Source organism: Leuciscus leuciscus (assembly GCF_965113295.1).
Source record: "Leuciscus leuciscus genome assembly, chromosome: 11".
NCBI lineage: Eukaryota > Metazoa > Chordata > Actinopteri > Cypriniformes > Leuciscidae > Leuciscus > Leuciscus leuciscus.
This window is the reverse complement of record NC_138735.1, coordinates 32,308,479-32,363,586: the sequence shown is the minus strand read 5'-3', so window position 1 is coordinate 32,363,586 and position 55,108 is coordinate 32,308,479. Positions and strand designations below refer to the sequence as shown.

Here is a 55,108-nt window from a genome sequence, read left to right as displayed (position 1 = left end):
CCCCCCCGCGCTGGGCCCCCCCAAACCCCAAAAAATGCAGTTTTTCCTAAATAACTACCTGAACCGTGGCACCGAGGATGAAGAAATTTTTATGGTATGTTGGTCTACTAGACTTTTACGGAAAAATTTCGTTTTGTCCCCGGGGGCCACTTCCCCCCCCTGCGCTGGGGCCCCCGTAAATTTTTCGTCAACGATACCAGGGACACCGAAACACCAGGGAACATGAAATTTGGTGGGCATGTAGCCCCACTAGACTTCTACGGAAAAATTTCGTTTGGTCCCCGGGGGCCACTCCCCCCCCCCCCCCGCGCTGGGGCCCCCCAAACCCAAAAAAATGCAGTTTTTCCTAAATAACTACCTGAACCGTGGCACCGAGGATGAAGACATTTTTATGGCACATCAACCTAGCCCATAATCACTCATTTGTGATTTGCGCCCCTCCCATAAAAAATGAAAATGCAATATTATTCTGCTTTAATCGCCCCTATCTTCAGTGGAGATGTTCAGAACTGCACCATATTTCATGTGTATGATTAACTTGACAACCTCTGGGGGTATCCTCTGCTAAGTTTTGTAGAATTTCATCCATGGGGGGGTATAAAATAAATTCATTTACAGTGCCCTCCACAATTATTGAACCCCCTGGTAAATATGATCAAAATTGGCTGTAAAAAATAAATCTGCATCGATTATCCTTGTGATTTTTCATTCCAAAAATGTGCAAAATTCTAACCTTTCATTGAAGTAAAAGAATTGAAAGTGGGGGGAAATCACATTATGAAATAAATGTTTTTCTCCAAAACATGTTGGCCACAATTATTGAAACCCCTAGAATTTTTTACGAGTAAAATATCTCTGAAGTATATTCCCATTAATATTTACCTTTTTTAGTACACCAGGGGGACTAGGAACATGAAACTGTCCAGCTATGACTTCGTGTTTCACAGGAGTTTAAATATGAGGAAACACAAAGGCCAAATCCCCTTAATCATCCATCACAATGAGTAAAACCAAAGAATATAGTTCTGATGCGTAGCAAAAGATTGTTGAGCATCACAAACTAGAAAGTGGCTGTAAGACAATAGCTAAAGAATTGAAAATCCCCATTTTGACCATCAGGGCAATAATTAAGAAGTTATAACCAACTAAAGATGTTATGAATCTGCCAGGAAAAGGACGTGTGTCTATACTGTCTTAATGCACGGCGAGTATGAAAGTTTGAGTGGCCAAAGACTCTCCAAGGATCACAGATGGAGAATTGCAGAGATTAGTTGAGTCTTAGGGTCAGAAAGCCTAAAAAAAAAATTATCAAACAACCCCTACATCCCCACATGTTGTTTGGGAGGGTTTTAAAAAAAACCTCCTCGCTCATCCAAAAACAAATTCCAGCAAATTTAATTGTCAGACACGACTGGATCTTCAAACAACACAGGGTTCTGTGGTCAGATGAGACTAAAACAGAGCTTTTTGGCAGCAAACACACTAGATGGGTTTGGTGAACACAAGGATAAAAAGTACCCCATGTGTACAATTTAATATACCAGTGGATCTTTAATGTTGTGGGCATATTTTTCTGCTGGAGGTCCTGGACTTCTTGTTCAGATACATGGCATTGTGGATTCTATCAAATATCAACAGATAAAAAATCTAAACCTGACGCCTTCTGCTAGAAATCTTATAATGGGCCGAGGTGGGATCTTCCATCAGGACAACGATCCAAAACAAACATCAAAATCAAAACAAAAATTTGTTGTGGAGCACAAAATGAAGCTTCTGCCATGACCGTCTCAGTTCCCTGACCTGATGAGTGGGCTGAACTGAAGAGGAGAAGCACCAACATGGATCTGGGAATCTGAAGGATCTGGAGAGATTCTGTGTGGAGGAATGGTCTCTGATCTCTTGTCAGTTATTCTCCAAACTCATCAGGCATTATAGGAGAAGACTCAGAGCTGTTATCTTGGCAAAAGGAGATTGCAAAAAGTATTTAATAAAAGGGTTTCAATAATTGTGGCCAACATGTTTTGGAGAAAAACATTTATTTCATAATGTGATTTCCCCCCACTTTCAATTCTTTTACTTCAATGAAAGGTTAGAATTTTGCACATTTTTTGAATGAAAAATCACAAGGATAATCGATGCAGATTTATTTTTTACAGCCAATTTTGATCATATTTACCAGGGGGTTCAATAATTGTGGAGGGCACTGTATGTGCACATTTAGTGACTGTACACTCATCGGCCTGTAGATGGTGCTGTTGAGCGAAGGGTTGCTGGTTTAGGATGATACTGTCACACACACACATGCAGGAATACAAACAAACGCAAGCATGCACACACACTGACATCCACACGCACAGACACACACCCATACACACACATACAAATCCACATGCACAGACACACACACACAAACACACATGCGCACACATGTACGCACACATACATACACGCACAGACACACACACACACACAGACAGACACACACATACACAAACACACACACATACACACACACACACACACACACACACACACACACACACACACACACACACACACACACACACACAGACAGACATGCACATACTATTACTTTTTTTAGGTATATACATAAACACGCAATACAGCCAAATTACTCCACGTCATTTATTTTTGTGGAAAGCCAGTGCAGGCCTGAGCGGCGGTCATATTTTGTACCGCGATGCGGTACATCTAGTTTTACTTGCCATCTTTTAAACCACATGCCTTCTTGTTTTTGTTTTCTTTAACATTGGTTGGGATAGATTTTCTGCAATACAAAATACAGTACACAATAAAGTGCAAAATGGATTTCAACATGCTATGGTTGGCACAGCAGACTCCTGATCTCTTAAGTAGTGATGCACCGATGTGAAAATTGTGGTCGATACCGATAATAACCGATATTAATATTGCTGTTATGGCATAAAACAGTAAAAAAAAAAAACAGGAACATTGTGTACAATTAAGATAGGCTACTTAATTTATTATTCCATTTAGGGGTGGCCGATATGGCAAAAATATCATATCACGATTTTTTTCAGGAAAATCACGATTCACGATTTTATCACGATTCTTTTTTATGTTGGTTTTACTATTTTGTGACTGAGAATTACAGCCAAACTAATGTCCATATTTTAAAAACAAAGCCTTAGGTAACAAAAAAAAATAAAAATGGCAGACAGGGGCGAAGATAAAAATATTTTTCATTATTTTCTTTGTTATTAAATATTAAGATCAAAGATACACATTACACATACACAACTTAATATAGAAATTAAATAAACAGTGTTTTATGTTTTCAGCTACAGTAGGTGTATTTAACAGTAGCATTAAAGAAAGTAATTAAATGAACAAATATGAAAATAAAACAAAACAGACTTCACTGTATAAATTATACGTTGATACTTATTAAAGCTACTTCAGTCAATAGCAGTGAGTGATTTTCTCTTTGCATTTTGTTGTTTTATTAACATTAAAGGAATAGTTCTCCTAAAAATTTAAATTGTCATAATTTACTCTCTCAAGTTGTTTTAAACTTGAATAAGTTTCTTTCTTCTGTTGAAAATAAAAGTTATTTGGAAGAATGTGGGTAACCAAACAGTTGATGTACCCCAGTGACTACCATAGTATATTTTTCTCCTATGGAAGTCAATGGGGACCAGCTACTGTTTGGATAGCCACATTCTTCAAAATATGAATATTAGAAAAATATTAGAAGGAAATGAATACAAGTTTGGAACAACATTAGAGTGCGTACATTATGAGATAATTTTTATTTTTGGGTGAACTATCCCTTTAAGGACAAGCGGCAGCGTGTTTACTATTGCTACTGTCTCTTTAAGAGTTGCGCGCGACGCGTCTAATATACACGCATTTGACAAGCAGATTTTCAAAATTTTCTCAAGTTTGCTTTCACTTTAGACATAACCGACTTTGTTTATCTAAACCTTGTGTGTATTTAACAGTATAAGCACAATAAGATTTGAAAGATAACTTAGTCCAGTATCCAGGCGCTGGTAGACAGGCTTTTAGTGCATGTGAGCTTCACATGTACGCGCTGAGGAACGCACACGTTAGAACCTATTTTTTACAGTCTATGGTTAGAACACGTTAAAATTTAAACCATAGCCTGTCAATTTGCGCGTCCGTTTGTGTGAGAGAGAGAGCTCGCGCAGGACTGATACAATGGTAGGCTACGTTTTAATCTAAGTAACGGTCGCGGGGCTGAAGCCAACTTGATGTTTTGAATGCTCAGATCACGTTATAAAACGTACTCTTAAAATACACATTTCTGTTTTAATAAATGATCATAGTTAATCATAGCATATTGCCTAAAACATAGGTACAAAAATAATCAGTGATACATTTGCGACCCATTAAAAATTAGGGTCGCAATGGCATTTTAAAAGGTCGCATATGCGACCAGTGTAGTTCCCTGATACATATTCCAAAACTGAAAATACAGTATGAGAATTAACTGCACAATTACTAGACATGTTTTCCTTGGATATTATACAATTTGCAAAAACAATTTGTGAAAATAAAAAAATAAAAAATAATTGACATGCTTCCAACTGTGAACCAATTTGGTAAAAAAAAAAAATAAAAAAAAAAAAAAAAAAAAAATATATATATATATATAGCTCTTGCATTCTTTCTTGTGGCTATAGGTGACACACCTGAATGAATGGCTCATTAAGTGTGCGGGCCCCATTGTCTCCTCAGGTGTGAATCACTAAATATGCATGATGGTGTTGAATCGTTGACGCCCCTTGCACATATTGCCTTTACAAACAAAAAGTGTTTTACAAGATTTAAATCAATGTATTGTGTTATGTGAATGATTAGGTAGGATGATTTTCACATCATTTTGAAGAAAAAACTCTAGGCAACGACATCCATTAGTCAAAAGTCTTATTGACACATATTTAGTATGTGTTTTGTGGCCTTATTTCAGAAACTTTAGTTTTTAGTTTTTTCAATAACCATGCATAAACATTATTCTCTCAAAAATACAAACATGTACATGCATGTTGCTCACATATTATGGTAGCCCTGTTTGTGCTAAATAGAGTGTAATTATACCTTTGCCATTAATATGTTTATAAGCAACTGAAAAAAGCACAAATGTCAGGGCATGTCAGAACATCTCAAGGACCCCAAAAACCCCTCAGACCCCAGAGGGTTAACCCTCTGGGGTCTGAGCTGTTTTCTGGCCCTGGAGGTGTTCTGACATTCTCTGACATTTGTGCTTATTTCTGTTACTTGTGACATTGTCATGGCTAAAGTCTTATTACACTGTATTTAGCACAAACTCTGCTACAATAATATGTCAGCAGCATGTATGTAAAAGTTTGTAGTTTTGAGATAATTACATTTATGCGTGGTTTGTGAAAATGTAAAAAAAAATTGTCACTGAAATAAGGCCATGAAACCCATACTGATTATTTCTTCACAAGACTTTTGAAAATTGTATCACGTAGCCTAGCATATTTGCTCCAAAACTATGTGAAAATCACCCTGACTGCTCATTCAGATAAGACAATATATTGATTTAAAATTTCTAAGACGTGTTTTGTGTGAGAAAGCTTTATGCGGGAGGTGTGATCATCTCATTAATATGTATTGGTTTTCACACCTGAGAAAGACAAAGACCCTCCCCTAACTTCCCTATTAGGAGCGATCAGGCCCTGTCATTCAGAGCAACCTTGCACAAAGAATGAGGAGATTTAAAAAAGAATGGCTTTTACAGGGTTTCCGCGGAGTCATAAAAAGTCATAAAACGTCTTAAATTTAATAATACGAATTTTAAGCCATAAAAAGTCATAAAAACGTCCGGATTTTCCATACAAGGTCATAAATTACATTTAGCCACGTCTTAAATTGATATGCTCGTTCATTCATTGGTTCTACCATCGCCTTTTCCCCCCGAAAATGCGCTGGCGCGGCGGCATTCATTCGTTTCGCCTGTTGTAGTTCTGTCTGAGGAATCTGGGTGGTATCACAGCGTTCCAGGTCCATGCGGCAGTGCAGCAAATAGACTTGTCGGAAGGACTTTCACAGAAACCCGCGCGAACTCCCTACTCGCAAGAATCTCCTCAGCTTATTACTGTATATGTCGTTGAGTCACTGCTTAATTTAACTGAAATTATGGCTGGGCATTAAACGATATTATTACCGCGATATAATTTTTTTCGCGATAAAACAATATAAACAGTTCGATAATGTTTATGCGCCAAAAGTGGAACGAAACTCATTTGAACCGCGCGCCACACGGACCATTTATCCGCTCGGCTCAAAGTCCAAACGGCAGCGCAGCGCGTTTACTCTGATCGGCCTCGGTCACGAGATCCAGTGAGAAGCGCTTGAGTTCAGCAAAGAACACAATGTCTCCGTGATCTAAACCAGTTTAAAGGCAGATGGAACGGCGCTGACAAACAGGAGAAACACTGTGCGCAACGATACAGTCAGAAGGCTTTTCCGTCTACAAATTCCCATCATGGATTTACTGTAACGTTAGCCTAGTATTATTAACTGCACCGTGAAATGTGGGATATACATATTGAATTGTATTATTATTAATGTAGACAATGCATTAAAGGACTAATGGAATATAATTACAGTATTTAATGTATTTAGGCTACTACTGTTTTTCATACATTTCATGAAGATACGTGCCATCAAAGTCAGGCAACACAAACCTGTTTCAAGACTTGAAACAATATCCCCCATTAGCACATGCAGAAACGTAAGAAATACATTTTCCAATAAAGATATTTATTTTGTTAAGGACAAATGACAAATGTTTGAATGTTCTACCTCAGATTTGTGAAATGTTCACCTGTTTGGCATGATATGTTCTGACAATAAAGAGTAGTTTAAAACCACAATTAACGCTCTGGTTTCTACAACTTTCAGTTAGGAGCAAAAATCTGCCTTTAAACTTGAAAGAAATAAAGATTTGACATTTATCGTGATAATTATCGATATTGACTGATATATGATCATGATAATTGTTAAGTGTTGTTTCCTGTGTTATTGATACTTAGGAAAAGGGATCCTTCAGTTTGTTGCTCTTAAGAAAATGGAACCTTTAAATAATGAAACTTGTTACTTTTAATGAAAGTCAATTAAAAAAAAAGACTTTTGAAAGGAAGTTATTTTTCGTAATTCATGTAGGTCATAAATTTAAATCAAAATGGTCATAAAAAGGTCTTAAAAAGTCTTAAATTGGACTGACTAAACCCTGCAGACACCCTGTTTTAGATTGTTTGGATTTATTTACAACACAACATAATCAAAAAGTGACAAAAGAGCACATTGAAAACAATGATCCAAAGACAGAGACCTTTGTGCCATTCCTAAAAACATTGTACATACCTTTCATTTCCAAGGTGTTTGATTTTCACTTTACCATGTTCATATACAGAGACTCATGTGAATGTTGAAGTCAGCAGGACTCAGTGGCATCTGGTCCCTGAAAGAAAAGAAAAAAAGTGAACATACTGGTATTAAGAGAAACTAGTCCTGCACGATTTTGGGAATAAATTTGAGATTTTTCTGGTTAATATTGCTTTTTAAAATTCACAGAATACACACACACACACACACACACACACACACACACACACACACACAAATGTTTCCAACAATATATAATATAATGAACACCAGGTTTGTTGTCCCTTGTTAGGCATAGGCTATGCGCAGTGCTGCATAAAATAATAATAACAATAACCTATAGCAGCCTATAAATCTTCCAAAAGATTTCAGTAACAACTACGCTAGAGAAAAATATATTGATTATCATGTTACTTCAAATGTTTCCATTCGTTATGATGCAGGGCTCGAGACTAACGGCGTCCTATCGTCCTGGGGACGATAGAAAATGTGTTTAGGACGAACAGAAATATTCTCCAGGACGCCTACAGGACGAAATACATTTTTGTATGCGTGTTCATTTATTACTAGCCTATTAGGGTAACTTACTTAGAAAATGCCAAAATTAACCGACCAAGCGCTGACTACAACGGAGCGCGTCTTCTCATGCTGTTACTATAGTAACTATCACTGGCCGGTTACTCACCCGGAGACTTGTTTCGCGGTACATTTATCACATGGCTTATTTTCACAGACAAAAACGAGACGATAATTAAATAAAACTAGTTTTGAATGACAAAAGCCATGACGAAAATCTATTGACATTTTCGTCAACGAATAAAACCTAGACAAAAATGTTAGATAGTGACGATTTGGGAAGCGATCCAGTCAGAACTGATGTCCTGCGTTTGTGGTAGATGCGCACATTTGAACTATAACGTGCTGATCTACCCAGCGGCACACGGGCTGACATGCGCTGAATCCTGCATGTCTCATAAAACGTTAAAAAACTTAAACGTCTGGGAGAATGAGTAGAGCAGACATATAGATCTGAATAAGAGTGACGACGCAAAAAAAGAGCTCTATTCGGTACGGTTTTCTGTGCGCACACACCCGAAGCGCTTCGTGCAGCCATGCACAGAGACACCTATACAGCGCGCGAGTACTGAACTGAGCTCTCTTTCGTGTCTGAGTGGACAAATACACACAACATTATGTCGAAATGTCCGTTTTGGAGAGTATTCACGTAAACTATGTTGGTTATGTCTTAAACAGTTTTGAGTGTATCGGATGTGCATCAGTGCAATTGGATCCGCATGTCATTGGACATGATCCGATGTCTTAAAGTGACAGTGGGTAATAAACCTAATGCGGTCTGTGTCCTTAATATTGATCAAGCAACAAAAGAAAAAGAGAAAAGCATTCACTGCTCGTTAATAGCTTTAATAATAATGCATTATATTTAATTCATACAAATAAATATGTCTGCTGCTTGAAAGAATAAAGAATGATGATATTTTTTAGATATGTAGTCACCAGTATTTATTTGTTATTTTTTAATCCAACCAACTCAAAAACATTTTGAGCTGTATGTATTTTTCGTATATGTATAAAAAAAAAAAAAAAAAAAAAAATAATTTGTTCTGCATGAATACAAAACAGCATTTAACTCCTGTTATTTTTTATTAAATCTGTTTTTTACCTGTTTACAGATAACTACTTTGAATGGAGCTAAATAAATATAATAATATATATCATAAACATTTTAATGGTGTTTTTATTATGTAACTAACAACTATAGATGATAATAACAAAGTACAGAAACAACATGTTTATTTTGGGACGGTTGACATTCACTTTAGGACGGTTCAAATCGTTTTTCAGGACGGTTCCAGGACGGAGGTGAAAAAAGTTAGTCTGGAGCCCTGATGATGGTATGAAATGAGATAATAGTAAAAACATAAAGCCTATTGTTTGGTGCGTTTTGCTTTTCAAACGCGATCGCGCTCCAAAATATGATACATTCCAACGCACAGCACGCTCCAAAATATGATACATTCAAACGCGATCGCGCTCCAAAATATGAAACATTATGGTTACCATATTATACATATCTACGTTTGAGCAGATATCCACAAACAGTATTTAACAGGAAACACGGGTCTAAATATTATAATATTCACCATATATCTAGCAACAGTTCAACTGCAATGTGAAGTTTATGCAACAATAACAAACTAATAAGTAAGAATTTCTTACCTTACATCTTTTTTTGTCTTCAAATCGCGTTCTTCTTCTTCTGAGGTAAATCCAATGTAAGCTCACAGCGCGTCTTTCAAACTTGACGAAAAGCAGAGACTTGTGAAGTTTTTTGGTGTTTTGTGTTTGAGGTAACGAGCGCGTTCTCGTTCCATGTGGAAATTTGCATGTGAATCAGTTATGCACGAGTGGGCGTGGTCAAATAAAAAATAATTAGCAAGCGTTTGAGATACTGGACATCCTGTTGGTTTTATACAAGTTACTTAAACAGAGAATATTTGTTTTCAGTTTGAATCCGATCATTTAAAAGTACACACTTAAATGTTTATAAAGGTATATGGCTCATAAAGTATTCGCTGAGTTTTGTTTCAGTTTATAGACGTGCTCAAGAAAAAAAAGTTCACCGCGACGGAGAGGCAGAACGCACACCCTGTTTATTTTCTTTGTTTTACAAAAGCACAATGTTTTGATTTGATTGTAAGTGGACACATACAAAAGTAGAAATATCACAGATTCTTTTTTTATATTTCTTTTTTCTGTATGACCATAAATGACGGAGTAATTTAAGTTTATTGTGCTACAATGTGAAGAAAATCCAGCAAAACGCGGGGGCGCGTTTGCCGACCTCAGAGGGTTAATCGGAGATACGATATTTATGACTTGGGAGCAGGGAGATACGAGGTTACGCTGTCATTGATTAGAATGGTAAGGACACAGACGTCGCTGCTGCCAGCAGTGTTCATCAAAGTCGGCGGTCGCGTTGAGCCTTTTGACAAGAGAAAAGGCTTCAATAGTTAACCAAAGCTAACAACTGTGGTTACACATATCTTCCTAAACTCTATTTTAAAGGTTTAAGAGCTATACGTGAAGCAGAACAAAAAACGATGAGGTAACTTATCTAGGCTGTCTAATAGGCGAAAATTTGCCTAATCTGCACGCAAACTTACCGTGGCTCACGGGCTTCCTTCTGCACCAAAGCATTACAGCAATCGATTTTTAACAAAACAAGCCTACTCAAATGTATCTAACCTAACTATTTTCACTCGTTATTGTCTAAAAAAACAGACAGAGTTATGCAATGATAGGCTTAGCTGCTACTGGCGCCAGTAACGTTAGACAGACCCTTTTTCTCCCATAAATAAAACCTGCTACTTGGGGTATTTTACATGCACAGTGCCAACTTCGAGTCAGTAAAATAATAATAAAAACAATAATTTAATGCTGGTATCCAAAACATTTATTTCAATTCAAGTATTATATTAGATACATTTTAAAACAATGCACACGTACAATAAGCCTAGTAATAATAAGCCTATAATACGTAGACATTTAAAATACATCAATAACTGATATCATAGTTTAACACAGATAAAATCAGAGTTAAGGCTTGCTTTATGTGTTGCTCGACGAGGATTTCTTATCGTTGCAACGTTTAATCCTGAGGAGACAAAATGCCGGATTATGCCGCGTAAGCTCCCGCCGCGGAGTGAAGAAGAGGTGGAGTTACGAGGATTCTCAGACAGTTTAAGTGTCCAATGGAGTTACGAGATTTGCTCTCAAGCTATTTTCAACACTTTAAATTGGTTAATAATTTGTAAAAATAGCAGAACCACGTGGGGACTGACCAATAGCATCGATTTGTGAAAAAATATTAAATTGACCAAATTGGGACATAGGAGGTTTCCGCCCGACTGCGACGATATCTGCATGTTGCCAGCGTACTTCCTTATATACCCACGAGGTAAGGCGGATTTACGCAATGTAAATCCGCAAATGGCAAATTTCCGCAGACCAATGGCATTTCTTTGCCATTGGCTCGTTTTATTTCTCGAAGATGAAAGGCTTTCTAAGCGAAACCCCATTCGTCGTCATGACGTAACGTCTCCGTTCCCTACTCAGGGAAAGAGGGTTACATTCGTAACCGAGACGTTTTTTGCGTCAAAATCTGAAAATCATCCTGCCTAATCATTCACTTAAAACAATACATTGATTTAAACTTTGTAAGACACGTTTTGTTTGGAAAGGCAATATGCGTGGGAGCATGAATGATCATGAATATAATGCTCTGATTCACACCTGAGAAGACAATTACCTGCATAATGAGCTGCATGATGAGCCTTTCATTCTGGTGTCACTGAGAGTACCACAAGTAAAGAATGTGAGGACTTATTTTGTATGCATGCAAATTGTATAATATCCAAGGTAAACATTTCTAGTAACTATGCAGTTAATTCTCATATTGTATTTTATTGTATTCTATTTATTTTCCCATGTTAACCCTCTGGGGTCTAAGGTATTTTTGGGGTCCTTGAGATGTTCTGACATGCTCTTACATTTGTGCTTTTTTCAGTTGCTTATAAACATATTAATGGCAAAGGTGTAATTACACTCTATTTAGCACAAACAGGGCTACCATAATATGTGAGCAACATGTATGTACATGTTTGTATTTTTGAGAAAATAATGTTTATGCATGGTTATTGAAAAAACAAAAAACAAAAATGTCTGAAATAAGGCCACAAAACACATACTAAATATGTGTCAATAAGACTTCTGAATAATGCATTTTGTCGCCTAGAGTTTTTTTCTTCAAAATGATGTGAAAATCACATAAAACATGTGGCAATGTTTGGAAAGGCAATATGCGGGTGGGCGTGATTCACACCTGAGGAGACAATGGGCCCCCGCATAATGAGGCTGCATATGTAATGAGCCCTTCATTCAGGTGTGTGACTGAGCCACAAGAATGCAAGGACAATATACAGGGTTCCAGACTGCGACCATTTTTTGAGAAGGTGCGAGTAAGAATGTTATGTGGTCGCATTTGTGCGAGTGCATGGTCATGTACTACTCAGTTAAATTCAAGCATGATTTTTCCTGCATTGAACTTGTTTTAGCGCCTAAAAAAAAGTAAATTTTTGTCTCGCCAAAGTCTTATTTGATCGGTGAGTAATGTAGAAGAACTGCTGCGCGTGACAGGGCGCATGTTTAACTGAAATAACGAGCAGAGAGAGAGACCCGGTTGCGCACGCGCACTTTCTCTCTTCAGAGCCAGGCGAAAGTGTAAACAAGACTTCACCGTCTCCAAACTAAGCGCTGTCTTGCTCTCTCTCCCTCGCACATATTAATAAAAATAAATCAACACGGTGGTAAAAGGTCGGAAGATCAAAGTTTCATGTGGAGCATTCTGAGATTTTTTTTCCCCTGAATTACCGCTGGGTGTGAATTGTGCTAAATAAGTTGCCTTATCTTCTCTGAAAAGCGTTCCGGACATTCAGCTGACATAAACAACACTTTAATTAAACGAAAAAAAAAACTATCCAGTGATGAAATGTTTTCTGTGTTGACAGAAATCTTGGATTTTGGTCCAAGTCCTTCTGCTGGGATAATCACACAACGCGCGGCGCATGACACGTCCAATTCGCGAACTAATGACTCCTTTGAACCGATTCATTTTAATGAATGGTTAAAACAACTGATCTTTCCAACAGTGAACTCAGGAGACGTCTGAATCGGTGTATAACTAATCAGTAACACTTTACAATAAGGTTCTATTTATTACATAAATTACATAAAAAGTGCAGTTTGCTTACTCAAGCTTTAAAATAAATAAAACCACTTTTTTTGAAAAGCATATGACTACATTTTTCCACATAGTGCTATCAAGAATCGATAAGAGAATCGTTAAAGAATCGGATCGATAGTCAGAATCGTCAGTGGCATTATTATTGAGAAAATCTTATCAATGCCCATCCCTATGTGAAGACAGTAAAATTATAATCAAACATTAAAGAACATGCATGTTTTTTTAATAGTTTTTTTGAGAGTTAAAAGATTAAAACATTTTGCTAACATGAGGTCTTGTGTCACTGTCAGTCTTTTTACATCAATGCAAAACTAGGGTATGCAGATTAAGACCACTATTCATCAGCATGCATTGATTTATCCCATGGCATGTAGCAAAAAAGAAAAAAAAGGTGCGACCAAATCATATGCTGGTGTGACCAACTGAGAAAGTTGGTAGCACCAGTGCAACCAGTGGAAAAGTTAGTCTGGAGCCCTGATATATATATATATATATATATATATATAATTGGTTCACGGTTGTTGTTGTTTTTTCCACAAATTGTGCTTGCAAATTGTATAATATCCAAGGTAAACATTTCTAGTAATTGGGCAGTTAATTGTTCTCATACTGTATTTTCAGATTTGGAATATATTCTTTACCCAAATGTGTCACTAATAAAGCATAATAAAATTATTTAAAGAGAAGGCTTATATTGACCTTTTAAGATTTTGTTTACATCTATCCTTGTATATATATATATATATATATATATATATATATTATTTTTATGCTATTTTATTAAAAAGGTTATACAATTACAACAACAATTAAAAATGTAACAATAAAAAACTAAAGTATACATTTTTTCATACGTAATTCAACTCATATGAGCAGAAATTGGCAACATTATAAGCTTATTTGATGTGGCAGTATTTTGCAGTAAAAACTTTATAATCTATCCGATTTTTACTCATCTCAGTATAGCAATAGAGTTTGGTAAAAGCTGTTCATTCATTCACACACAGAAACGCGATTCATTTTTAAACAGTATTTTTGCCACTTTTAGAACAGCGCGCATCTGTGCGTTCATTCATTCATACATAGAAACACAATTCATTTTTAAACAGTCTTTTTGCCAGCTGTAGCTACATAACAGCACGCATCTGTGCGTTCATTCATTCAGCGTGTACAGACACTTGCGATTAGAACAAAGCAGATATATAACTGACCTATTCCTCAGCCGGATCCCTTTGCTCCTCGAAATGAAACTTCCAGCACTTCTGAGGTAAATTATTATCAAGATAGTATTATTCCTCACAGCGTCGTAAAGTACATGAATCTGAAAGTGAACTCGCTGTGTGTGTTATCCAGCTGATGTGGGCGTTCACTGGTTTGCCTGGATCACCTCAGATTATTTGCGTTTGAATAGCGCGCGCTCTCCGAGTCACATTAAAACTTAATGAGCTGACATCTCTCTCTTTTCATACATATTACATAAACTGAGAATATATTTTTTTTATAAAAAATACTTAATTTAAAAGAAGAGAATTCAAGCTTCATGCCTGTGTGTCTGTATGCCTGTTTGACTGAGAATTCACTGAGTTACAGTTCATTTTCGGACGCGTTTCAGAATGGACTACACTGACAGAGAGAAAGCAGAACTCGCATCATGTTTATTTTTCTTTATTTGGCAAAAAGCACAACACTTTGTTTTTATTGTGAGTATACACAAAGATAATACACACTTAACAGGATCGAGTGATGTAAAACACAAGTATGTAAGATCAAAATCAACAGAGTATTTTTCGTCTCTGTTGCACTGATAAGGAAAAAAACGAGCCTATCGCGCCGGCGCGACAGCCGACCTCAGGGGATTAATCAACAATAATTACTATTTTAACAATATTTCAAGTGTAATCTTTCTTTGTAAAGAGCATACATTTTATCATACGTATTTCAAAGTTAAGGATTCATTCATTTGAATATACATTGGAACAAACACTGCGATAACATCTTAGTTGATAATTCAATATATTTAGTTTATTTTTGACAAAACATCCCATACTATATTTAGAAAAGAGAAAATCCTAGGCACTCTACTTCAAAATTATTTTAAAAAGCCTTTATTTTACTGGCTATTTCATAATAGAAAATAATAAAAAAAGGGGGGGGGGGGGGGAGAAACCCAAGTGTGGCGGTGCAAACACCCTGAAAAAGGCTGTTTGCGCAGCTACACCCTGTTTTATTTTACAAAAGCACAATGTTTTGTTTCGATTGTAAGTGGTGTAAGACTGAAATAACTGTAAGACTTGAGAAATTAGATAAATTCCAGGCATTCTACTTGAGGCCCTGAAAGGACACGGGCTAATCTGAAATACAGAAAAGGCCCAGATCTTCTCATTGCATTTCATTATATAGACAGAAACTTCTTTCACATGGAAACATCTGCTAACAATGGGAATTTACATTCAGAGTTGACACCTTTTGGGGGTAAGAGACCATTTGTCTAGAGACCACCTTCCTTTGTGTGCCAGTTATCTCTAAACTCTTAAAAACCTTATTACCTTTTGTTTTACTTATTTGGAAATGAGACATTTCAAATGATACCAAAGATGTATAATACTCAATGATAATCATTCACATTAAACCATTTAGATTCTTGGGTGAGTTTTTGGTGATCTTCGCATGGGGAGAAGGAATGGGGGATGAGAGAATGAAATGTAGATTAGGATGCTTCGGAGGCGAGACTTTCATCCCGATAGTGCACAAGGGTGAGTTCAAATGTTAATTTCCAGAGAGGTCCTTTGTCCTCTCAGGGCCTCAAGTAGACTGCCTGGCATTTATCTCATTTCTCAAGTCTTACAGTTATTTCAGTCTTACAGTGGACACATACAATTTTTTACATTTTACAGTTTACAGTATTTTAAGTCTATTTTGCTGCTACGTAAAAACAAAACACAGACCTGCCAACCTGTACGCATTTTGCGTAGCGGATACGCATTTTGACTTCAAAGTACGCTGGTACGATTTGTCACTCTAAACTACGCAAAAACCTTGTGACGCCTCTGTGCACGCGCTGTCCTCAAATCAAGCTACAGCAAAAGAGGAAGAGGAAGAGTTCGACCAATCATAGCGCTGGGTTAATTCCCCAAATAGCAAGGGGGGATGATTGACAGATCCGTAAGGCCTATCATTAAAAAGAGACTGAAAATCGACACCAATAAAGATTCCCGCTCGATCCCCCTTCCACTCCCGCGGCCGCCGTCTGACTGATTTCATAAGCGAGGACAGTAGCCTACAGTACGGTACTTCTGACTCCTGAAGGTAAACGGCCTGGGGTCGATGTGGAAAGTTGATTGTTGAGTTAACTTAATCTTATGGATTCGATGATCACACAGATCGCATGGATTATCTTAAAATACTCCGTTAAGTTATTAATGGTCACTCAGAAAAGAGGAAGACATCATTCATCAGTCATGCAAATAATAAAATGCTCAAGTAGGCCTAATGCTGAACTATAAATCTTGAAATCGCTATGGCTTAGTGATTATGAAAGTGCTGTGATTTGTGGATTAACGTTAGCCTACTGATAAGCGTGAGTCTGGAGAAACAGGCGTTTATTTATTCATTCATTCATTCTCAGTGTTGAGAAACGTATGTGTTACGTTATTGTGTTAATTATAACTAAAGTACCTAATTATGTTACATACTTATTTTGTATGAAAACTAGCGCGTTAGTTACTTATGGATTAAAAAGTACCGTTGTATCAGTGCTGCGCGAGCTCTCTCACAAACACGGACGCGCGCACACAGAGAGAGAAGATCATTGTAAAATTCAAATTGACGGGCTAAATTAAAATTTTGTTCTTGCTTGTTTTTTTTCTGCCAAAAAGCATTTTGTATTATCCATCCCTGCTTTTAAAATCCGTTAAATGACGGACGTTTACTGTTAACACAGCCCATATGTCGGATTCGGAACTTATACTTTATATTATTTTTAGAATAAGTGATTCGTTATGCTATTATTGGACTCCTGTCTATTCATTGTCAACTGTTTTCTATAAATATGTTTGTATTGGCTAACATTTATTCAGCTAATGCGTGTCCTGTTTAAAATGTGCAATGTTTAAATGCAAAGACAGCATGTCACAAATAGAAGCCCTTTTCCCTGTGGTATTTAGTATCATATTTGGATATTGGAAAATAAAGTAAATAGCCTATCTTAATTGTACACAATGTTCCTATGTTTTATCTTTTTTTATCTTTTTTTTTTTTTTTTTTACTGTGTTCTAGGGGTTTCTTAATTTTAGACTAGTTGACCAGCACACATTATATGCAATGCAATTATATAACGCATGTGTGTCGTCGTCCAAACCGCACATACAATACAAAGCAGCTGCAAACTGCATCTCTCATTCAAACTCACTCTCACTCGTACACTCTACCAGCCTCTTTCCTCACTGGATTATTAAAATGCTCCTTAAATTTTATTTTAGTTCGGTGTGCAGTTGACATTTTAATTACCAACATTTTATAACTTAAAAAATAACATTTTGCATGTATCAAAATTATATGTAATATTTCAAACAGTACATTTCTAAACATTGTTAAAAAATAAATAAAATAAAAAATCTATAAAAATGTGCTCTGACCAGTATGGGTTTTCTAAATACATTGTGCATCTGCTGCATCATGTGCCCAGGCTAAAAGCTTGACGTATAGCCCCAATATGCTTCGAAGCACTGAATGAGTCTGTTGAACTGCTTGAAGTCTGTTGCTGTCCCTCAGAGAGCTGACCGAGGGGCCATACCCTTCAAGTTGTCTTGTTTACGTGGCATTGTTCCTTTTACTTTAGCCCTGAGGACAAAGATAACCTGTTAAATTCCTTTGAGTGCCTCTGTGATAGAAGAGATCAGATAGTATGTAGGACATGTCTCATCTGTAGATGTCCATCACTTGCATGAACTCTTACTACTTAAGTTACATGACCTATTACATGACCTCTAATGCCTCCTCTCTGCCATGCTTGAGATATTGTTTAACCACCTTGAACTTTCAAAAGCTATAGCTACCTCTAATTTAACAATGTTATGAGTACAGAACCTATTTGTACTACTGTAGAAGTTTGGTATCATTCTGGGCATTATTAGTGGGGTAATTTACGAGATACAACCTAGGTTCCATTAGCGCCTGCACTAAGCCATTCGGCTGATATCTCTAAATAAGCTCTAACTTTAATAATGTTCAACCAAGGGAAAAAAGGCTTCTGGTGGTGTTTGGCTCGAGGTCATGGTGCAAAGGACCCTAGGTTGATTTTACTCCGAACCATCCCTTTAAAATAATCAGGTTTGCTGTGCTTGTTTGTAGGGCTGTAGGTACAATTTTGTGATTATATATCAACATGGCTATAAAATAATAATTCATATTATTACTAATTAAATATTTTAATTGACTGAATAAAAACTAAGAAGAAATATGACTATTTTAAAGGGATACTCCACTTTAAAATGAAAATTCTGTCATCATATACTCACCCTAACCAGACAGTTTCTGGTACCAACAGTGGTACCAGAAACTGTCTGGTTACTGACATTCTTCTAAATTATGTATATAAAAATAATGTATATACTGTATATATATAGTTGTTTTTTACATTACAACTGTATAATTACAACGCTAACACAAATACAAACACTGGTGTATAACGAGCTGGTTGTGTGTAAGAACAATTAAATCACAGCCTTTGCAATTTGATAATTGCACTAAACCATATCTCAATTTTGGTTTTATGCCATGCAGCTAAAAGTAAATGTTCTTAACCTGCTTAAACTGTTGCAAGCAACTTTGTGTATAAATCATACAACATCCTGTCATATATTCTTATAATCAATAAATATTTGTATACTTATATTTAGGGATATATAAGTTTATTCTGCCTGTTTGTTTTTCTTATTAACAGGTCTTGAAGGTTAAAAAAAGTAACTTGACCCATTGTACTTCATGATCATTGAGCAGGCTATTAATGGAGACTAAGGGGGGGTCTGTTTGATTTACTTGGACAAGTGTCCAATGGATGTCACATGATGCTTTTGCTCCTTTGATTGAGTTGCTTGTCATTTCTTCTTTATCCCTTGTTTGAGCCAGCTGGATCATGGAGACAGAGAATCAGAATACAGGTATTAATATTTCCATGATGTACCTCTTTCTATCTATCTATCTGGATTTGATTGTTCTCCATAAGAACACATTATGTGCTTCAAGTAGACAAATTAGCATGACCTCTGCTCTACAAATGTTTATTTTTCCCTCACTCTCTTGTCTCTGGTTTTTCTATCTCAGCCACACACAAACACTGTGTTCCCTGCAGGAGAAGATCCAACACATATCTGAAGCACAGATGAAGGTAATGCAAAGCAATTATTTTTCTTTTTGATCTTTAGTTGCTCAGTGTTGTAATTGACAGGATTTTTTATTTTTTTAAATAACATATTTCATAAATATTGAATTAAACATGGTCACATGGTCATAATATGTGAGAACCAAGTGCAACTTCTACAACTGTTTTTCTATCAACTATCACACGTCTGCAAAATGTAGTTACTCACCCAAAACATTTAAAGTCCCCCTGTGGTGAAAATAAAGTTTTTAATGTTTATGTGTTTATCTGGTGTTTTTAATATGCTTTAAGACTAGCCATGTGTAAATTCATGAGTCAGCACCATTGCTGAGTATTTTCTCCTTAAAACTATAAAAAAATCTAAGACAGTCTCAAAAACAGATCAATGTACGGGGCGGGATTTAGCATATCATTAACTGCGAAGCAGGGGGTCTCAAGAGAAGCCATGCCATCTCCGTATATTTTTCTGTTGATATGAAAAATTGTGTACATTTAGCAATATAGTGGGTGATTTATGTATATCATGTATATTACGATGTTATGATGAACTATATGCCTTTCTTTACTGACATTCTAAGTTGTTCAAAGTGTTTCTAAGGATGCTGAGTTTTAGAAGGCAGATGGCAAACGCGAACATGGTTTGTGTAACATTAGCAACACATTATTAGCTGTTTGATAATGTAGTTAATCAAATGGCTAATCATGTTAATTACCGTTACTTTGTCCGAAAATGCTGATAATATATGGTAACTACATGGGTTAAGGTTAGGTTAAGGCATAGGTTCAAGGTTAGTACCTAGTTATAACCCAGTTATTGTAATTGCTATAATAAGTACATAGTATGTACATGCAGAATATGACTGTAAAATAAAGTGCTACCCAAAACACTTTTGCTGTTATTGAGGTGGATACGGGTAAAGTTAGGGACAGATTTGGTGGTATGGGTATTTTTAAGGGTGGTTTAAGGGGTAAAGGAAGGGTCAATAGTGTAATTATAAGTGAATATAATAGACCCTGACATACATACATTAAGATCAAAGTCATTTTTATAATGGAAAGTCTAATTCGACACTGGTTTCTAAGATTTTCAGTTTATTAGTGAAATAAGCTCTGTGGTAAACACAATTTGACCATACTTCAGTGCTTTTCTGAGTCATTGCAAGTAGGGATGGGACGATTACCGGTTTCACTATAAACCACGATAAAATGTACTGACGGTTAGTATTATCGTTAAAAATTTAATTATCATTAAAACCGTGTTTGATTATCGCGATTTTAATAACTCACTGTAAATCCTGTCCAGCCAGCAACAGTCTGATGCAGGCGCAGCGCGCAATGTTGTTTTTTTTATTCAAGAAGGAATGGCGAAAGGCAGTGACCGTACTCGGGAGATTTTTCAGCCTTTTCAGAGGACCAAATCTGAGGTGTGGTCATATTTTGGCTTTTACAAAAGTCCTGAGTGAAACTTAATCGAGGATGGTCACTACAATAGGGGGGAAACACTTCAAATCTGCCGAGTCCTCGTGTGTGACCATCACCCACTGTTTATAGCGAACGCAAGGCAAGTTAACTTTGACCTCAATACCAAAACTACGTCTGGGAAATAATTGGGCACAAAATGTTGTTTTGAGTTGAAATATTTTATCTCACTCACTTGAAATAAACGTGAAGCTTCCGCGAAGAAAAGTTCGCAGCAAGTGGCTTTGAGCCAAAGACGAACGAACAAGTTCAAACAAGACTATCATTGTACACTTATTACACCGATTTTTTTTTTTAAACACAATTACGGGGACATATTGAATCGAGATTAATGTTTTAAATCTTACCTGTTTATAAATCCATTTTGTACAGCGTACAAAACAATCGCCCAAGAACGGAGACGCAAGACGGCAAGTTGTATTTGAATGAAACGAGAGAGCGCGTGCGCGTCCGTTGCGATACATGGATGTGCGCGGTGTTATAATGCGTTGCTATTGACGACGGTCATTATAAGGAAGGAAATGCCACAGAATATAATCTTGCTTAAAAAAGTGCATAGAGCTGCTTGTTTTATTTGTTGTTTGTTGATTTTCAAATATTAAACTGTTTTTAGTGTGAGCATCAGTTCTTTTTGAACACTTTCATCTCGTTTTAACAAAACCGTGATAATATTGATAATCACGATAATGTTGGTCACTATAATCGTGATATGAAATTTTCATACCGTCCCATCCCTAATTGCAAGTCATTTCTTTTCTTCACATAGCAAGGTGTTTGTTTTTTTTTATCAGAAAAACAAAACAAATAGAAGAGTAAAGAATAGAAAAGGTAAGTGCTATTAATTGGTTAGGTGCTGACGAAAAAGATGTGTCTTTAGAAATTTTTTGAAAATGGCTAAAGACTCAGCTGCTCGAATTGAGATAGGCATTCCATCAGCTGGGAACAGTCCAGGAAAAGGTCTGTGAGAGTGATTTTGTGCCTCTTTGGGATGATGGCACCACAAGGCGTTGTTCACTAACAGAACGCAAGCTTCTGGAGGGTGCATAAGTCTGAATTTGATTTCTATTGTTAGCCAGTGCAAACTTTTGAAGAGAGGAGTGACGTGGGCTTTCTTTGGCTCGTTGAAGACCACCCTCGCTGCTGCATTCTGGATCAGTTGCAAAGGCTTGATAGTACATTAATAATAATAATAATAATAATGCATTTTATTTAATGGCGCCTTATCATAACACCCAAGGTCACCTCACAAGCAATATACAGGTCACTGCATAAGACAATACACACAACAAACAAGCCGCATATACAGATAAAGTGCATTAAAAAGACTCAACACAACATGTTATAAAAAAGCTTGTATAAAAAGATATGTCTTAAGACGCGTTTTAAAAGTCAACAAGCAATCGCTATTGCGAACATCAAGGGGAAGAGAGTTCCATAGGTGGGCGGCAGCATAACTAAAAGATCTGGCACCCATTGTTATGGTTTAGAAGGAGAGAACCCAATCGCAGACCATTTGCAGACATCTCTAGGGTTTATTACAGAAAAAACAGGGAAAACAAAACCCACGAGGGGGCAAAACAAGACAGGATTGACAAACAAGACTAGACTAAGACTGACAGAAAACTGAACAATAAACTAACAGCTAAGACAGGATCAAAACACTTCACAAGACTTCTCAACAGGTTACTCACAAATGAATCTTCACATAAAGATTGGCAATGAACCGGCACAGGACAGCAAACACAAGGGGATTAAATAGGGAGAAACTAATGAGGGAAACAGGTGACGGCGATGATACAATAATGATAACAAGATGAGATAACAAGGGGGCGGGGTTACATGACGAGACAACGCAAGCACACAGCCAAACAAATGGCCATGTGCTTACACACAAAACATGGGCCTGTCATGATCCTGCCTCAAGACCAGGGAAAATCAGAGACAAGAAGGCAGAATCATGACAGAACCCCTCCCTTAAGGAGCGGCTTCCAGACGCTCCCTAAGGGAACACTAAACACGTGACATGACGGACTGAGACATGGACACAAACCAACAAAACATGACAAATAACAATAAAGGCAGACATGAAAAAACAATAACAGGGTTGGGGTGACATATCAAATACAATAAACAAGGCAAGGGAGGTGGAGGAAACACAAAGTTCTTAGGGGGCAGTCCAGGGTGAACAGGTGGACTAGGGGTCTTGGGTTGACAGGACGATGGCTGAGGACGAGGGGTCCGGGCAGACTTGGATGGGGAAACACGAGGAACAGTCTTAGGGGAAACAGACCGGGGTGAAGTGGTGACAGGGGTGTCCGGGGAAACAAACAGAGGTCGGGTGACAGCTGGTACGGGGCTGGACACATTAGCTGGGACAGAACTGGACACATCTGCTGGGACAGGACTGGACACAGACATCCTCCTGTCTGCTGGGACAGGACTGGACACAGACATCCTCCTGTCTGCTGGGACAGGACTGGACACAGACATCCTCCTGTCTGCTGGGACGGGACTGGACACATCTGCTGGGACGGGACTGGACACATCTGCTGGGACGGGACTGGACACATCTGCTGGGACGGGACTGGACACATCTGCTGGGACGGGACTGGACACATCTGCTGGGACGGGACTGGACACATCTGCTGGGACGGGACTGGACACATCTGCTGGGACGGGACTGGACACACTAGCTGGGACAGGGCTGGACACACTAGCTGGGACAGGGCTGGACACACTAGCTGGGACAGGGCTGGACACAATAGCTGGGACAGCACTTGCAGTGGCGGGCTCAGGAACAGCGCTTGCAGTAGCGGGCTTCAGATCAACACTGGCTGCAGCCGACTCAGGAACCGGATCTCTTGCAGCTGTGGATTCAGGACTAGAGGACTTGACAGGACTGACAGGGACCTCAAGGATCTTGACTAGACGTGACAGATAATTAGATAAGGTCTTTGCCGCGACAACAACAGGTAAGTCTTGATGGGCTGATACGGCTTGAAGAACTGCTTCAGCAGCTGAATCGGCCGCAGCTTTCTCCTCAGCACTCACGGCAGTGGGCTGAGGAACAGCGCTGGCAGTAGCGGGATCTGGGACAGCGCTCGCAGTGGCGGGCTCTGGGACAGCGCTCGCAGTGGCGGGATCTGGGACAGCGCTCGCAGTGGCGGGCTCTGGGACAGCGCTCGCAGTGGCGGGCTCTGGGACAGCGCTCGCAGTGGCGGGCTCTGGGACAGCGCTCGCAGTGGCGGGCTCTGGGACAGCGCTCGCAGTGGCGGGCTCTGGGACAGCGCTCGCAGTGGCGGGCTCTGGGACAGCGCTCGCAGTGGCGGGCTCTGGGACAGCGCTCGCAGTGGCGGGCTCTGGGACAGCGCTCGCAGTGGCGGGCTCTGGGACAGCGCTCGCAGTGGCGGGCTCTGGGACAGCGCTCGCAGTGGCGGGCTCTGGGACAGCGCTCGCAGTGGCGGGCTCTGGGACAGCGCTCGCAGTGGCGGGCTCTGGGACAGCGCTCGCAGTGGCGGGCTCTGGGACAGCGCTCGCAGTGGCGGGCTCTGGGACAGCGCTCGCAGGAGCGGGCTCTGGGACAGCGCTCGCAGGAGCGGGCTCTGGGACAGCGCTCGCAGGAGCGGGCTCTGGGACAGCGCTCGCAGGAGCGGGCTCTGGGACAGCGCTCGCAGGAGCGGGCTCTGGGACAGCGCTCGCAGGAGCGGGCTCTGGGACAGCGCTCGCAGGAGCGGGCTCTGGGACAGCGCCTGGGACAGCGCTCGCAGTGGCGGGCTCTGGAACAGCGCTCGCAGGAGCGGGCTCTGGAACAGCGCTCGCAGGAGCGGGCTCTGGAACAGCGCTTGCAGGAGCGGGCTCTGGAACAGCGCTTGCAGGAGCGGGCTCTGGAACAGCGCTTGCAGGAGCGGGCTCTGGAACAGCGCTTGCAGGAGCGGGCTCTCTGGAACAGCGCTTGCAGGAGCGGGCTCTGGAACAGCGCTTGCAGGAGCTAGAGATGACGAGCGAGAGGCTCCCTTTCTCCTCTTCTTTCTCCTTGAACGCGAAGCCGAATCTGTAGCTGGGCTAGCGACCAGTTGGAGATGTTCAGCTGGAACCGTAACAGGAGCAGGGATGGCGTTCTCGGGCAGCGCTGACTCGGTCGAGGAAGACTCAGACGGGGAATTCCAGGAAACTCGTCTCCCTCGTTTACCATGGAGAACAATGGGAACAGAAGAGGCCTCAGGAGAAGAAGTGGAACCAGCCTTATCACCAAGGGCAACAACGGCCAGGACGCGACCCTCTGGGATCACAGGAAGCTTGGCAGAAGGTGGAGAGGACAACCACCATTGTTCCCGGAGCTCCGACTGCCACTTGAGAAGAGACACACTGTCTGCTGGGTTCAATGTTGGCCGGTTCATTCTGTTATGGTTTAGAAGGAGAGAACCCAATCGCAGACCATTTGCAGACATCTCTAGGGTTTATTACAGAAAAAACAGGGAAAACAAAACCCACGAGGGGGCAAAACAAGACAGGATTGACAAACAAGACTAGACTAAGACTGACAGAAAACTGAACAATAAACTAACCGCTAAGACAGGATCAAAACACTTCACAAGACTTCTCAACAGGTTACTCACAAATGAATCTTCACATAAAGATTGGCAATGAACCGGCACAGGACAGCAAACACAAGGGGATTAAATAGGGAGAAACTAATGAGGGAAACAGGTGACGGCGATGATACAATAATGATAACAAGATGAGATAACAAGGGGGCGGGGTTACATGACGAGACAACGCAAGCACACAGCCAAACAAATGGCCATGTGCTTACACACAAAACATGGGCCTGTCATGATCCTGCCTCAAGACCAGGGAAAATCAGAGACAAGAAGGCAGAATCATGACACCCATGGTAGTTAGTCGAATCCGTGGTACCACAAGAGAAATTGAAGATGAAGATCTGAGAGTACATGAAGGAGTGTAAACATGGAGAAGTTGTGTAAGGTACTGGGGTGCAAGATTATGAAGTGCCTTGTAAGTAAGTAGCAAGATCTTGAATTCAACTCTATACTTTACTGGAAGCCAGTGCAATTGCTAAAGAACTGGAGAAATGTGCTCAGTAGAAGGTGTTCTAGATAGAACACGAGCTGCAGAATTCTGAACCAATTGAAGCTTATGTAGCAATTTTGAGGGAACACCTGTGAGAAGAGCATTACAGTAGTCTATACGTGAAGTGACTAGTGCGTGAATGAGAACGGCAGTATTATTATTTGAAAGAAAGGGACGGAGACGGTTAATATTACGCAAGTGGAAGTATGCAATCCGTGTGATATTATTAATTTGAGCTTCAAAGGATAGTGTGCTATCCATGATGACACCCAAACTTTTAACCTGTGAAAAAGGACAGATTGCAGTATTGTCAATGTACAAAGAAAGACAATTAGATTTAGACAAAACAGATCTAGTGCCAACAAGCAAAGCCTCAGTTTTGTTGCCATTTACCTTCAAGAAGTTAGCTGAAAGCCAATCTTTATTTTCAGCTAAACAGCTGGACAAAGATGGTGGTGGAAAAGAACCAGTGGGTTTGGCAGACAGGTAAAGTTGGGTGTCATCCGCATAACAGTGGAAATTAACACCATATTTCCTCAAAATACAACCAAGAGGGAGCATATAAATAATGAAAAGAAGCGGGCCCAAGACAGACCCCTGGGGAACACCAGTGGTGACTGTAGATGTTCTTGATCGAAAACCCTTTAATTGAATATGCTGACTGCGTCCAGATAGATATGACCTAAACCAAGACAGAGCAGTGCCAGTTATACCAATAGAAGCTAACCTGTCAAGAAGTATCTTATGAGAGACAGTATCAAAGGCAGCGCTCAAGTCTAGAAGGACAAGTATGGTTAAAAGCACAGAGTCAGCTGCCAACAGTAGATCATTGGTTATTCTGACAAGAGCAGTCTCAGTGCTATGAAAGCCAGATTGAAATTGTTCATACAAGTTATTATTGGAAAGATGTTCATGAATTTGAAATGCAATACACTTTTCCACTACCTTAGAGATAAATGGTAAATTTGAAATTGGACGAAAATTATCAAAATTAGATGGATCCACCCCCTGGTTTCTTAAGTATGGGAGTAATAATAGCAGATTTGAGATATGGAGATACAGAACCAGAAACAAGTGAAGCATGAACAATTTTAGTAATCAATGGCGACAGGGCTGGTAAACAAGCTTTCACTAAAGGAGTTGGTAGAGGGTCTAACTGACAAGTCGAAGATTTCGATTTACCTATCAGACCCACTATCTCTGAAGTAGTTGGTAGTGTAAAGTTAGAGAAAACAGAGTGGGATAGGCTGACAGTCATTGTGAAGAGTACCAGTACGTAATTGCTGAAAGCGAAAAGTCAGAAAGCGATCACATAAGTCAGTGGAATACATATCAGATGGCAAAGAATCAGGTGGTTGCAGAATATTGTTTACCACCAAAAAAAGGGACCTGGAATTCCCATGGCTAACTCCAATTATGTTGGAGTAGTAATCAGATTTAGCCGTGGACAGTGCATTCTTATCATTTTGAATATGTTCAGCATACATTTCTTTATGAACAGTAAGGCCAGACCTGACGTACAACCGCTCTAACCTACGGCCTTTAGTTTTAAGTTCACGTAATCCAGGTGTAAACCAAGGAGCTGAATGTACAAATGAAACGGTTCGAGTTTTCACAGGTGCGAATTCATCTAAAATCATGTTTAGTCCATCATTGTAATATGTAACCAGTTCATCAACAGTAGAGAAATCAGATTTACTGGAGAAGATGGCAAGTTCATCAGCAAGAGTAGGCACATCAATGTTCTTAATATTCCGAAATGTGATCGGACGACACGGGTTTACATTTACATTTACATTTATGCATTTGGCAGACGCTTTTATCCAAAGCGACTTACATTGCATTATCCTATACATTTATTTATAGGCATGTGCAATCCCCTGGGATCGAACCCACAACCTTGCGTTGTTAACGTAATGCTCTTACCACTGAGCTACAGGAAAGGTTTACCTTAAAAACTGCCAGCTTGGCACAAAAAGACACCAGCAGGTGATCTGATATGGACAGATCAGAAACAGTACAATTATAAGGTGTTATACCAGAACAACAAACAAGATCAAGAGTATGCCCCTTAGTATGAGTGGGCAGTGTGTTAAATTGTTGCATACCAAAGCAATCCAAACATGATAAAAATTCACATGTAAATGCATTACTGACATTATCTATATGAATGTTAAAATCACCCAGAATGATTACATTTGGAGACATGGAAGATAGATAAGTCAAAAGTTCAGATAGTTCAGTTAAAAAGGCATTATTGCTCTTGGGAGAACGGTAAATAGTTGTGAGGATGGTAGGAATTGCACCATTGATTTTTAAGGCAATTGTTTCAAAAGAAGAATATGTAGACAAAGTTAACTGAGATACTTTCAATTTTTCTTTATGAAGTATTGCTAGCCCCCCTCCCCGTCCCGTATGTTTTTTTGCTGGAAGGCCTGCTAAGAGAGCATTACAATAGTCCAGTCTGGAGAGAACAAGAGCTTGGACAAGGAGTTGTGTGGCCTGCTCTGATAAGAAGGGTCTGATCTTAAAAGTTGATAATACATTGTTTTTGAATGTACAGTTTGTAAAAGGGCATGTTACAGTCTCATGTTGCTTATGATAGTTTGCAAGGTGGCTAGAATATGTATTTTCCTCACAGATGTCACTGAACTCACAAATCGAACAACTGAATACCAAAAAAAAAATTCACTTTTTTGCGAGTGAAATCTTGGCAGACGCTGGTCATGTGTGTGATTCTGGCCAATAGTGAGCCTACGTTCTGTTCAGTCAACGTTAGCCATCCTAAATGTTGACTGGATTTGAAAATATCCCTTCATTTAATTTTTTTCAAATATATTTTTGCAGTCTTAATATAATGTCTTAACTAATCCCAAGCATGAATATTAGTTCAACTTAACTATTTTTGCTCTTCCAACATTTTATTAATTGCCGTTTTTACAGTGTAACACAAGCTAATTATGAACAATGGTTTTACAGCATAGGAATATAGGCTAATGTTCATTTCTGCATATCATTTTTAATGAAAATGTTTAATGTAAGTTAATGAAAATTTGTGTATTTAAATATATTATAAACATTTACGTAAATTGATACATTGTTGTACATGTTACAACAAATTGAACCTTATTGCAAAGTTGTAGCAAAGGTAGTAAAAACATTTCCAATACCAGTGGAAATGTTAAAATATTTTTGAAGCCTTTAGATGTAAATTGTGCATTCATGAATTGATGTTCAAAAATAAACATACACTGAAAAATTAAAGGAATAAAAAGTTGTGACAACTTGCCCCACCCTGCTTTACATGGACTCCAAGAAATAATGCATCATATGAGATTTAATGGTGGTGCTGCTCTCAAGTGGTGGTAACTGACTATTGCAGCTCTCACATTCACAGAATTGTGGAGGTTACTTTAGGTTTAGAATGAATATATAGCCAACATAATTGATGATAAAGAGATTCTACTGAATAGAGCTGAACTGTATACCTAAATTCTTAGACTATCAATGATTGCTGCTCACAACAATAATTTATATTGCCTGTAATTCGAATGATAATTCACATTCACCATAGAGATGTAATGGTCTATGTTGGCTATTACTGTATGGTACTTACATTTTTTTTAACACTGTATGTCAAAACATACAGTGTAATGGTCAGTGGCTTACAGTTTAAGCTGCATTATGTGGTTATTAGTTTGGTAAAACTGGTAAACTCCCTGTATCTTTGTATGGTTGACCCTACTTCAGATGACAATTTAAGAACATTTCGAGTTTGAATTAGAACTTAGACTAGACAGCCTAGTCTGTGGCACATAGAGTACATTCAGGCAACTGATTTACTGTTGTGTTCACGATCATGTTGTGATACTGCAATGTCTAGATTGTTAAAAAAAAAGAGGATGAGGTATTCATTTTCATGTTTGGTTTATTCTACAGAACTACAGAAGAGATTGTCACAGCAATCAGTGTTTAGAGAGATCCATCTAATATTTTCACTCTTCATCAGCCCCCTTCTGTTAGGAAGAAAAAGGAAAAAAATGTTAACGGTAAGCTGATCCAGTTCAAAATGGCCTAAATTCTACACCGCTAATAAATATATATATATAAATTCTTTTTTTTTTTTTTATAGCCACACTTGTTAAATATCAAAATGCATTTCATTAAGTGTAGTTGTCTAAACTACTTGCTATTCATATCCTAAAGTGTATGATCCTATCCTGACTGATCCTATGTATCAATCTTTGCTCTCTTCCTTTTCTGTTGATGTTCATGCCGCGAAATCTTCATATTTCCACAACAAGATCAACAGCGCTTCTAACACACAAACACTTTTCAAGACATTCAACTCTCTCCTCTTGTCTTTTTCGACACTGAATCATCAGATCCTTCTATCCACCCTCTCATCACTGGGCATCACAGGAACTCCTCTCCACTGGTTTAAATCCTATCTCACAGGTAGGTCCTTCAGGGTTGCATGGAAAGGCGAGGTATCCAAAGCACATCAACTGACCACAAGGGTTTCTCAGGTTCAGTTCTTGGATAAAGACAGCGCGATCATGCAGGTTTGCACTGCACAACATCAGGAAGATCAGGCCTTTCCTAACTGAGCTTGCAACACAACTTCTCGTACAGGCCCTAGTCATTTCTAGGCTTGATTGCTGCAATGCTCTTCTGGCAGGACTTCCATCATGTGCAACTAAACCTCTACAAATGATTCAGAATGCTGCAGCTCATCTTGTCTTCAAAGAGCACAAAAGGGCCCACTCATCTCTCCATCTCTACACTGGCTACCACTCGCTGCTCACATCAAGTTCAAGGCATTGACGCTTGCTTACAGATCTACCACAGGCTCAGCTCCCTCCTACTTTCTCTAGCTCCTACGAGTCTACATCCCTACCAAAAGCCTACAATTGGTCAATGAGCGACGGCTCGTGGTACCATCACAGAGAACCTAAAAATCAGTCTCCAGAACATTCTCATTCACGGTTCCTTGGTGGTGGAATGATCTCCCCGCCTTCATCCGGAATGCAGAATCCCTGACAACATTCAAAAGACAGCTGAAAACTCATCTCTTCCGTGAGCACTTAACCTCTTTAAAAAAAAAATATCTTTCCTTTCCTTTAATCCTCCCTTGTCTGGTTTATGCTACTCTGAGCAATGCCCGAGCTTTGTATTTTGAGAACTTCTTGCGTTGTTTTTCCTCTTCATGGTGACTCGCTTGCTTTAGTCCTCATTTCTAAGTCGCTTTTGACGAAGGCATCTGCTAAATGACTGAATGTAATGTAAAGTCACTAAAAAGTGATCTAGAGTTGACCTATCAAGTTAACTTAACTGTGACTATTTACTTGTGGCTTTTCTGAGGTTTTTTTTGTGTGTGTGTGTGTGTGTGAACAAAGTCACTTGTTATAAGTGCCTACTCTTACTTTATTGGATCCTGTATCACGAGTCTTGGCTCTCAGCTTGTTGACCTGAGATTCAGCAATATCAGCCCTCTCCTCTGCCTCATCCAGCTCATGCTGTATCTTACGGAACTTGCCCAGATTGGAATTGGATTGTTCTTCCTAAAGATTACACACAACAGCATTTGTGAAAATCAAAAGATGCAATTACTACAAAAGTCGTATCATTTGATGGCACCAGTGGGGGAAAATACTCACCGCAACCTCAGAAGCTCTCTTGTAGGATTTGACCTTCAGCTGGAGTTTGTCCACCAGATCCTGCAGGCGAGCCAGATTCTTTCGGTCTTCCTCAGTCTATGCAAAGCAAAAAATGTTTTTAGTATATACAATATACATTTAAATACTGTAAGACAGCACTTTATTAAAAAATAACATGATCAAATCAACCAGGGGCAAAATTTTTCCTACCTGGTAGGTGAGCTCCTTGATGCGTCTCTCATATTTACGAATCCCCTTTACCGAGTCACTGGACTTTCTCTGTTCCATCTCCACCTCACTTTCCAGCTCTCTCACCTAACAGATGTGTAACAATTTTAGTATACAATTTTCAAATCTTAGAACAAATATTTTTACAGAAAACACTGTATACTTGTTTCTAAAAACTTACTCTGGCTTCCAGTTTTTGGACCTGCTTCTTGCCTCCCTTCATGGCGATCTGCTCAGCCTCATCCAGACGGTGCTGCAGGTCCTTGATGGTCTGGTCCATGTTCTTCTTCATGCGCTCCAGATGAGCACTGGTGTCCTGCTCCTTCTTCAGCTCCTCTGCCATCATGGCAGCATCAGTGATGGCCTTCTTGGCTTTTTCCTCAGCATTCCTGCACTCCTGCACTGCCTCCTCTACCTCAGTCTGAAGCTGAGTATTATCTCCCTCCAGCTTCTTCTTCTGATTCAGCAGGCTGGTGTTCTGAACATAGACAATGTTGACATTTATATAGTCTTTTGATTATATTGTTTACTAAGAGGCTTTATTTTGCATAATATTAGTACAGATGTGTCATACCTGAGAATGCAGGAGCTGAACTCTCTCACTGACATCCAGCAGTTCCTGCTCAGCCAGTTTCCTTCCTCTCTCAGTTTGTTCCAGCATGGATCTCAGCTCATCCAGTTCAGCCTGCAGCAGATTGTTGCGTCTCTCCACAATGGCGATGTTCTCTTTGAGATCATCATTACAACGAAGAGCATCATCTAGTTGCAGTTGGGCATCCTGTAAAGTACAAATTTTACAAATAAAAAGACTGAAGAGCTATGTTGGATTTCACCTAAGCATCATAGAATCTTGATTTGAAGATTCGTCATACTTTGAGATGTCCATGAAGACCCTTGAGTTGTTTCTGGGCTTCTGATGCCTGTCTGTTAGCCTGGCTGAGCTGAATCTCCATCTCATTGAGGTCTCCCTCCATCTTCTTCTTCAGCCTGAGAGCTTCATTCCTGCTGCGAGACTCTGATTCCAGTGAGCTTTGCAGGGTATCCACCATTCTCTGCTGGTTCCTCTTGGTCTGCTCCATCTCTTCATCTTTCTCTGTCAGCTTACGCTCAATATCAGCTTTGACCTGATTGAACTCCAGCTGAGCTCTAAGTATCTTGCCTTCCTCATGTTCAAGGGAACCCTATGAAGAGTAAAATGGGTGTTTGTTATAATTGAGATTTAAAGTTTTTGTTTAGCCCTGTGTTGTGGGGTGGGAAGTGACCTCCCTTAAAATAATCTGGAATGATCAATTGCTTTAAACAACAGCTTGATTTAATTCAAAGAGTTGTCAAATGAATAAGAACTTTGGGGAAAATGGTTGTTCTTTTACCTCAGCCTCCTCAAGAGCAGTTTGTATCTCTTGTTTCTCCTGCTCCAGTTGTTTTCGTAGTTTCTCCAGCTCATGAATATTCTTCCCACTCTCACCAAGTTGCTCAGTGAGGTCAGAAATTTCCTCTGTGCAATAGAAATAACATGTGAGCTCACAAATACAAGCAATTAAAGTAATGGTTTGGAGTTGAGAAAACCACTCTTACCTTGGAGATTCTTGTTCTCCCTCTTCATGCACTCCAGGTGGTCCAATGACTCCTCATACGAGTTTTTCAATTTAAAGAGTTCAGTGCTCAGAGATCTAGCTTCCTTTTGGGCACTTTCCAGTTCAGTTTGGGACTCCTCATACTTTTGCTTCCACTCAGCCAGGACCTGGTTAAATTTAATAAGACCAAATGGCCATTGAGAGCGGTGCAGTTTTTGTAGTAAAGAATTGACCCTAAACTTACATTTACTATGATTTTAACATTGAACATTTTCGATGCTACTTGATATTTTATATAGTAAAAATTTGCATGGCCGATTTTTCCAGCTAATGACAAAATGTACTTTCTCTCCTTACTTTATCAAAGTTTCTTTGCTTCTTGTCCAGAGCAGCAGCAGCAGCATTGGATCTCTCCACATCCACCATGAGATCTTCAATCTCATTCTGCAGCCTGTGCTTGGTCTTCTCCAGAGAGGAGCATTTAGCATTAACAGCTTCCACAGCTTCTTCTGCATCTTGCAGACGCTGAGTCAGTTTCTTCCTATAATAATCAAAATACAAAATATATTGAAAATGTGAAGCATTATTCATTAAACGGTATTTAAATGTATTAAAAAGGCCACAAACTATTGCAGAAAATTTAGAAAAGTGTCTAATCACTAGAGACGAAACTTGTAAATATATTGTTTGTTTCTTACTTTGCTTCCTCCAGCTCCTCAGTCCTCTGGATGGCATCAGTTTCATACTTGGTTCTCCACTGAGCCACTTCAGAGTTTGCCTTGGACATACTACGCTGTAGCTCAGCCTTGGCTTCTTGCTCCTCTTCATATTGCTCCCTCAGCAGATCAGCATCATGACGAGCAGACTGAACTGCATGGGCAAGGGCATTCTTAGCCTAAAGACAAACAAATATTTGCGGCCAGTTGATTATTACAATAGTGTATTTTAGCACAAAATTTTGATATAGAAGGAGATTTTGAAAACCTTGATTTCTTCTTCGAGCTGTCTCTTGAGGTCTTCAATTTGCTGAGTGTTGGACTGCTTGCCTCTGGTTAACTGAGTCACCAGGGAGTCTTTCTCCTCAAACTGTCTAGCCAGTTCACCTAAAATACAATATTAAAAAATATTCACTTTTTTCCAATCATCATTATTGTACAGTTTGGTAACATAACAATATTTAACGTTCTTACCATTCTCAGTTTGCAGCTTGGCTTTTTGCATGGTGAAATCATTGATAGTGCGCTGACCTTCCTCAGCCTTGGTTCTGTACTCACTCATCTGGTCTTCCAGAGTTCTGCACATTTTCTCCAGGTTTGTCTTGAAGATAAATTATATCGTAGTTGATGGCTTTCTTTGACTGACAACACATACGTTATAGACTCTCGCCATAATTTCTCTCGCTCACCTTTGCCTTTGCAAGCTGCTCCATGTTGGAGACCACATCGTCCAGTTCCAGTCTGAGTTCACTCTTCTCTTTCTCCAGCTTCTGCTTCACTCTCTGGAGGTTGTCAATCTGCTCCCCCAGATCAGCCACACTGTCTGCATGTTTCTTCCTCAGTGTAGCCGCAGTGGCCTCATGTTGCAGAGTGGACTCTTCAAGGTCTCTGCGCAGTTTCTGGAACTCAGCTTCACGTTTCTTGTTCATCTCAATCTGGGCAGCAGTGGCTCCACCAGCCTCCTCCAACCTCTCACTGATGTCCTCCAGTTCTCTGGACAGATCAGCTCTCTGTTTCTCAACTTTAGCACGAGCTGCTCTCTCAGCCTCCAGCTCTTCCTCAAGCTCTTCAATCCGGGCCTGGTAATGTGCATAAATTCAAAATTAAGAAAAATGTCATTAAGATAAAAATTCCTAACTAATCTATTTTATTAAGACATATATAAAGTTTACCTGCAACTCTTTCAGTTTTTTCTGGAGTTGGGACTCCAAAGCTTGTGCATCTTCAATCTTGCTATTGAGCTGGCTTATTTCAAAGTCTTTTCTGCCAAGTAAACAGGATGACACATTAGAGATGTGACGGTGATAATATTCTCCCAACGGTTAATCGACTTGTGACAACACCGGTATTTTTTTACATGGTGTCAATTCATCATTCGTATTGAGTTTGATTGGCATGCAATCTGACCAATCAAATTCCACCATTTTTGTGCGACAAAGCAATCAGAAGAGTTATTGATTAACTTCTGTGGATTTGAACTTGGCTTTAACTGAGACAATCTGTCACGACAAATTAAAGAGCCAAAAAACGGTAGGCCTATTTTATTTTTGTTTGACTGACCAAATTTGAAAGTTGAGACTTTGTTTCATATTAAATATTACCTGCTCGGTCCTGTCTTTCAGCGCGTTGTCAGTGTCCTCTATTTTTCACTGCTTGAGATCATGTTGAGAACAATAACGCCCTATTTGAGGGTATAGGGCGCGATTTTGGATTCAACCACAGTGTTTGAATGGTGTGTTCGTTATTATTCATGAAACACGCAAAAACAAATCAGTACATTGGCAAACGCTTGTCACTTGTCTTGATTGCTAATCCACAACAGATGACAGTTATTATTAGTTTAAATGTTCAGAATACGATTCCATATAAGGTTATATTTCAGCACTTCGCGAATGGACAGCGACTCTTAAGTAGCACGAACGCGTTCTCGCGCATTCATGTTAAGTGCATTTTTGGGAAACGCGTGTGGAATTGCGGCGAGCGTTCGTAACCTTGCACATAGAGAACGCTCTTAAGAGCTAAGATACATCGTTATCGGGAAACCCGGCCCTGGTCTCCGCACTAGCCTAACTGAAAACTATGAAAGCCGTGACCGGCCAACCGGTAAAAAAATAAAATAAAAAATACATTAAAGAAACTATTCCCTCTGATTTTGTTTCATTAATAAAGTTTGACTAATCGCAGCAGTCTCGCATCCGTTTAGAGCTCGTGTGAATTGCACGTATAAAATGAAGTTAACGAACAACCTCGTTCCATCAGGAAACGCCACATGAATTTCACTCTTTATGAAGAGTTTTTCTTTTGCGTGAAGAAGCCGTTCGCCAGAGATGTGTTAAAAGATTAATTCGTGCACACAAGAGAGTGCATTCATGATTATTAGGCTACCGGTATACTAATCCTCCTGGCCCTGGGTCTGAGTGAGTAGGCCTAATTTACTATCTTACCTTTGTTCTTTGATTAACATTAATGACACTGACACGCGTCCCATTTTCTCACAAATCTCTACATTCATTTATGATATTATTTAAATCATTTGCTCTTATGAGGACACTCGACAAAACGGACATGTTGGCATAATTTGTGTGTGTTATGTTTTGTTCAAGGCCGAAAGAGAGAGAGAACTCGATACTGAATAGGCAAGACTTACAGTGCGGTCTCTTGTTTTGTCGCGCTTGAATGGTTGAGCGTGATCATACAACGCTAGTCAACTGGTGACAGAAAATACGGATACTGTGTAACTGCTTTAAAAAAAAGCTTTTTTTTTGCGGTGCTGCGGTGGGCAAGTGATGAAACCGGTGTTGCGACTGAACACTGTGTAACACCGGTAACACCGACTATCGTGCCAAGCCTATGACACATGAATGGTTACATACATAATCGAATTAAAATATCAGGTAACACTTTACAGTAGGATTCCATTAGTTAACGTTAGATAATGAATTGAACAACATTAACTAACAATGAACAATACATGTGTTACAGTATTTATTAAACTTTGTTAACAATAATTGATAAAAAATTTACTTTGCATTGTTAATTTGTTATTAGCTCAGGCATATTTAATAAAATTAACAATATTACATTTGATTTTAATAGTGTTACTACATGTTTAAATTTACATTAACTAAAATTAATAAATTATTTTTATAAATAAATGAATAAATAAAAAAGTGTTTTTCATTATTAGTTTGTTAAATTTGTAGTTAACTAAACTCAAATGGATCCTTATTGTAAAGAGTTACCAAATATCTTTTAATATTAATATTATTTTTAATGATAAAATATATTACTTCTTTATCCGCTCCTCCGTCTGCTGCTTATCATTTTCCAAATCCATCACATTCTCTTGAGTCAACTTCAAGTCCCCCTCAAGCTTTCTTTTAGCTCTCTCAAGATCCATGCGAATTTTCTTTTCTTGTTCCAGAGAACCTTCAAGCTAAATTTCATCCAAAGAATATAAAAATAATTGCGTAATTACTTTAAATGTTTCTCATTTTAATTATAGTGTTGTGTTTTCTGACTCTTACATCATCCACTTGTTGCTCCAACTTGGCTTTGGCTTTGGTGAGTGTGTTGACTTTGTCTTCCTCACTCTGGAGGTCATCCAGCGTTTGCTGATGGGCCTCCTGAAGAGCTTTCTTCTCCTTGGTCAGCTTAGCGATGATCTCATCCAAAGCTGCCATCTCTTCTATCATGTTTTTAACCTGTCGAAATGTGTCATTGTATTAAGGGACTCTTAACTCACAATTCTAACATCACTAACAGGTTCAGTGTTGAAAACTGACCTTGTTCTCAGTGGCATGTTTCTCTTTCTCTACTTTGGCCAGAGTGAGCTCAAGATCATCAATGTCCTTCTTGAGTTCAGAGCATTCATCCTCCAGCTTCCGTTTCTTTGCAGTCAGCTCAGCATTCATTTCATCTTCATCCTCCAGCCTCTCAGTTATTTCTTTGACTTTGGCCTCAAGCTGGATCTTGCTCTTGATCAGACCCTCACATCTCTCCTCAGCATCTGCAAGATTATCTTGCTCCTATCAACATGGGAAAAATTGAAAACTAGTTTTGTTTTCTGAATTGTGAAAATGTGAAAAGTCCAGAGTTGTAGTCCCATGTGAACTTACAGACTGTGCTAAAAGCTGCAGGTCATTCTTCTCTTGGAGAAGAGAAACCATCTTTTCCTCAAGCTCCTTTCTGCGGGCTTCAGATTTGGCATAAGCCTCCTTCAACTTGGTGAATTCCTCCTTCATGTTGGCCATTTCTTTCTCAGACTCTGCACTTTTCAGCAGAGGCTTGATCTTGAAGTAGAGCTTCATCCAGGGCCAATTCTTGACACCCATGAAAGCACGTACATTCCACTGTATCACCAACAGAGCATCTCTGTAGATATTAAATAAGAATGTTCAGTCTTGCATTTTAAATGTAACTTGGAGAATATGTTAAAGATTGAAGAGCTCAAATCTAACCTTCTTTCCACAATTTTCTGGAACTCTTGTCTTGATAGAAAACCACGAGACATGGACTGAATTCCAGTTATAATAAGTGCAAGACGGTCATCTCGCATCTCTTCAAGAGCACCCAGAAGACCAGCCTTAAAAAAGACCTGAATAGTAAAGAATTTTGGGTCAAAAAGGATGACAGTGGAAAAGTGGCTTTGGAAAAAGTTAATGTTAATATAAAAATACCTTAGTATGTCCTAACTTGTACTGGTTGTGATCAATGTCCAGAGAGCCCAGAAGTTTTTCTGAACCCTTCTTGTTATCAATGAACTGTCCCTCAGGGATAGCAGCAGGATTTAGGATACGGTATCTACCAAAAAAAACAACAATAACAACAACACACATTAACTATTGTTTTATATATATATATATATATATATATATATATATATATATATATATTTTTTTTTTTTTTTTTTTTTTTTTTTTTAGCAAATACTTTTTATGAACAGATTGTTCAACAGATTGTTGAAATGATGCAACTTACAAAAACTTAAAATGTATACATAAAGTTATTTTGTAAGGCATTAAAGCCATTTTGTTTCATACCAGCTTCCAGAAGAGATCAGATGTGTTCCAACAGTAGTCACATTCAAATCTGGACTCAAAACACATCTGTTTAGCTCTGCATTTACTGAATGAGCACTGTGCCACTGTACGTCCGACTGATGCATTTTATGTTATCTCTGTATCATATTTTTATTCTTATAATTCTTTTTTTATAACTGTAAACTTTTAATTATCCTTGTTTTTATTTTTGGTTAAGGTTTTTATTTTTGGTTAGGGCTGTCTGGTTTGAAGTGTTGAGAAAATTGGGAAGAGAGACAGTGAGTTTACGCACACACTCAGACGTGAGTGTGGGACACCAGGTTCTTGGATGCAGGCTGGTGTATTACCGAAATCAGACGGTTGGTGATAACTCCACTCCATTAAGGGGTCGGAGGTACAAGCCATCAGAGGCAGAACGTGTTAGAATACTCCACCCTATTGATGGGTCACTAGGAAGCAGGGAGTTGCTATTAGTGTGTCTCGCAAACCGAAGATCTCTGACTCTTCCATTTAAATAGGGGAGCCCCGAATTTAGTGATTCAGGCATATTTTCGGATTATTTTAATTTATTTTCTATGTAAAGCACTTTGAATTACCATTGTGTATGAAATGTCCTATATAAATAAACTTGCCTTGCCTTCATACTAACCGTTGTTTAAAATCTCCATACAGGATCCTGTTGGGGAATCCCTTTCTGCAGATCCTGATGCCCTCCAGCACACCGTTACAGCGCAGCTGGTGCATGACCAGAGGATTCTCCATTGCCCCAGGAGTCTTAGTCTCATTGGGGATGAGGCAGCGCACAAAGTGAGGGTGAGTTGACCTCAAGTTGGTCATCAGCTTGTTCAAGTTCTCCTGTTGGTAGATCACAGAGGATTTAGATTAATATGCAGTAAAACCTTGTGAGACAATATAGTGTTAAAATGTTCTTTACCCTATGAAGGGCTGACACCGTTTGGAAGGAAGAACCCTTCTTTTTGCTGCCTTTGGCAGCCTTTCCTCCAGAATCCGCAGCTGTGAAATAAATTATTTTTGTTATTATTAAACAGTAAAAATAGTGCTTATTATATTTTCATTATTCACAAGTCAGTGTGTGCTTACCTGAGTCATCAGTAGCGAAATTAGCAAACAGAACAGACAACAATTTAAGAGTTGACTTCTGGAAATACCCTACAACCGTCTCATTTAGAGGGTCTTTGTTCTTCACCAGCCAGTTTGAAATGTTGTAGTCCACAGTGCCAGCATAGTGAACGAGGGCAAAATGGGCCTCTGGTTTTCCCTTCACAATCCTAGGCTTCTGGAAGTTTGGATTTTTCCCCAAATGGTTGTCATAAAGTTTAGCTTTAAATGTTGCATCACTGGCTTTTGGGAACATGCACTCCTCTTCAAGGATGGACATGATACCCATGGGCTACAATGACAGTGACACAGTTAACAAGAGTTAAAACTGAAAAATATGATTTTTACCATCACAGTATAATCATCAACATGATATTCACCCACCTTCTCAATAAGCTCAATACAAGCCTGCAAGTCCATGCCGAAGTCAATAAACACCCACTCAATGCCCTCCTTCTTGTATTCCTCTTGCTCCAGCACAAACATGTGGTGGTTGAAGAACTGCTGCAACTTCTCATTAGTGAAGTTGATGCACAGCTGCTCAAAGGTGTTGGACTGCAGGTGGAATATATTATATAATCACAATGGTCAAACAGGTTGCACTTCTTGTTGAATTTGTTCTTGAATAAAATAAATCAATTGATTTCAGCTTACATCAAAGATCTCAAATCCAGCAATGTCCAGCACACCAATGAAGTACTGGCGAGGCTGTTTGGTTTCCAGGGATTGGTTGATTCTCACAACCATCCAGAGGAACATTTTCTCATACACTGACTTTCCCAGAGCACCAATAGAGTAGTACACCTAATTAAGAAAAGATTGAATTGTGCAGAATTTGACACATTGCAAACTAGAAAGCGATTTTTCAGATACTTGAAAGATTTTGTTTGTATGTCTTGGAAAGTGAACCTATGATGCTGAAAACTCTAATGCCCATTAGATTATTATTTTCATTTATTACCTGCTGGACATTCTGTCCCTTGGTGACCCACTCATTTCCTACTTTGACTCTTGGGTGGAGCAAACCCTTGATCAAGTCAGCTGAATTTAGGCCCATCAGATATGAAATTTTGTCAGCTTCTACATGTCAAAAAAGAATACAGAGCTATGAGTCTATATACAGCATGACTTTTTTCCTTTATGAAACTGAAATTCCAAGTTATACTGACCCTCAGTCCCATCAGCCTCGGCCTGTTCCTCTCTTTGCTTCTGTTTGAACTTCATGTTGCCAAAGTGCATGACGGAACCAGTCAGCTTGTAGATGCTGTTCTGCTCTTCTTGGGTGAAGCCCAACACAGCGAACGCTTCCTACAGCAAATGTACAGAGCATGTAAAATGTTATGCCAAATGTTTCATATTCTTCTTTTTGGCAAGTACATTAGACGTCTTTCTTTTTAAAGAATAGACTGGCCAAGAGAATCAGTTATTCTCTTTCAAGTCATTCTATACCTGTATGACTTAATTTCTTCTGTGGAACACAAAATGAAAAACAAAGGTTCTTTTCCTCACACAATCACATGGCTTCAGAATGTTCAGAAGTTATGTGGATCTTTGATGGTGCTTTTTCATACTTATTGACAGCCCCTGATCACTAATATGCTTTTATTGAATGGAAACCAGTCAAGACATTATCAATTGGTGTTCCACAGCAGAAACGCAGTCATACGGGTTGTCAGAAGTGTTGTTCTTGTATTGTGAACTGCCTATGTTTTAACAAACACCCACATCAGTGGCTATCAGCTCGTCACCGTCATCAATAGATGCCACTGTTGTTTCTCCTTGGGAGATGAAAGCGTAGTCATAGGGGTTGTTGGTGATGAGTAGCATTTCTAAGGAGAAAGGGAACATAGATCAGAAAAGACTCTTCTAATTAGAGATGGCAATGTTAATAGATATGATGGGTAATTTTACCCAACAGTTCTGGTCTTCTCTGGGACAGAATCTGATAGAAGATGTGGTAGTCTCTCTCAGCCTTGAGCTGAAAAGTGACACGAGACTTCTCCAGCAGATCTAAATGAATTGATAAATAGATGAATATCAAAACAGTTGCACATTTAATCAATGTGTGATTTGTTGGAATGATGTTGGGCAATACTTACAAGTCTCAATGTCAGCAGAAGCTAACTTTCCACTGTGGCCAAAATGGATTCGGATAAATTTACCCTGTAAATAAAGCAATACATAATATGATACATACAGTTGGTAGTCAACCAGAATGCCTATCACCGCCTTGTAGCGTTGACCACAGAGCTATCGTCTGAATGCTGTCTTATGAGCTTGAGCTTAAAGTCTTATGCTTTATGCAAAACCTCATTGATGTGACATTTTTCTATTGCAATGTTTTTGTTGAAATGTTTTCATTATTTATTAAAGAAAATGATGCTAATCATAACAACCTACTGTAAGCCTATTTAATTCTTAATTAATCCTAAAACACAAATGCTGCCGACTAACATCAGTTAGCAAGTCCTGACAATGTTTAATTTTACGATCATTTAGTTTAATTTATTTCATTGTTTTGTTTCAGTTCATAAATCTAGGCCTACTAACAAATTAAAATAACACGAAGTATAAGACACATAACCTTTACATGCCTTGACTTTCTAGCTATAGAAAAACTGGGCACACAATGTTAACGTTTAGCCTACTTTGCTTAAATTGGATGCAATAATAGAAGCCTACATTTGTTTCAGTTCTAAATTTGTAGTGTAATTTCAGTATTGGGATTATGAATTCGTTTAACTACAATATTTCACTTGAATTTATCTGCTGGCCAGTTCTCAAAGAGCTGCGTCAGATTATGCAATAGAGAGAATAAACTGACACACTTCAAAGTCTGTGATTGTAGCACCTCTTAGCAGTAAAAGGCAGCAACTACACATCCCCAAATTTACAGCCGCGGTAACGGGGGCGGCAAGAGTATTATTCTGGTTGAGTACCAACTGTAACATGCTCATTTAATATATCATGGAAACCATAATCAAAAAGAATAATCACACCAATGTAAACCCCACTTACAAATCTGGAGGAGTTGTCATTTCTGATGGTCTTGGCGTTACCAAAAGCCTCGAGAGCAGGATTACACTGGATGATTTGATCCTCCAGAGTACCCTAAGAATCATATTTTATCAATAGGTGTGTAAAACGTTTGATGTACCTTCTTTTCAGTTAACAGCCATGAATATATATTTGCATATTTTCCGACGCTATGTAGTCTTGTAATCATAATAATAATCCATAGAGAACCTAAGTCACAGTAGAAAACTAATTGGGAAAACAAAAAGGTTTTTTGTTTACGTGTTAATGCATTGCAATATGGTAACAAGTAAGGGAGTATCAAATTATGAAAATTTGTGACTTCAATGTTTAAGAAACGAAGACCATTCATCATATGGTCGGTTATATAGAAGGTATATTCATTCATCCATAATAAGCAATTTTTTGGAAATTAAGCACCTTTTTCTCCATTGATGGATCCTTCTTGCCAGGCGATGCTGCGGCAATGCTCGCAAAGTACTGGATTACTTTTTTAGTGTTCACAGTCTTTCCAGCACCGGATTCTCCACTTAGAATAAAAACAGAATTAAATGGCTGATAAAATGCAGCATAGAAAATATTGGTAAAAGGAGGAGTATTTTGGTACGTCATAATATCTATTACATACGTGATCAGAACAGACTGGTTTTCTCTGTCTGTGAGAAAATAAAACATAAGAAACTTAACTTTTGAAATTGCATTAGAACTCAACAAAAAAATGACAAGTCAGATCATCACCTGACAGCATGTACTGGTAGGCATTGTCTGAGATGGAGAAGATGTGTGGAGGGGCCTCATTTCGTTTCTTTCCTCTGTAGGCATTGACGACGTCCTGGTTGTACACTGGCAAAAACTTGTAGGGATTCACAGTGACACAGAAGAGCCCAGAGTAGGTCTGTAAAATATTCACAGAAGGTTTAGATCTGCTCATGCAAGATAAAGAGAATGTTTGAGTGTTTTAAGACTCGACTCACGTAGATCATCCAGGCTGCGTAACGCTCTTTGAGGTTAAACAGCACAGCGGGCTCGTGCAGGAAGGTGAACATCACCATGTCCTCAATTTTATCAAACTTTGGTGGGTTCTGGGGGTGAACATCAATCTCCTTCACAGTTACTGTCTGTGGATAACAAAAATGTTTTGACAGTCACTCTCTACTTCTGTCTACAATCTACAACAATGCAGAGATTAGATCTTACCTTCCCGAATTCAGTGTCAACAGTGACTTTGTCACCGTCTCTACTGGTGATGGTGGCTTTGACGAACTCAACCGCAGGGTCGGTCACAAAGCATTCTTTCTTCATGTCGAAGGGGCGAGTTTGGGCCTCCAGACGCTCCTTGTCTGACTTTCGTAAGAACGGGGCAGCTGCCCCGAACTCTGACATCACATCCACCATCTTTCAATCAGACTGAAAAATAGATGACAAAATTCTCAGATCTTGTAAAACTTCTATTGTAAAAATAAAATGTAATTATTTATAAATATACAATATTTCAAATTATTTATTAGTCTTTCAGCAGAAATGATTGCATTCAAAAAGAAAAGATTGCATAAACACACATATACTATAATATACAACATACTATATTCACATTCTGTTGACCTTAATAAAAGCATGTCTTACCAGATGAAATCCAAACCCAAGAAAGTCCTTTCAATAAAACAAGAAACGTCATTAATGAGAAGTCATCTTATTCTATTGTTCAGTCCTCATGAACAATTTTTATCTAAATTATTTGTGCTCTTACCTTTAGATGGCACAATGATGTGAGCTTGCAATATTGTGCTGTAATTTATCTCTTTATATAGAGGCACAATGAGTGTGACGTTGACCATCTGTATATGGTCCGGCTCACTTGTGTGTGTAGCTCTTTTTGGGTGCCTGAAAAAATCTTTGTGTGAGTCACAGTAGTTTGGCATGTGGAAATGGTAATGCAACACGATCAGAAAGGATCTAAATCACAATGGTGCTATTTTTGTCCCATTTGTATATCTTCTTTTTTAAAGATATCAGATCTTTACTAAAGTGTTTTTATACTGAAATGTACACTTCTACTTTCATATTTTATAGTTAGTTTAATAGGCCAAATTCACAACATGTCTGTTATATATATTGTAAAGCATTATAGAGGTAGAGACTCTTGTATATATACAGTACATGAACCATAGTTGAACACACAATCCTTTTTTAATAAAATTGCTTAGTTGACAGTTAGATTCCAGCAATAATGCACTATGATGCTTTTCTTAAACTATGCCATTTTCTGTCCTCAAAGAGAGACAGGCATGCATTGGGAATTTCACAGGTTTATCTTTGTGCTCAAGGATCAAAACAAGGTAACAATGCTTCACGAACAAGACGGCTGTCACAGAACAGAAAAAAATGTCAGTAGACAGCTGTAATGGCAACAATGAATATCTGCACTTGCGACCTTTTGTTCTCGCCTAATGCAGAGACAGCTGCAACTCTTGCTTGTTCTTGTTTGTTCCTATGACCTTTCTTGATTTCCCAAAGCTATATCCATCATATGTGTTTTACAAGTTCATTAGCAGTCATTCAAATGGGGAACAGCTTCATTCATGTTCATCCATGTTCAAACCCATTCTTTCTTCAAAAATATATATTCTTATACAGAATAGGATTCTGTAAGATACAAAATCTAATTTGTATGTTTACAGAAGTTAATATAATCCGAATACATTAGAGTAGTGTTACTTTTTCTGTGCATCAGTTAACACAAGATGCTTATAATTATTCCTTCTTAACAGATAGAACATGACAAGCAGGTCAAACTAATCGTCTTAGCACCAGATCTGTTTCTAAACAGCTCTACAGCGTTTATTTGTTGTTGAGCCGTGTGAGCCATCACTCAAGACCTTTTGTGAGGTTTCTGGCCTGCCATGACCTCTCGCCCCTCAGTTATTCTGCACCCTCTCAACAAGCACCTTACTTAGTCTTATCACTTGGGCAATCTATTCTAGGCCCCTCATCCTTTACAGAGCCTCATTCTGACCTGTCTATTTACCCTTGTTTATTAAAACTCAGGAGCAAGAATGGAAGAAATGGGGTCAACCTTATGTCTAATAAAGTTTGTAATCGGAGCTTCCTTTTGTCACTGGGTGCACTAGAATGGTCTTGCATCTGTTGGGTTAAATAGGAATCCATTGTGTCTCTACTTCCTGTCTTCTTCGGTCCATGCAGCTAGTTTTGCTACTAAAAATTGGATTTAAAAGCTGGAGTAGGTGTAATTCTTAAGCATTAAACAATGGCACATTGATTAAACACAACAGTGGCAAGGAAATAAGATAAACAGTGGGGTTAAAAACAAGCTTATTATAGTTAACTATAACTAAAACCATAAACATTTTCATTACTTGAAATGAACAATAACTGAAATAAAAGTAAAAAAAGAAAAGAAAAAGCTTTTCAGCTAGTTGCCAGCCAAGGCAACATATCTTATTTTAATTTAGTTTAACTTGATGTATTAAAATAAAAATGAATAATAAAAAAAAAAAAAGGCTAAAACTTTATTTAACAGGTTTTCCACGCTTCTTGAAAGTACTTGGATTCAAGGACTGGAAAGTACCTGAAAATAAACATAGGTCCTTGAGAGTGCTTGATTTAAACATGAACTATGTTTTGTTAGAGTAGCATGGTGCTATTAAAAAAAAAAGAAAAAAAGTCCTTTATGCTCTGCCAAAGCCAGAACAAAACAGCTCTACTGATTGGGGAGGGGAAAAAGCGGCGTGAGCGTATAGATAGTGAAACTGCATTTTCAGCGAATCTGTCATTTTTGTTCAGACCAAAGGGCGGTCATTCCTTTGACTTCCATTTATACGCATGCAAATCGTCAGACCGCAAGCCAGAGGTGGGAGTAAGTCACACATGTGCAAGTCACAAGCAAGTCTCAAGTCTTAACCTTCAAGTCTCAAGCAAGTCCAAGTCAATTTTGTGAAAAGCAAGTCAAGTCCAAGTCAAGTCACTGCTTTATGTCAAGCAAGTCAAGTCAAGTCGTAGCTTGGGTCACAAGTCACTGGCAAGTCATACAAACGTTTGATGATTTCACTGAATTTATATACTAAAATAAGTTAAAACTACAGAAGTTGTGGACTATGGTTTTATTTGCACATTTTTTTTTAAATATGCATTTCCGCATACAGCTGAGTGGTTACTACAATAAAAATCTAAAAAATGAAAAATAAATAAAATTTCAAACTACATACCCTAAAATGTAAATGTAACTGAAATTAGGCCAACATTAAAGCGTGAAAAAATAAATATGCCTCAAACATTGCAGAAGACCATTAAAAGGTATTAAACAATTCACAATTCAAGTATAATGGTTCCTATGCCACCAAATGGCATTCTTCAAACTGGCATCCCCTTTATATAAGTTATATATTTTTAATTATGAAGTTAAAACCGCCAATAGGTGGCGCCAAATCACCGTCTTAATGTACGAGTCATAGAATTCATTCAACTGATTTGTTCAAAACGGCAGATTCGTTCTGGAACTAAGCAACTAGGTCACTGAATCACAAATACGCATAACTCTTTCTGTGGCTTGTTTGGAATTATTGTCATTGGAGAAATAGAGCAAAAACAGAGAATATTTGGAATATTATGTCTAAAATGTCACATCACAATATTCACTCTTTTTTTACTGAACTGTTTTATAAAATCATTATCACATTTGCAATCGCGCCAATATTCTGGAAATATTTTTTAATCCCATATGTTATAGGCTAATTATAAAATTTTGCCTAACCCCTATAAAACAAACCCCTGATAACATCTAACCCTGCTTTAAGAGAAACATAAAACACGACAAAACATTAACAGTTTTCTATGTTGTTTTTTGTCATTGGAAAGAATGACATATTTGGCTTTAAAGCATGATTGGAAAGAAATGTGGCAAATGTTATACAAAACATATGCCATCATTAATTATCATTTGAATATTGACAACATTAAGCTACATTTGAAAACATAATTGTGTATAAAGAGGCATGCTGTTTTTACCAATATTCTCTCTAGATTTAAAGATAGTCAAATTAACTATAACAAACAGGTTAAACAAGCCATAGCTTACTTTTAGACGTGGTGAATGAAGTTCGACTGTTCGAGGTTGTGATGGTCGTCCGATATCCCTTGCCTGTTATTATGCGTACAGCAAATCTTCTTGTATGAATATGGTCAATTTCTAGTGTTTATATCCAAAAAGAAACGATGCTGGGAGATGTTTTTATATTTAGCGCGCTGCCGCGCTCACCGCGATGTATGTTTTTTTCTGGGCTTGTGCAGCGTCACGCAATCGCGCAGAATCTGATGACTGGCGTCAATGGTTCCGTTGCTTTCATTTTGTTCATCAATTGATGTTGCGATGATTTATATAAAAATGTATATCAAGTCATTCTCGAGTCATACAGTTCAAGTCAAGTCAAGTCTCGAGTTATTGGATCTCAAGTCAAAGTCAAGTCGAGTCATTTTCTTAATTTAGTCAAGCAAGTCTCAAGTCCTTAAATTTGCGACTCGAGTCTGACTCGAGTCAAGTCATGTTACTCGAGTCCCCCATCTCTGCCGCAAGCTCATGCAAAAAGCTTTGCATTCCGGTGCGTTCCAAAGTTCAAGTTTGGTGAACTCTAATCTGCGAATTCGCAATCACATGAAGAGGTGTGACCAGTAGAAGATCAATACGTCACAATGAAATTGGCTAGTGGAATTCACATGCCTAGCCACTCCCTGTACATACAGGTTTATAAGATAGCGGCACGCATCCACTCATAAGGTTTGTGCTGAGGAGCCCAGACATTGTCCTGGTCATTTAACAGGGTAGTTCAATGTTGTTGCAGGAGGGACAGAACGTCTCCGTTCCCTCCATCAGGGAATGAGGGTACAACAGTAGCCTAGACATTCCCTTTCTGTCAGTCACGTTCGGCATAATGTCGACTTACATTAGGGTTCCCTATGGAAAGCGCCACAACCACTGAACTGTGGTACGAGTGTTGGCAATGCAGAGGCTGGCAAGCTGTAGCATGCCTGTTGGCAACTGCTCTCGCTCAGTTGTAATCTACCGAACACCCCATGCAAGCCAAAAAATCCTCCATATCTGACGGAATGGAATGGACAGGGTTTACCATGGAGATTGTCGTTAGCATTCAAAGAACTGCATGAGAGTTGGTGCAGGAACTGCGCTTGGCGACTGACTTTGCCCTCCAGACGACCAAGGTCACAGCTCGGGCCCTCGGCCATATGATGTCCACCTTGGTGGCCCAGGAATGACATCTCTGGCTGAAACTTGCAGAGATGCGGGAGACAGACAAAGTGCACTTTCTCAACACCCCATCTCGCAAGGCACCCTCTTCTGCGACACTGTCCAGGACTTTGCCCAGCAGTTCTCGGCAGTCCAAAAGCAGACGGAGGCCATCAAACACATCTTGCCCTGGCGGGATACCACCACCACCAGGTCGCAGAGGGCTCCCAAGTCGGCTCGTCGATGACCATATGCAACACCTCGGTCTAAACGTCGAGCCCCCCACAGGAAGGTGACACAGCCCGTCCCTCAGGCGTCCATTGAACCGGCCCTGAGACATGCGACCCAGAGATGAAGGGAGCTGCTCTGAACAAGGAGGTAGGGATCACACCACTCCTTCCCTTGGAGGAGGTCCGGGTGGAAAAACTTTTGTTTGATTTAAAAGACTTTGTTTATGTTTCACCCAAATTCTCAATAAAAGAGCAGTTTCTTCATTATCTGTACAATATTGGGCATGGTCTGGCAGTGAGCGTTGCTGCACTTCCCCACTCCCAGCCTAGACCCCCCCTTCACCACAGGCCAAGAGGTTGTGTTCCGACTCAGGTCCGACACAGTGAACCACACACAGGAACCAATCATCAAACCGACAGCGCTCAGGGCATGTCGGAAAAGGCATTGCCGTCAACTCTGAATCTGACTCCTCCTGAGCTACTATCCTATAGGGGGGAAGCTCGGCAAGAGTCTTCATCAACAGCCCTCCGATTCAGCTATCGACATCTTGTCCCAGCCCGGAGCCCCGAATGACATAGTGGGTCCGCCATTAGGGGGACACGGGCCATCATCCAGGAGCTCAACGGCACGCAACACGCCGGAGTTGGAGGTCCGTGGGGACTGGCCCTGCGGAAAGCTGTGCAGAGGAACCGGGCTGGGTAACAACAGAGGGACCTCTACCCTTCACGAGGAAGGAGAGTCACGATCGCAGCGATCGTCATCATGGGCAGTTTCTCGCAGTAAGGACATGAACCATCCACAAATGCCATCTAAGCATGCTTGTGGTCCAAACTTGCGATACAGCGATCATAACAGTCAGATGAGGTCTGGAAGTGACCGCATCCAGAAACACGCAGGCGGGAAGGCATCTTTAAAAAGACGCTGGCCACCTGTGCTTGCTCTTTTATGGAAATCTGCTCTTTTATGCTATGTAAGTCGTAATTTTTATAGTCATTTTATGGTTTAGGTCTTTTATGGTTTAGGTCTTGATAAAATATCAACATATTTTATTTGTGCAGGTTTTAAAAAAAGGTCTTAAAAGCCTTAAAATGTTTTTTGTAAAAAACGTGCAGGTACCATGTACAAGTTATCAACAAATTATTTTGAATACTTTACATTGTGTCACAGGTTGTTTTGAGTTTTGATTCATGTTTCATGTCAGTCATGTTTCCTGTCTTGTCATGTGATTCCCTGGACCTCATGTGATTCTGCCATGTGTTCTGTGTTGTCATTGTTTCATTGTGAACAGGCATGCCTTGTTCAGTCATTGGTCTTGTGTATTTAAGCGCTCATGTTATGCCATGTGTCTGTCAAGTATTGTTTGTGTAACCACTGTCGGGTGAGTTCCATTCCACGCCATGAAATGATTACACCTTATCCATATCTTTTCATTTAATTGCAAAATATATGTTTATAATATTATTTCTATGTATTAATGTTTTAATTAAGTAATGATTCGTACAAAAATAAAAATAAAACCAGTGTGATTTTACAGAAAGCTGTAAACTGCATCTCTCATTCAAACTCACTCTCTCTATCATTGTATTATTTAACCTGTTAAGCTGCAACGCCACTTTTGAAAAATCCCCAGAAATGACATACCCAAACTGAAACAGATACAGTTCATGAACCCTTTGCACTAAAAGCACAAGTATGATCTCATTTGAAAGCTGACACCTGGTAGTTTATTGTAAATGTAGAATTAATTATTGTCATAATGAAAAAAACATTTTTTAAATAGCTTCAAAGTTTTCTAAAGTTATTAGAAATTTATTTTTATTAAACATATTCATGAAAATAAAATTGAAGTGGGCCCTGGAGCAATCTAGAAATGCACTGCAGCTAAAGCCATATGTGTGACCATGTTATATTTAAAATCTGAAAATGATAAGTCTAAAACTCTGTATTTGGTTAAATGTTTTTCAAGATCATGTCAAATTACTTTATTTTGATTAGACTCTAAAAATGCTACTAATGTTTAGTCATCATCTAAGTCATCTATTCAGTCTATTGTCTCTATTGTTTTGTGGTGCAAACGAGCCCCATTCAGTCTCAGTCTCCCCAGTACACATTCACACACCTCTCCAGCCTGGTTATGGATCTAAATATGCATATCTTTTGTCTGCATTATAGTTACTAACGACTGGCTATTCACAGGCTATTCATAGGGTTTCAGTCCCTAATTTATTTGATCAAAGTTCTCACTTATATTTGAAACTGTATCAAATGCACTAAAACATTTCAGAAAAGCATTACTATTTAGAAAAAAAAAACATAAAAGAATAACTTCTAGGTGACAGGTGCACCTGAGCTAGCTAGCATGTTAGCTTAGCACACCATCAATACACGACCATTTATGAGATTAAAACTATGTTTGTGCTTCAAACTTATTTTATAACGCAAGTCGATTGTTTTAAATAATCTTCTGTGATCTAATTTGGCTTCAGATAAAAAAAAAATCAGAAAGAAAATATATTATTTATAGTATGCACGATGATAAAGTCTATATCGATTAGCATTACATTATAAATATAATCTATTATTATAAAAATACCTGGCATTGCTTGAAGAACACTCAAATATCAAATATCATTTGCAATCATGTTTATTGTCTTCAAAACGTCTGTATCTGCATATTACAGCGATCTCTGTGTTAGCTTTGTGTGTAGCTGCTATCAGTGACGTCCTTGAAGGTCACATGATTATGGCTCTTCTTCATGTTCCATATATGGAGTATTATTGTGCATATAGCGCCCTCAGGCAATAGGTATGAATTGAAAACACAGCACATCTCAGTAAGAAGCGCTCATAATGATTACATCGACGCATTTGGGTATAAATTCAATAAATATTATTCCTGTCTATAGAAATATGATGTGAATCTATGAGAATATATCAATATTTCTCCAAGTCTGCACATTTTTTAGCTAAAAGCCCTGAGGGACGTTGTTTTGTGAATCGCTGTCATGACAACAGCACGGAGTTTTTTTTTCTGAATGGACCAGCTGACGCTCATAAATCATATTAAAGGTATCAACGCATTTTTCCATTTCATAACTCCTGACACAAAATAAGACATAACTGTCACTATAAGTTTCTCAGAATACAATAGTTGTCAAAAACTGAAACTTGAGTCTTATATCTTTTTAATGATGTATAGTTTGTCAAGGTAAAACATTTAATCTGATAGTAACTTTGAACTAAATAAATAAAAAAACGCTTCAGTGCGCCGACGCACTGGTGAGGGTTAACAGGTGACCCTTAAATTTGTCCAATTTAGTTCAGTGTGCAGTTGACATTTTAATTATCAACATTTTATAACTTAAAAATATATTTTGCATGTATCAAAATTATATAAAATATTTCAATCAGTACAATTCTAAACGTTGTTAAAAATTTTTTAATAAAATAAAAAATCTATATTATATCTAAAATGTACTCTGACCAGTATGGGTTTTCTAAATACATTGTGCATCTGCTGCATCATGTGCCCAGGCTAAAAGCTTGACGTATAGCCCCAATATGCTTCGAAGCACTGAATGAGTCTGTTGCTGTCCCTCAGAGAGCTGACCGAGGGGCCATACCCTTCAAGTTGTCTTGTTTACGTGGCATTGTTTCTTTTACTTTAGCCCTGAGGACAAAGATAACCTGATAAATCCCTTTGAGTGCCTCTGTGATAGAAGAGATCAGATAGTAAGTTGGCCATGTGTCATCTGTAGACATCCATCAGTTACATGACCATTACATGACCTAATGCCTCCTCTATGCCATTGTTGAACCACCTTGAACTTTCAAAAGCTATGGCTACCTCTCATTGAACTATGTTAATGCACAAATTGGCTCAAATGTATCACATTACCTGTATGTCTAAGGAAAATGGTCATTGTCAAATTTATAACCATTTTTAAGCTTTTTATGTGTCAGAGGCTCCTCTCACATATAATACTGTATGTGCCAAGCTTTATGAAGGTCTTAGTATAGCACAAGTGACAAGTGTTAAAGATGCCACACTTTCTTCATCATGTGTTAATTAGCCCCCTCCTTCCCCTCCTTTATTTAACATCTCTGTTGAAGCCACTGCATCTTGAGCAACAGCAGGCACTTGTCACATCTCTCCTACCTATTAAGTAGTTCTGTAACGGACAGATCAAGATGACAAATAAAATAGAGCTGCACAATGTAGGGAAAAAAATCTAATTGCGATTTTTCTGACAAAAATTGTAATTGTGATTTAAAATACGATAAAAATAATCAGGTTTGTTGGGCTGTAGGTAAAATGTTGTGATTATATATCAATATGGCTATAAAATATTAATTAATATTATTATTACTAAATAAAAGTAAAAAAATTACTGAATAAAAACTAAGAAGAAATATTACTATTGTAATATTTCACTGTGAAAAAAAATGTAGTATATAAAAATTTAATTATTTGTTTTGTTTTTTTACATTACAACTGTATAATACAACACTAACACAAATGCATAACGAGCTGGTTGTGTGTGAGAACAATTCAGTCACAGCCCTTGCAATTTGATAATTGCACTAAGCCATATCTCGATTTCGGTTTTATGTCATGCAGCTAAAAGTAAATGTTCTTAACCTGCATAAACTGTGGCAAACATTTTTGTGTATAAATCAGACAACATCCTATCAGATATTCTTATAATCAATAAATATTTGTATACTTACCTGTATATTTAGGGATATATAAGTTAATTCTGCCTGTTTGTTTTTCTTATTAAGAAGAAATTATTTGTGATTTTAGTGGTTTGCACGAGTGCCTTATTAAGTCCTTTACACTGGATTAACAGGAGATCTGGAGAACCTTCACATCCTGTCTCTTTTCCTTTAGCTGCCAGGTCCATCTCTTGCTATGATGAGGTGGAACATTCCCATCCCCACTCTTACCTGAGACGGAGGTTTATTCTCAACTGTTTAGGCCCTTTGTCGTCTCATTTCACCAGAAGGTCAATGACTTGACCCATTGTGCAGGCTATTAATGGAGACTGAGG

The 55,108-nt window shown here is 38.7% G+C and overlaps 1 protein-coding gene and 1 long non-coding RNA gene across 2 annotated transcripts; one reads left to right on the top strand and one right to left on the bottom strand.

Moving 5' to 3' along the window:
- The first annotated feature begins 19,564 nt into the window (after positions 1–19,564).
- On the top strand, positions 19,565–40,223 carry LOC309508995. Its single transcript, XR_014209758.1, has 3 exons — positions 19,565–19,631; positions 30,135–30,244; positions 40,088–40,223. It is a non-coding gene; the product is annotated as an uncharacterized lncRNA (long non-coding RNA).
- On the bottom strand, positions 30,106–45,346 carry LOC309508895 (myosin-7-like). The gene is made up of 38 exons (XM_082183422.1): positions 45,194–45,346; positions 44,768–44,977; positions 44,545–44,688; positions 44,309–44,465; positions 44,199–44,226; positions 43,991–44,099; positions 43,553–43,645; positions 42,634–42,697; positions 42,446–42,544; positions 42,260–42,363; positions 41,704–41,842; positions 41,496–41,614; positions 41,189–41,338; positions 40,919–41,089; positions 40,517–40,826; positions 40,350–40,429; positions 40,065–40,270; positions 39,053–39,176; positions 38,834–38,970; positions 38,492–38,747; positions 38,159–38,401; positions 37,901–38,077; positions 37,664–37,809; positions 35,546–35,636; positions 35,063–35,452; positions 34,848–34,974; positions 34,642–34,760; positions 34,356–34,552; positions 34,015–34,198; positions 33,659–33,824; positions 33,454–33,578; positions 32,956–33,264; positions 32,658–32,861; positions 32,265–32,561; positions 32,066–32,170; positions 31,856–31,951; positions 31,622–31,759; positions 30,106–30,211 (listed from the first exon to the last, which is right to left on the bottom strand). Exons 2-38 carry the CDS (start codon positions 44,963–44,965, stop codon positions 30,191–30,193), a joined length of 5,823 nt encoding a protein of 1,940 aa, XP_082039548.1. The 5' UTR covers positions 44,966–44,977; positions 45,194–45,346; the 3' UTR covers positions 30,106–30,190.
- Positions 45,347–55,108: the final 9,762 nt, after the last annotated feature.

Coding starts and splice junctions, on each gene's coding strand:
- LOC309508895 (XM_082183422.1), bottom strand. CDS start 44,965: ATGGTGGATGTGATGTCAGAGTTCGGGGCAGCTGCCCCGTTCTTACGA. Junction 38,971..39,052: donor ACAAGTTAGGACATACTAAG/GTATTTTTATAT, acceptor TTTACTATTCAG/GTCTTTTTTAAGGCTGGTCT. Junction 33,825..34,014: donor AGCAAAGAAACTTTGATAAA/GTAAGGAGAGAA, acceptor AAATTTAACCAG/GTCCTGGCTGAGTGGAAGCA.